Source organism: Dipodomys merriami, unplaced genomic scaffold (genome assembly GCF_024711535.1).
Source record: "Dipodomys merriami isolate MVZ:Mamm:240054 unplaced genomic scaffold, mDipMer1.0.p SCAF_28, whole genome shotgun sequence".
In the NCBI taxonomy this organism is placed as follows: Eukaryota; Metazoa; Chordata; class Mammalia; order Rodentia; family Heteromyidae; genus Dipodomys; species Dipodomys merriami.
The window spans coordinates 12,185,329-12,255,491 of NW_027204270.1; the positions used below are offsets into that span (position 1 = coordinate 12,185,329).

General features: G+C 45.7%; 3 protein-coding genes across 4 annotated transcripts in view; all 3 read right to left on the reverse strand.

The window, feature by feature from the left end:
- Window positions 1–14,260: 14,260 nt before the first annotated feature.
- On the reverse strand, window positions 14,261–17,885 carry Hmgn2 (high mobility group nucleosomal binding domain 2). Its single transcript, XM_070037557.1, has 6 exons — window positions 17,689–17,885; window positions 16,833–16,877; window positions 16,678–16,707; window positions 16,342–16,392; window positions 15,818–15,913; window positions 14,261–15,119 (listed from the first exon to the last, which is right to left on the reverse strand). Exons 1-6 carry the CDS (start codon window positions 17,701–17,703, stop codon window positions 15,084–15,086), a joined length of 273 nt encoding a protein of 90 aa, XP_069893658.1. The 5' UTR covers window positions 17,704–17,885; the 3' UTR covers window positions 14,261–15,083.
- A 1,037-nt stretch (window positions 17,886–18,922) lies between these two features.
- Window positions 18,923–52,923, reverse strand: Dhdds (dehydrodolichyl diphosphate synthase subunit). Of its 2 annotated transcripts, none has more exons than XM_070037559.1 (9): window positions 52,838–52,923; window positions 52,320–52,407; window positions 49,600–49,716; window positions 45,125–45,267; window positions 40,810–40,926; window positions 39,337–39,438; window positions 32,715–32,829; window positions 29,474–29,581; window positions 18,923–21,112 (listed from the first exon to the last, which is right to left on the reverse strand). In XM_070037559.1, exons 2-9 carry the CDS (start codon window positions 52,380–52,382, stop codon window positions 20,876–20,878), a joined length of 1,002 nt encoding a protein of 333 aa, XP_069893660.1. In that variant the 5' UTR covers window positions 52,383–52,407; window positions 52,838–52,923; the 3' UTR covers window positions 18,923–20,875. The 2 variants fall into 2 exon arrangements, with proteins under 2 accessions (XP_069893660.1, XP_069893659.1); XM_070037558.1 differs by having other exon boundaries at window positions 18,923–21,115.
- A 6,201-nt stretch (window positions 52,924–59,124) lies between these two features.
- Window positions 59,125–70,163, reverse strand: part of Lin28a (lin-28 homolog A) — a 16,440-nt gene continuing 5,401 nt past the window's right edge. Inside the window, exons 3-4 of the mRNA XM_070037561.1 lie at window positions 60,323–60,507; window positions 59,125–59,416 (exon numbers count right to left, since the gene is read on the reverse strand). Coding sequence (XP_069893662.1) covers window positions 59,200–59,416; window positions 60,323–60,507 — 402 coding nt within the window. The 3' untranslated portion in view covers window positions 59,125–59,199. The remainder of the gene's footprint in view (window positions 59,417–60,322; window positions 60,508–70,163) is intronic.

Below are 70,163 nucleotides of genomic sequence, written 5' to 3' on the forward strand. Positions count from 1 at the left end.
TGCTAGCATTATAGACACGTACCCTCTGAATCCTTCACACCTAGCAAAATCTGTATCTTTAAAGTACACCTCTCACTGCTGTGTAGAGAAAAGATTGTTCAAGTATGGAGTCTGAGGAGGCTCCTACTTAGATGAACAATGAAGCCAGGCACTGGTGGCTCACGCCTGTAATCCTAGCTACTCAAGAGGCTGAGAGCTGAGGGTCCCAGTTCAATACCAGAGGAGGCGGGAAGTCTGTGGGACTCATCTCCAATTAAGCACACAAAGCTAGAAGTGGAAGCCAGGCACCAATGGCTCACACTTGTAATCCTAGCCACTCAGGAGGCTGAGATCTGAGGATCAAGGTTCAAAGTCAGCCTGGGCAAGAAGATCTGTGAGACTCTTATCTCCAATTAACCACCAGAAAACCAGAAATGGCATTGTGGGTCAAGTGGTAGAGCGCTAGCCTTGAGCCAAAGAGCTCAGGGACAGTGCCCAGGCCCAGAGTTCAAACCCCACAACTACTGGGGAAAATAAAAAAAAGCTCAGTGACAGCACTCAGGCCCTAAGTCAGGGCCAGGGTTGGTGCACACACACACACACACACACACACACACACACACAGACACACACACAGACACACACACACACACACACACTCGAAAGAAAAGGAAAAAAAAATTTAAGCTGGGCACAGGTGGCTCATACCTGTAATAGCTATTCAGGAGGCTTAGGGCTGAGGCTTGTGATTCCAAACCAGCCTAGGCTGGAAAGACCATGAAACTTTTTTTTTTTTTTTTTGCCAGTCCTAGGGCTTGAACTCAGAGCCTGGGCACTGTCCCTGAACTTCTTTTGCTCAAAGCTAGCACTCTACCACTTGAGTCACAAGCCACTTCTGGCTTTTTCTGTTTATGTGATACCGAGAATTTGAACCCAGGGGTTCATGCAAGCACTCTGCCACAAGCCACATTCCCAGCCCAAAACTTACCTTCTATTAACCCTAAAAGGAAAAAAAAAAAAGCCAGAAATGGAGCTGTGATTCAAGTGATAGCTTGCTAGACTTAAGAGGAGAAGCCAAGGGATAGTGCCCAGGCTGGCACTAAATAAATGGATAATAAATAAATGAAATTAACCATCAGAAGTCCACTCCTTGTCAAGTTTATACCCAAATGTATCTCCTTAAACTATAAAAGCCTACCCCTGGCCCTGAAAAGATTCCTGGCTATTTCATAATACAAGAGGCATTCAGTCAGTTTCTGTGAGCTCCCATAGTCTAACAGTTCCAACATTGTTCCAAAATCCCAGTTCCAAGTCTCCTCTGAAACTTAAGGCAACTTTTAGCTACCAGCCCCTATAAAAATGAAAATACATGGGCTGGGAAGTTGGCTCAGTGGTAGAGCGCTTGCCTTGCATGCCTGAGGCCCTGAGTTCGATTCCTCAGCACCACATAAGCAAAAAGAAAAAAGCCAGGCCGGGCGCTGGTGGCTCACGCCTGTAATCCTAGCTACTCAGGAGGCTGAGATCTGAGGATCGAGGTTCAAAGCCAGCCCGGGCAGGAAAGACCGTGAGACTCCTATCTCCAATAAAACCACCAGAAAACCGGAAGTGGCGCTGTAGCTCAAGTGGTAGAGCGCTCGCCTTGAGCTGAAGAGCTGAGGGACAGCGCCCAGGCCCAGAGTTCAAGCCCCACAACCGACAAAAAAAAAAAAAAAAAAGAAAAAGAAAAAAGCCAGAAGTGGCACTGTGGCTCAAGTGGTAGAGCGCTAGCCTTGAGCTGAAGAGCTAAGGGACAGCGCCCAGGCCCAGAGTTCAGGCCCCATGACCGGACCCAGAAAAATAAAAAAAAAATAAAAAAAATAAAAATACAATGTATGTGCTTTTTTTTTTTTTTTTTTTTGTCAGTTGTGGGGCTTGAAATCTGGGTCTGGGCACTGTCCCTCAGCTCTTCAGCTCAAGGCTAGTGCTCTACCACTTGAGCCATAGTACCACTTCTGATTTTCTAGTGGTTTATTGGAGATAGAGTTTCACAGCCTTTCCTGCTTGGGCGGGCTTTAAAACATGATGGTCAGATCTCAGCCTCCTGAGTAGCTAGGATTACAGGCATGAGCCACTCCTGGCTCAATGTATGTACTTTAAATACCTAATGCTACAGTCTAAACATTCTCCTCAAAAAGGGAGGAAGAGCTGAGTGTCAGTGGCTCATGCCTATAATCCTAACTACTTAGAAGGCTGAGATCTGAGGATCAAGATTCCAAACCAGCCAGAGCAGGAATGTCTACGAGACTCTTATCCCCAATTAACCACCAGAAAACCAGAAGTAGCGCTGTGGCTCATGTGGTAGAACCTTGATCTGTAAGAGCTCAGAGACAGGCTCAGGCCTAGAACTCAAGCCCACAACCGACCAAAAAAAAAAAAAAGAATATAGGGGAACAGCAAGAAAAGATTATATCAAAGCAAAACTGAAATCTTGGGCTGGGAAGATGGCTCAGTGGTAGGGTGCTTGCCTCCCATGCATGAAGCTATTATAGGTATGAGCCACCTGTGCCCAGCTTAAAATGTTGTTTTTTTCTTTCCTTTTCTGTGTGTGTGTGTGTGTGTGTGTGTGTGTGTGTGTGTGTATGTGTGTGTGTGTGTGTGTGTGTGTGTGTGTGTGTGTGTGTGTGTGTGCATGCACCATCCCTGGCGCTTTGACTTCGGGCCTGAGTGCTGTTCCTGAGCTTTTTTTTCTTTTTCTTTTTCCCAGTAGTTGTGGGGTTTGAACTCTGGGCTTTGGCTCAAGGCTAGAGCTCTACCACTTGACCCACAATGCCGTTTCTGGTTTTCTGATGGTTAATTGGAGATAAGAGTCTCATGGATCTTCTTGTCCAGGCTGACTTTGAACCTTGATCCTCAGATCTCAGCCTCCTGAGTAGCTAGGATTACAAGTGTGAGCCACTTGTGCCAGCCTAGCTTTGTGTGCTTGATTGGAGATGAGAGTCTCACAGACTTCCTGCCTCAGCTGGTGTTGAACTGGGACCCTCAGCTCTCAGCCTCTTGAGTAGCTAGGATTATGGGGAGCCACAGGCAACCAGCTCAAAGGTCCTTTGGAACATTTCCCCACCCCCCTTTGGTTTTACATGAGTCTAAAAATTATAGAAAGTTACATGTTAGAGCTGGCTAAGATAAAACTTCCAAATGACCTTGAACAGAAAAACTGTCTTTGTGCAACCAAGAAGAAAGCAGAAATGAGAGAAAAATGACAAAGCGTCCAAAATGTTATTATCCCAGTAGTTGTGGCTTAGGATACAAAAGGCAAATTGATGGGTAATTATCTGGTGTTTCTAGACAAGAGAAAGAGAAGCAAATCTCCACTGTTGCACAAGTCTTAGAATGGTCGAGGATGTTAGAGAATAAAACTAAGAAGGAATCAGGTAGGCTTATCAGAATCAGAGAATCAGAGGATAAGCCTCCAAGTTTGGCTCAGCAAAATATGTCACTGGATTGAAGTTACTGGGTCCTAAGGCCAGAAGTTTTGGTCTCATATCAAAAGACAGAGGAAACAAGCAGGAGGTTATTAATACTAAAGCACAGCAACACAAAAGTGCCCCCCTCCAGAGGAGAGTGGGGTCAAGCTCAAGAAGGAGCACTGCACTAGAGATCCCAAGACCACAAGCTTTATTAAGTTTATGGAGATGAAGGTCAGTCCTGAAAATGGAGTAAATGTGTCATTAGCTTCAGGAGACTGGGTTATGTGTCATCAACTCCTTGAACACATCAGGTCGGGGGAGTGTTTGGCTTTGGATGGTCAGGCTGGGTTGTCATTTTTGTGGATTGTGGGTCAGCAGGACCCTGCTTGTATGTCACAAGTTGTTCTATTAACACCAGCAGTCTAGGGTGTGGTTCCTTATTAACAACCAAGCCATGGAATTTAGCCATCAGTTTTCCTAACTCCCTCCCTAAACTCATATATCAAATGAACTCAATTTTGAAACTGGCAAGATGTAGGCATTAGTCCTCCTTCTAATATGAACTGTACCTTTGGGTAACCAAACAAGCAGCAGGCAAGTTAAGATATTTATGAGTATTTCAGGTATTATATATAGGGATGGCAAAATTAAAACTGCTATTTTACAATCCCTGATAACATATCAGTGGCTGTGACATAGGGATAACCAGATGATAAAAGAATTTATTTTCATGTCACAAAATCTGAATCCAGTCATACTTCTAGATCTATTCCTAATTGATAGAAAATACAAAAGACAGAGAAGCCTGTTAGAAATGATGTCTTTGGGGTTGGGAAGGTGGCTCAGTGGTAGAGCGCTTGCCTTGCATGCCTGAGGCCCTGGGTTCAATTCCTCAGCACCACATGAGCAAAAAGAAAAAAAAAAAAAAGCTGGAAGTGGTGCTGTGGCTCAAGTGGTAGAGCACTAGCCTTGAGCTGAAGAGCTGAGGGACAGCGCCCAGGCCCAGAGTTCAGGCCCCACAACCGGACCCAAAAAAAAAAAAAAAAAAAAAAGAAATGATGTCTTTGGCAAATAATTAGCAAAATCTACTCTGTGGGAAGCAGAGATGGAGAGGGAGCTCATAGGTTTGAGATTAAAGATATGCAAATAAGTTGGGCTATGGTGGCTCATGCCTGTAATCCTAACTACTCTAGAGGCTGAGATCTGAGGATCACAGTTCAAAATCAGCCTGGGCAGGAACATTGTGAGACTCTTATCTCCAATTTACCACCAGAAAACTGGAATTGGCAATGTGGCTCAAATGGTAGAGCACTCCCTTTGAGCTGAAGAGTTCAGGGACAGGGCCCAGGCCCAGAATTCAAGCCCTACAAATGAAAAAAAAAAAAGATATGCAAATGAACTGCAATGTCTGGACCCTATGTGGAATTTAAACATACAAATGGGGACACTAAAAAATATTTTACACAACTAGAAATTTGAGAACACATATTAAAGAATTAATAGCTTGGAGCCGGGTGCCGGTGGCTCACACCTGTAATCCTAGCTCTCAGGAGGCTGAGATCTGAGGATTGAGGTTCAAAGCCAGCCTGGGCAGGAAAGTCCGGGAAACTCTTTTTTTTTTTCTTTTGCCGGTCGTGGGGCTTGAACTCTGGGCCTGGGCGCTGTCCCTCAGCTCTTCAGCTCAAAGCGAGCGCTCTACCACTTGAGCTACAGCGCCACTTCAGGTTTTCTGGTGGTTTATTGGAGATAGGAGTCTCACGGTCTCTCCTGCCCTGGCTGGCTTTGAACCACGATCCTCAGATCTCAGCCGCCTGAGTAGCTAGGATTACAGGCGTGAGCCACCAGCGCCCGGATTGGGAGCCACCAGCGCCCGGCTCGGGAAACTCTTATCTCCAATAAACCACCAGAAAACTGGAAGTGGTGCTGTGGCTCAAGTGGTAGAGTGCTAGCCTTGAGCTGAAGAGCTGAGGAACAGTGCTCAGGCCCAGAATTCAAGCCCCAAGACCAAAAAAAAAAAAAAAAAAAAGCTGGCTGCTGGTGGTTCATGTCTGTAATCCTAGCTAATCAGGAGGCTGAGATCTGAGGATTGTAGCCAGCCAGGGCAGGATAGTCTGTGACTCTAATCTCTAATAAACTAACAGAAAACCAGAAAGAGGGGGCTGGAAAGGTGGCTCAGTGGTAGAATGCTTGTGTTGCATGCTTGAGGCCCTGGGTTCAATTCCTCAGCACCACATAAGCAGAAAAAGCCAGAAGTGGCACTGTGGCTCAAGTGGTAGAGCTCTAGCCTTGAGCTGAAGAGCTGAGGGATAGCTCCCAGGCCCAGAGTTCAGGCCCCACAATCAACAAAAACAAAAAACAAAACAAAAACAGAAGAGGCACTGTGGCTTAAAGTGGTAGAGCACTGGCCTTGAGTAAAAGAGCTCAGGGATAGTGTCCAGGTTCTTTTTTTTTTTTTTTGGTCCGGTCGTGGGGACTGAACTCTGGGCCTGGACACTGTCCCTCAGCTTTTTCAGCTCAAGGCTAGCGCTCTACCACCTGAGCCATAGCACCACTTCTGGCTTTTTACTTTTTGCTTATGTGGGGCTGAGGAATCGAACCCAGGGCCTCATGTATGCAAGGCAAGCGCTCTACCACTGAGCCACCTTCCCAGTCCCTAGTGTCCAGGTTCTAAGTTAAAGCCCCATGACTGATGGAATTAAAAAAAGGAACTAATGTTATTTACTTTTGAGATGCTGGTACTGTGATGCTAAGAAAAAGTATACATCCTTTAGATAGATAGATAGATAGATAGATAGATAGATAGATAGATAGATAGATAGATAGATATAGATATAGATATATTGAACTATTTATGGCTGAAATGATTTGTCAAATTGTACTAAAGGGGAGAAGTAGACATGGCACAAATTACAAAGGCAGAACCTCAAGTGATAACTGCAGGGGCTGTATGATCTGTGCATTGGCGGAACATTACATTATTGTACTTTTTTGCACATATTTGAAATTTTCCATGACAAAAAAAAATGAATCTTCTTTAAATGCTAAGCCTGGGCACTGTCCCTGAGATTCTTTTTCTCAAGGCTAGCACTCTACTACCCCAGCCAGAGCACTACTTCCTGCTTTTCTGAGTAGTTTATTGGAGGTAAGAGTCTCACAGACTTTACTGCCAATCTGGTTTTGAACTGTTATCTCAGTTTCCTGAGTAGGTAAGATTACAGGTGTGGGCTGGGAAGGTGGCTCAGTGGTAGAGCCCTTGCCTTGCATTCATGAGGCCCTGGGTTCAATTCCTCAGTACCACATAAACAGAAAAGCCAAAAGTGGCACTGTGGCTCAAGTGGTAGAGCGCTACCCTTAAGCTGAAGAGCTGAGGGACAGTGCCCAGGCCCAGTTCAATTCCCACAACTGACAAAAAAAAAAAAAAAAAAAAAGATTTTACAGGCATGAGCCACCAACACCCAGCATGAAACATCTGAGGTTTCTTCCAAGTTTCTTGAGGGACTTCAGTACTGTGTGGCCAGGCAAGTACTCAACCACTGAGCTAACACTCTCAGCTTTGGTGTTGGTGCTTTTTTTTTTTTTTTTTTTTTTTTTTTTGTCTGTCATGGGGCTTGAACTCAAGATCTGGCACTGTCCCTGAGCTCTTTTGCTCTATCACTAAATCATAGCTCCTCTTCCAATTTTGAGGGGTTAATTGGAGATAAAGAGTCTCACAGGGACTTTTCTGAACCAAAATCCTGAGATCTTAGCCTCCTGAGTAGCCAGATTACAGGTGTGAGCTACCCATCCCTGCTTTTTTTTTTTTTTTTTTTTGTAAGCCAGGTCTAGAGAAAGTAGGGAGGGTTTGTGGGTTTGTGAAGAATAGGGTAAGTTCTATTTGGTCATGCTAAATTTTACCGCTTGTGGCACATTAACATAGGAGGCTGGTTAATAGTGACTTCAAAAAAGATGGGGGCTTGGGCTGGGAATGTGGCTTAGTGGTAGAATGCTTGTCTTAGCATGCATGAAACTCTGGGTTCGATTCCTCAGTGCCACATACACAGAAAAAGCCAGAATGGGCACTGTAGCTCAAGTGATAGAGTGCTAGCCTTGAGTAAAAGAAGCTCAGGGACAGTGCCCAAGCCCTGAATTCAAGCCCCAGGACTGGTAAAAACAAAAAATAACAAAGATGAGGGCAACAGGGCACCAATGGCTCATGCCTGCTAGCTATTCAGTGGACTGAGCTCTGAGGTTCAAAGCCAGCCCAGCAGGAAAGACCATGAGACTCCTTATTTATTTATTTAGTCGGTTGTGGGGCCTGAACTCTGGGCTTGGGCGCTGTCCCTCAGCTCTTCAGCTGTAGACCAGCGCTCTACCACCTGAGCCTCAGCCCTACTTCCAGCTTTTTCTGCTTATGTGGTGCTGAGGAATCGAACCCAGGGCCTCATGCATGTAAGGCAAGCACTCTACCACTGAGCCACCTTCTCAGCCCCCATGAGACTCATCTTTAATTAACAACCAGTGATAGAGTGGTAGCCTTGAGCAAAAAAGCTCATGGAGCCAGGCGCCAGTGACTCACGCCTGTAATGCTAGCTACTCAAGAGGCTGAGATCTGAGGATCACAGTTCAAAGCAGACGGGCAGGAACATCTGTGAGACTCTTATCACCAATAAACCACTAGAAAACTGGAAGTGGCACTGTGGCTCAAGTGGTAGAGTGCTTGCCTTGAGCTGAAAAGCTGAGGGACAGTGCCCAGGCCCAGAGTTCAAGACCCACGACCGACAAAAAAAAAAGAAAAAGAAAAAGAAAGCCCTGAGTACAAGCCTGACAGACAAAACAACAACAACAACAACAACAACTGGGGATTTGCCTAGCATGCATATAGCCCTGGGTTTGATTCCTCAGTGTCACAGAAATAGAAAAAGTTGGAAGTGGGACTGTGGCACAGGTATAGCGCCTAGGCCCTGAGTTCAAGCCCTAGCACTGGAAAAAAAAAAAAAAAAAAGAGGGAAGGCCTGGGAATGTGGCTTAGTGGTAGAGTGCTTGCCTAGCATTCATAAAACCCTGGGTTCAATTCCTCTGTATCACATAAACTGAAAAAGCCAGAAGTGGTGCTGTGGCTCAAGAGTACTAGCATTGAGCACAAAGAGTCTCAGGGACAGAGTCCAGGTCCTGAGTTCAAGCCCTAGGACTAGGGATGGGGGTGGGGTGGGGATGGGTGGGAGGAAAGAGTAGGTCAAGCCTGGGCACCACAGTGGTTCATGCCAGTAATCCTGGTTATTTATGAAGCTAAGATACAAAGGATAGAAGTTTGAGACCAGTTCCAGTAGAAAAAATTGCTAGACTTCATCTCCAAAATAACTAACAAAGAGCGGGGCTGTGATCTCAACAGCAAAGGCTGGGAATTGCAGCAGTGCGTGCCTGTCATACTAGCTATAGTGGGAAGTGTAAATAATATTAGTTCAGGGGCTGGGAAGGTGGCTCAGTGGTAGAGCACTTGCCTTGCATGCATGAGGCCCTGGGTTCGATTCCTCAGCACCACATAAGCAGAAAAAAAAAAGAAAGAAAAAAGCCGGAAGTAGCGCTGTGGCTCAAGTGGTAGAGTGCTAGCCTTGAGCTGAAGAGCTGAGGGACAGCGCCCAGGCCGAGTTCAGGCCCCACGACTAGACCCCCCCCCCAAAAAAAAAGTATTAGGCCAGCCCAGGCAAAAATGAGACCCTATCACAAGAAAACCAGAACAAAAGGAGTTGGAGGTGTGGCTCTACTTGTAGTACTCCTGCTTGACAATCACAAAGCCCTAAGTTCCCAGTATTGCCTCCTCCCCCCAAAAAAACCAAAAACAACTAACAACATACCTTCCTTCAGGCTACAAAACTATCACTAGTCAAGCATGATTACAAATGAAATTCCATGCATAAGATATATTTAATGAGGGGGTGGAAAGGTAGCTCAGTGATAGAGCGCTTGCCTCGCATGCATGAGGCCCTGGGTTTGATTCCTCAGCACCACATATACAGAAAAAACTGGAGGTGGGCTCTGTGGCTCAAGTGGTAGAGTGCTAGCCTTGAGCTGAAGAGCTGAGGGACAGCGCCCAGGCTCAGAGTTCAAGCTTCACGACCAACCAAAAAAAAAAAAAAAAAAAGATATTCAATATTCAATGAGCTAGAGACATGGCTCAGGTGGTAGAGCACCAGCCGTGTGCAAGCTCTATTTAATTGTAGCTATTCCCTTGATAAAGCCATCAAACCCAGTTATATTTATTATGACCTTTTGTATCTTATAAGCCTACATTAAAGTGACAAGTTATTAAAAAACATGAATGAGAGTTGGGGGTAAGGGAAAGAAGGAACATATACTAGAACATACATTAACAGGCGATCTTATGGCTCTGTGTTTTTTTTTTTTTTGTCGGTGGTGGGACTTGAACTCTGGGCCTCAATGCTGTCCCTCAGCTCTTCAGCTCAAAGCTAGCACTCTACCACTTGAGCTACAGTGCCACTTCCAGTTTTCTGGTGGTTTATTGGAGATAAGTTTCACGGACTTTCCTGCCTGGGCTGGCTTTGAACTGCGATCCTCAGATCTCAGCCTCCTGAGAGCTAGGATTACAGGTGTGAGCCACGGGTGCCCCACTCTGACTGTGCTTTATTACTATACATTTTTTGTTTTGGGTTGGGGGGGGGGCTTGAATTCTGGACTGGGTGCTGTACCTGAGCTCTTCAGCTCAAGGCTAGCGCTCTACCACTTGAGTCCCAGTGCCACTTCCAGTTTTCTGGTGGTAATTGGAGATAAGAGTCTCCTGGACTTTCCTCTCTGGCTGGCTTTGAACTGTGATCCTAAGATCTCAGCCTCCTGAGTAGCTAGGATTACAAGTGTGAGCCACAGATACCTGGCTTTTATTACTCTACTAAAAAAAATATTCATTTTGCTGCAGCTAACTAGCCTCCATCTTCTACACCAAATACTACTCCATGCCATGGAAATGCTGTGCAATAACTCTCCCAAGTAGCACCTATAGCTCTGATATGAAGGTATCACAGTAAAAATATGCAAAATAAAGTCATCTATGGCCATGGAATGGGCCTGTTTGTCACTAAAACCTGTGCTAGAATTTGCAGTGTTATCTGCTATAATGAACTCTTCTGGAATTACTTATTAATATAAGATTCAGAATAAATTAACAACGTATCTTAAAAAAATAAAAGCATGGCCAGGCGCCTGTGGCTTATGCCTATAATCCTAGCTACTCAGGAGGCTGAGATCTGAGGATCACAGTTCAAAGCCAGCCTGGGCAGGAAAGTCCATGAGATTTATCTCCAATAAACCACCAGAAAATCAGAAGTGGCACTGTGGGTTAAGTGGTAGAGCACTAGCTAGCCTTGAGCTGAAGAGCTGAGGGAGAGCACCCAGGCCCAGAGTTCAAGCCCAATGACCAACAAAAAAAAAGCAGAGCTGGAAGCATGGCTCAAGTGGTAAGAATGCCAGTCTAGAAGCTTGAGGCTCTGAGTTCAAACACACACACTATGTATAATATAGTCTATACATATGCATATACATATATGTATATAACACATATAGTTAATAACAAGGAAACACATGCTATAAGGTAGATGGACCTTGAAAAGTTTGAGAATTATAAGGGCTAGGTGTGCGGCTCAAGTAGTAGTGTCAGCCCAGCAAATGTGAAGCTTGAATACTGGGGAAAAAAAGAGGTCCAGAATAGGCAAATCTATAGACCACACAGTTAATGATTGCCTAGGGTTAGGGGGGAGTAGTAATGAAAACAGTCTGGAGATACAGACCATGGTGATCATTGCACAACATGGTGAATCAAAAGGGGAGGGGTCATACTTAGCAGTGACACTTCTGCAATAAAGTCAGATGGGGCTAAGCCTACTAGTCACAGGATCTGAATGCATAAGACTGTCCACCCAATAGCCCTCTCTTTTCTGTGGTCATCTATCCTATTTAGTTCTAATGATCTAAGCAGATTATGTGGTGGTTCCACCTTTCTTGCTATGATTGGCTTAGGAGAGAGCAGGCCATATACTTCAGAAGAAACATAGGCTGTTGAAAGACTTTCTGGAAAAGGTTTCATTGTTCTCAAGAGAATGGTCTTGCCTCTGTACATTGATGTAGTATTAAGCCTGGAGCTGAAGTGTGTCCTAAGGACAGAACAGAAACCACCAGCCTGTGTAAAGCCACTCCTACCTCAGGGCTTAAATCCCCTTTTGTGTAGTCTTTACTGGGGTTTGAACTCAGGTTGCTAGGTAAATATTCTGCTTCCAGCCCTTCACATATTGTTTAAACCATTTGATTTTAGTAGTTTGTATGGCCCCAAATGCAGATGATTCCTCCTAAGACTACTTATAACAGACTTGGAAAGTGCTGGGAAGGTCCACTTTTTGGGGGGGGGGGCATCAGTCCTGGGGCTTGAATTCGGGGCCTGGGCTCTGTCCCTGAGCATCTCCGTACTCAAGGCTGGTACTCTATCACTTGAGCCACAGCACCACTTCTGGCCTTTTGTTTATGTGATACTAAGCAATCAAACCCAGGGCTTTATGTGTGCTAGGCAAGCACTCTACCACTAAGCCATATTCCTAGCCCCAGGTCCACTTTCATTGTGGTTACTACATTGACATTTTTTTTAATGGTCCAAAGCTGGTCAAGCCAGTCACTATGCCTGAGCTACAAAATAAGAATGCCCTCACTTCAAATTGGCCCTCAAATCAAGAACATATGGCCAAGCTCTTAGCACAGAATTTACTGTCAACAGACTAAGAACCCTAAATGTAGCTTAATCAAGTTCTGGAGCTTTAGCTCCATTATCAACCTGTTAACCCTAGTCACTCTATCTGGGAATGTAGCTTAGTGGTAGAGTGCTTGCTTAACATGCATGAAGCCCTGGGCTTGATTTCTCAGTACCCCATAAACAGAAAAGGCTGGAAGTGAAGCTGTGGCTCAAGTGGTACAGTGCTAGCCTTGAGCAAAAAAAGCTCAGGGACAGTGCCTAGTCCCCGAGTTCAATCCCCAGGACTAGCAAAATAGAAAGTATGTCTACTTAGAAATCGTATAAGTGCTTTTTTTTTTTTTTTTTTTTGATTATGGGGCTTGAACTCAGGGTCTGGGCAGTTCCTAAACTTCTTGCTCAATTCTAGTATTCCACCATTTGAACCACTGCTCCACTTCTGGTTTCCTGGTGGTTAATTGGAAATAAAAGTCTCACACTTTTCTGCTCTGGCTTGCTCTCAACGACAATCTTCAGATCTCAGCCTCCTGAGTAAGATTGAGGCATAAGCCACCAGTGCCCAGCTTAGTTGCTTTTTTTTCCCTTTCAGTTCTAGTGCTTGAACTCAGGGTCTGGGCACTGTCCCTGAGCTTCTTTTGCTTAAAGCTAGCACACCACTTCTGGCCTTTTATGTGGTACTGAGGTATCAAACCCAGGGCTTCATGCATGCTAGGCAAGCACTCTACCACTAAGCCACATTCCCAGCTCCAAATGGTAATTTTATCCAAGGGTGTCCCCAAACAAGTCTGAGATCTTTTACCCTAAGTTAGTTCTAGGTTTTCACTGCTTCAGTTTCTTTATCCATGAACAATTTCAACACTTGTAAGATTTCTTCTTTGAGCCACAGCTCTACTGCCGGCTTTTAGGTGGTTAACTGGAGATGAGTCTCACTGCCTTTCCTGCCTGAGCTGACTTTGAACTTCGATCCTCAGATCTCAGCCTCCAGAGTATCTAGCATTTTTTTTTTTTGGGGGGGGGGCTCGGTAGTGGGGCCGGCTTGAACTCTGGGCCTGGGTGCTGTCCCTCAGCTATTCAGCTCAAGGCTAGCGCTCTACCACTTGAGCCACAGCGCCACTTCTGGCTTTTTTCTTTTTGCTTATGTGGTGCTGGGGAATGGAACCCAGGGCCTCAGGCATGCAAGGCAAGTGCTCTACCACTGAGCCACCTTCCCATCCCTGAGTAGCTAGCATTACAGGCGGGAGCCACCAGCATCCAATCTGCAAGACTTGTCCTCTACAAAGTCCTCACTAATGTGTTACAGACCTCCTTAAGAATAGTGTTGGGCTGGGAAGGTGGCTCAGTGGTAGAGTGCTTGCCTTGCATGCATTAGGCTCTGGGTTCGATTCTTCAGCACCACATAAGCAGAAAAAGCCGGAAATGGCGCTGTGGCTCAAGTGGTAGAGCGCTAGCCTTGAGTTGAAGAGCTGAGGGACAGTGCCCAGGCCCAGAGTTCAGGCCCACAATCGACAAACAAACAAACAAACAAAACCCCAAGAATAGTATTACCTGCCTTACATAAGGCCAGACCCAGGGACATCTGACAAAGACTACAATAGATTTTCTAATTTTAAAGGTTACTAGTTAAGTAGACATATCCCTTGTCAGCCTCTAGGACAACTTAGATCTACCAAAACTGTCAAAGTAAAAGTATCCTGAAAGCCTGGCACTGGTGGCTCATGCCTGTAATCCTAGCTACTTAGGCTAAGATCTGAGGAACACAGTTCAAAGCCAGCCCAAGCAGTAAAGTCCATAAGACTTATCTCCAATAAACTACGCAAAAAAGGCTGGAAGTGGTGGTGTTGTTCAAGTGGTAGAACACTAGCCTGGAGCCAAAAACTCAGGGACAGTGCCCAAGCCTTCAGTTCAAGCCCTACACATGCACACACAAACCATCTCCCCCTCCAAACACCCCCCCAGTAACCCTGAGATAAAGATCAATGAGTTTTGACTACAAATGTAACCTTTATGTTGAAAAACAAAAAAATACTCCCTCCCCTCCAAAAAAAACCAGAAATGTAATTTAAGAGACCTGAGAAGCCAGGCTCCCAATGATCTGAAAAGATCACAAGCAGCATTCCAAGCCAAACTGTATCCAGCTTTATTAAAGATACTTTTCATAAACAATCATGGTATTTCAGGCAGGACATGGGCAGACAATCTTTTTTTGTTTTTAAACAGTATACAACAACTTTCAAACTCCCTTCTTGGATGGACTATCAAAATCAGAAAGCCATTATAAAACCCAATGACGTCTTCATTTGAAGCTCTGAATAGGGAAAGTTTAGAGTGAGGGTTGACATTTCACATTAAACATGTTGTTTAACAACTTTTCACAAGCCGACCCTGACTTTCAGGAAGTGAAAATGGCAGAATTATCAATCTGAAAATCCACGATTTAGAAAAGGAAACTACTGCTCTTTTAAGGAACACCATCTCAATGATGTCACTGTCAAGTCCAGATTGCCTGGCACATTGGAAAAACCAATTGGGAGGGGCAGGGAGGGTCAAGGTCCCGACTGGCCTCTGGTTTTAAGGGAGTTAAGTCTATGCTGATGATGGAGGAGGAGGACAAAAGTTATTTTGAGTTTTCCCACATCGCAAGGTGTTTGTACCAAGAAGGCTGTGTGTCAACATGAGGGAATTCCTCCTCCTGGGAGCCAACAAGAAGTCTCTCAAAACTAGCAGGGAAAGGTGTTTTCCCTGTATCTATCCAGCTTTGGAGACATTCTATTAGTGACAGATGCTCCTTTCTCCAAAACAAGTGTTCTGTGTGCTAACAACATAGCTTTAAAAAAAAAAGTAAAACAAAATTTTGCATTTTTATAAAACTTGATAAAAAATAGTATTTCAAACTGTACAGTCACCAGAAGTACACAGCTATCAAAAATGCACACACTTCACTTGGCATCTCCAGCACCTTCAGCTTTCTGTGCCTGAAATAAAAAGATTAATAAGGCATTAGATGTATAGTGTCTGTTCAGATTTTGTCCTAGAGGAAGTTCAATACTTCTTGAGACTCTTATTTCTAATTAATCAGCAAAAAGCTGAAGCAGAGGTATGGTTCAAAAAGCTAAGGGACAGTGCCTTGACCCTGAATTCAAACCCCAGGACTGGTGTACCTGTAAGTATGCAACATATATATTGTGAGCTGGTTGACAACTGCTTAATCCTGAAATCCTAACTATTCAGGAGACTGATACCCGAGAAACATAATGCAAAGACAACCTGGGCAGGAAAGTCTGTGAGTGTCCTATCGAGAAACATAATGCAAAGACAACCTGGGCAGGAAAGTCTGTGAGTGTCCTATCTTCAATTAACCACCACCACAGCAGAGCTGTGGCTGGAAGTGGCAGGCTGCTAGCCTTGACCACAAAAGCTCAGGGACAGCGCTCAGACAGTGCTCAGGCCTTGAGTTCAAGTCCCAGGATCAGCACCATAAGACAAAAAAAAAAAAGGGGGGGGGGAGGGGAAATGGTGTAGTGAAGCTTTAGTAGGATCTCAGGACAACAGTGTCTTTTGATAATGGAACAGATCTTAAGAATCCAGGATTTCAGTCAGCAGGAAAGCACAACAAATTTGAGTGATATAGATTACAATGTGCACACCTACTGAAAAAATGAAACAACTGTACCTGGTCTGTTTTGGCATCTCCATTTTCTGCAGGGTTATTCCCATCCTTGCCTGCATCAGCTTTCCCCTTCTTCCCTTTGGGTACCTTCTCTCCCTTCTAAAAAAGAAGAGAAAGAGAACTGTTCCTCTTTATTCATATGGGCCAGATTACAGTCTGCAATGTTCTGTATGGTGTAAAAGGTAGGCTTGTTTACTGAAGCCAACTCCCCCCACCTATAATAAATGATCCAAACTAAGCCTAGTCATTAATTTACTGTGGTCTTCAGCATACGAAAACTCACATTTAGAATAAGCCAGGGCAAATACTTGAATGTTTTAACACTCCAGCAATTTTCAAGAAACTGACAAAGTTCTTGACTAGAAAACTAATAGGAATAGCAGGGATAAGGCTATCAAAACAACTTACAACATCCATTGATGGAGTCACCATTATGCTGAATTAGGTTAAGGTGGTGAAGGACAGTTCTCTTTCTGTGAAAATCACCAATTCCAGCGTTAGCACTATTATCTCTGAGTTTCACTTACCTTTGCAGGGGCTTTTTTAGGCTTGGGCTCTGGCTTTGGAGGAGCAGGTTTCTTAATTTGGCAGGCAGAGGGGAAGAAGAGAGTATTTTAGTTCAATAGAGCAAAGAAACAAAACAACTCAATCACAGTACAAAGAATAGAGAGGGTTCTCCTACTTGCCGAATTTCTTATGGCTGGTTTTCTTTTGGAATGTTAGTTTCCCAATTCAGCTACAGCCACTGGAATTTCAGAACTAGTAACTCCCAAGGTGCAATACCCCGAGGTGGAGATCACCCAAAATAAAATTCTCTGGAAGCAATAGTTTCAAGAATAAGATAGGGAAAACTTTGCACTTACAGCAGACAACCTGGCGGATCTTCTCTGTGGCTATTAAAATAAAAACAGAAGGTTACTTTGTTCTGCATTACAGAAATGGAGCCCAACTCTAGGCAAACTGAGAGGGAGGTGAGTTGTGGTTGATTTACCACCAAGAAAAAGTAAGGGACACTTACCTCGTCCTTCACCTTTGCTTTATCTCCTTTAGCATCACCTTCGGCCTAGAAGGCATCAAGACAAAAACAAAAAGGAAAAAACCCCTGTAGCTCCTGAAGTAATCCTCACTGATTTTCCTCCGCAGGATTCTAAGAAAAAGTGCCACAACTTTCCCAGAACATGTCTGGCTCGGTTTCCAGGAAGCCGTCCACTGCTCGTTCCAGCCCAAGGCGTGTACGGAGGCCTCGGCCCGGCGGGGAAACTCTCGGGCAAAACCGGAGCCGGGCCGCGCCACCGCGCCAGGCAGGAGCAACAGCTGCAGCTGGTGCAAACAAACCCCTCCGGAGGCGGAGCCGGGCGCCGTTGCCATGGCAGCCGTCGAGGGCGGGAGAAGGGAGGCGCACGGCCTGAGGAGCTCGTGGGCGGCGGCAGCGCGCGTCTTGCGCGCCGGGGACGTGGGCGGGCAGGGGCGGAGCCTCGGGCGGCGGCCCCGCCCCCTCGCGGCGGCGGTTTTTTGGCGGCAGCGCGTTCCCCCGCCCGCCAACCCCGAACGCCGTCTTCCCGCCCTTTCGGGTTTGAATCGTACGCCCGCCCGCGGGGAGGGCGACATTCTGGTGGGGGAGGGGGCTCGGAGCCCGCGGGGAGCAGGATAAACAGCCAACAACATGGCTCCTCCCGCCGCCGCTGCCTCCTCCAATATGGCCTCTGGCGCCTGGGGCAGCGGCGCCGCGCAGGGTTAGCCCGAGGCCCCGACCTCGACTGAGCCCCGCGCCTGGCGGCTGCGGCCCCTCGGCCAGCGCCGGTTCCCGCGCCTCCGGTCGGGCGGGAGGCAGGGTGGCGGCTGCGGCCGGCGCCCGCGGCCCTCGCGCCACGTACCTTTCTCTTGGGCATGGTGGCGGCGGGACGGAGGCGCTGGGCGAGGATGCAGCGACGCGCGGCTCTGCTCGGTCCGGGGGTCGTTCTCGCCTCTTCTTCACACTGCTCGGGCTCCGGGGGGTTTATAAAGTTTTTATAGCGCTGGGAGCCCCGGACCGGTTAGAACCGGATTTCACCTCCCGCTGCAGCTCATTGGTCCAGCTGGGGTCACGTGGGCGGGGTTTAAACTCACCTCCTCTGGAGGGAGTGAGGAGGGGGGTGTGTGGGGGGAGGGCGCGAGAGACGGCGGCGCGCCGAGGGGGTGGGGGCGCGGTGGGGGAGGCGCGCGGCGAGGGCGATCAATGAGGCGGGGCGCGCGAGTCGGGGTTCCGCTCCCGCCAAGAGCTGGCTTTTGCAAACTACCAAGTTCCTTCCATCTTAAGCAACGAGCTGCCCACTTCTCCAAACCGTGCAACACTCGGGGCGCATCTCAGCAGCCTTCCTTCCTGCTCCCGCGGCGGGCCCCCCGGGGCGGGCTGGGGAGGCGGGAGGCGCCGCCGCGGGGCCCTGGCTGCGGCGCCAGCGGGAAAAGCGCGGGGAGGCCGGCCCGGCGCGGGCGGACGTGCATCCTTCCGAGCTCCCACTTCGGGAAAGCCCTAGGTGCGCCCCACCTGGAAAGCCGTTCACTCCAGGTGGGATGTGGGCTGCGCAGGGGGGGTGGGGGAGACCGTCCAAGCAGGGGTGCATTTTGGGTGCTGCAGGGCAGGTAGGAGCTGTCCTTTCAGCACCCGCTGCTCAGCTGCCTCCCCAAATGGTAACCGAGCCCCCAAAGCCTGGCAGGCGGCTCCAAGCCTTAAGTCTCTGCATGCCCGGCCCTTAGGACCCAGTGGGAACGCAGCGCCGTCGCCCCGCGGCCTTCGGGCACTCCCCTCCCCCCCCCCCAGCACTCCCAGTCCCCGAACATCTAGTCCAGCTGCCCCCACTCGACGCGGCCACCGAGCCCGGGCGCAGCCGACGCCGCAGCTGGTGAAATCCCTCCTTCCACACTGTCAAGCTGGCTTCCTTTCACCAGCGGGAGGAAATGGAGGGTGGAGGAAAGCACCGCGGGATTGGGAAACAAGTAGAGGAACAGGTGTGATGGCAAAAGGGCTCTTCGGGTGTGCCTCAGCCCGAAGTCAGGGGTCCTGGAAGGTAGGAAATGGCAGGAGCGAAGCAGGGCGTACTTCCGTTGCAGTTAGCAGACAAGTCTTACATCTAAGAATTAAAAAAAATCTATTTAGACCCACAACACAAGATGAGAATAAATATCCTCAAGCGTGGAGGTTGGCTTTCAGGCGAGGGGACAGATGGCCTCGCCTGACTTTTTGAGGCAAGGGAGAGAGGCTAGTTTGCACAAATCAGGCCAGCAGAAAGAAAACAAAATATTTTGCTTCTTGCTTTGGGCAGCAGTCAAATTTGCATCTTTCCCACCCCCAAGATGCCTCCAGAGGCAGCTCTTTCCTACTCCACCCTTCAGTGTACCTTTCGCAGAGACCTGTTCCATTAATCACCTCTACTGTATCCCAACAACCAGGGAAAGTGAGAAGAGACGGGACCCAAGCCACTATGCTCACAGGGCAGATTCCGCTTGCTGCCTCCATTCCCGCCTTAATTGTAGGGCTCTTCGTTATAGCCACATAATTCATGCCTCCCTAATTAAGGCTGTCAACAACCCCATTGTAAAGCTGGAAATTGTACAGCACCTGCTCTCTGGGAGCTCTGTGCCAGGGACTGGTAGTGGGGAGTGCCAGGTGTGTGTGTGCAGGGGGGGGACTTGCCAAAGGGTGCATCGATTGGCTTTTCAATTGCAGTGTTAGGCATTTATACTTGATTCTGGGAGCAGAGATGGCCAAGGCATCCCCAGTAAGAGGTATCCAAAGTACAGAAAGGCAGGATGGGACCAGGGTACAGAAAAATTAGGGATCTACAGGATGTACTCGACACTGCTTACAAGACCCCACTTCTCTCCTGGAGGTGCAGGGAAAATGGCTTGCAGAAAGTAAAATGAGAAGACTGGAAAGTAACATTCAGTATGGCTGGTACTTGCTACTCTGGGGCACCTGAAGCACAGTTGCCAGGCAGACAACTCCTCAGAAGTCCTAATCCAGCAACTCTGAGGAGGAGGTAAGGGGAAAGACACAGCCCTCACCCTGCCCTCCTCTTCCTGCTGGGCAGCCTTAGCCTTAACACTAGAGAGGTGGGAACAAGGTTTGCCATGCTCAGGATAAATGGTCTTGGAGCCTACTTAGAGGGCCTCTGAGACTGGGAAGTGGGACTCAAGAGTTTGTGATGGTGAAGGCAGGGGTCAGCAGGCAGAGCCAGTTGGGAGAAACGCTTGGTTCTGCTCAGTCCTGTTGTGTTAATGTTGGATTAGACTCACCAGGGCCCACAGGCCATTCTGTTACCCTGTAGCCACAGAGGGGGCTAGTTTCCCTGGGAGCAGTGCCTGGCCCCAAGCCCTGCAAGAGGGGGAGAAAAGCTTGTGTGGGCTGAGTCGACAATAGGTAATTGGATTGTAATCACCCGCCTGGCTTCTGTGCACCATTGGGGGCGCTGAGCCTTTCAGTGAGCAATCAGTCCTGCATAGTGGGTGGGGGTAGAGCCTCAATAGCAAATCCCAGGTGGAGAGCCAAGGGGAGGAGCAGCAGATGGGCAAATTTTCTGTCTCTCCCGCCCCTTTCTTCCTTGCCTAAATAATTCTGGCTGCCTACTAGCTATTTACCAGCAGATCCAAGGTAGAGCCAAATCTTTTGTGAAAGTCTGGTGGGGAAGATGGATGGGAAAAAGGCTAGGCGTTGGGAAAGACCTCTTCCCTGCAATTCTACATGTTGAAAGACATACTCATGGAAACAAAGTGCATCCAAGAGCACAGGCAGACGGGGAAGCAGCCAGATGAGTTGGGGCCCTCTGTTCTCCAAATCTTTTGGTTACAAAAGTGGAGTTTAGTGTCCTTGTAGAATACTATCACCCTCAATCCTCCCCAGGAGTACTACTGCCCCAGGCAACCCAAAGGTATCCACTGCCAGCACATGTGGCCATGGGGGCTCTCCTGCCAAGCAAGAGGAGCAGAGCATAATTCATCACCAGAAGGGAGGTGCCTTTCACCAAGAAAAGGGAATGGGGCCCTGGAGGTAAAGGGCAGAGCACAGTGGCTGGTGGCCAGCCTCACTCAGGCTGATGTAGTGCCCAAATGTGCCAGCCAGTCAGCCCTTTTGCGTTCCAAGGCCTGCAGGAAGCTTTGGACTCGCTCTTCCCGTCTGGCTGAGAGTTTGCGCAAGCGTGTCCGTCGGAGCTGGACGTCCCCACTGGCTTGGAGCCCCTCTTGCAGCAGCTGCTCCGCCACTGCAGCCTGGTCCCTCTCCAGCTGGTGCCTCTTCCGCTCCTTTGCATACATGTCTCGGGCTTTCTGCTAGAGAAAAGTGGGGTTTGGGGTGGGAAAATTGTTTATTAAGCGTGGGTGAACCTGGGATGGGGGTGGGGCACTAGGGGCCAAGTGAGGTAGCACAGTGGAGAGTTTGTACCAGCTCTGGAAGGAATTTTGGGCAGATATGCCAGAGGTGGTGCCCATGTTGTACAGGCAAGGCAGAAACAGCTGTGGGTCCATCTTGATTTGGTTTGTGTGGAAGCATCTGTATTCCTTAAAATTGTCTCAGCCTTCCAGTAGGAAGGAAACCAGGCAAATGTGAGTCTGACTTCTGATTTCCCCACCCAATGAGCTTTGTGGCTTTGAGAAAATCCTCTCCTAACCTCATTTCTTCATCTGTAAAGTGGGGGTTGTGCCTACCTTGAAGAGTGGTTTTAAGGATTAGAGATAATATATGCAAAATCCTCTCGAGCATATTAGCAGGCTCTCAGACAGAAACAGCAATTTTACATTGTATTGTCTACTCTCTGCTACAGGGAAGGTCCTGTTTCTGTCAGGCACCGTTCACTAGGTCCCTGATGGTCTCCCAGGGCCCCCTCCCAGGCCCCTAAGCTACTTTGCTGGATTCTGTTCCAGACCTGCTTCTAGTATGGAGACAGCCAATAGACAGTCCTCCTATGAACACTCATAAGCCACTTACTACATCTGCCTAGAACAGGTATTACGGTCTATAGTCTGCTTTCTTCTAGGAAAGAAGTCCTTGAAGGTGCCAAAGAGCCCCCAAGACTCCTGAAACCAAGTCCAACACTGGGTGGCAATATTGCTGAACAGCACTCCTTTGTGTATGTGACCCAGACACACCATCAACTCCTAAGTGCAGAGAGCATGCTTTTTCTTCTTAGGAACCTGGGGTTTCCTGCACAAGTGAACCAGCCAATCACAATCACTGACCACATGCTCCCAGGAGAGGAGGTGGCTGCTCCTGGCTGGACCTCACTATTTTCCGTTGCTGCCAGTTTATCAGGCCTGCGGAGCCTTTTCACCAGACCCCCTCCTCCCAAACTTATTCCATGAGCAAGTAACCTTGGTGGGGATTTTGTCTTATTTTTGAGACAGGGTGCTCCCAAGGTTGCCCAGGCTGGTTACAAAATCCTAGGCTCAAGAAACACTTCTGCCTATATCCAAGTAGCTGGGACTGCAGGCCTGTGTTACCACACCAAGTGGCAACAGCATTTTCTTACAGGATACCTGCAGGTTATCTTACACTAATGACTCTACCACTTCTGACCTTGTATTATGGTACCTTGTGTTCAGGTCTTGTCTAATCAGTCTGTAAATTCCTCAATTGCTCTGTCTTCATCTTAAAAAAAAAATGTCCTACCTGTACATAAGTACCTCCTTCATCTCTTGCCTCACTTGACTCTCAGAATGGAGCTGCAAGGGAGGTGTTACCTAGCTGAGGCTCAGAAAGGTTGTTTGCTAAGGTCTCTCAACAAAAGCCTACTGTATAAATAAAGATGATAAATGAAAATTCTAGAATATCTTTGTAGGCTCTTCTTTTTTTTGGGTCCAGTCGTGGGCCTGAACTCTGGGCCTGGGCGCTGTACCTCAGCTCTTCAGCTCAAGGCTACCGCTCTACCACTTGAGCCACAGCGCCACTTCCAGCTTTTTTCTTTTTTCTTATGTGGTGCTGAGGAATTGAACCCAGGGCCTCATGCATGCAAGGCAAGCGCTCTACCACTGAGCCACCTTCCCAGCCCATCCCAGACATTCTTGAGAGAGTTCTTCTCTGGCTGCTGTGATGAAGACTACATGCAGAAGCAGATGCCAGCCTTGGTTAAGAGAACCTTGGGTACTATGTAAAAGACTTGGGGGTTATGGAGGTGCCCAAGACACAGTCCTATTAAGCCAGGAGCTCACAGGGTGACAAGGACACAACCATGAATACAGAGTACCATAAAGCACAAGGTAAAATGTGGAAAAGATCATCAAGGAGGCAAGGAAAAGGGCCAAACAATCTCAGAGGAGAAAACAATCATGGTTGATAAAGGTTAAGGAACAATAAGACCTCACAGAATTTTTGCTGGCTTCCAACCAAGGAAGAGTATTCAAAGAGAAGTAGAGTGTGGAGGAAGAAGAATATTCTGGCAGTGTGAAGAACAGACAATATTGCATATGCTGGGAGAGCTAGCTCAGGCCAGTCTACCCAGAGCTCTGGGGTTTAAGAAGCACTTCATGAAGCTCAGGCTTCCTCCAAATGGCATTCGCAGTGCCAATACCAGCAGTGGAGGCAGTAGCCAGAGAACTGTGTTCAGGTAGTTCAAAGTAATTCCTTTTACTGGGGAGTTACATTATCATCTTGGCATTATTGGTTTCATTTAGATTCTGGGGGCTCAAACTCTTGTTCAGCTTTTTTGCTCATCTGGCATTCTACCACTTGAGCCATATCCTACATCCAGCCTTGTATTTGTAGTTAACTAGAGATAGTGTCTCTTAGACTTCTCTGTCTAACCTGGCTTCAAACTACAAATCTCAGCCTGGGAATATGTCTTAGCAGTACAGTGCTTGTCTAGCATGCATGAAGCCCTGGGTTTGATTCCTCAGTACCACATAAACAGAAAAAGCCAGAAGTGGCACTGTGGCTCAAGTGGTAGAGTGCTAGCCTTGAGCAAGCTTAGGGACAGGCGCTGGTGGCTCATATTTGTAATCCTAGCTACTTCAGAGACTGAGATCTGAAGATTGTGGTTCAAAGCCAGCTAGGGCAGGAAAGTCCATGAGATTCTTATCTCCGATTAACCACCAGAAAAACAGAAGTGGCACTATGGCTCAAGTGGTAGAGTGCTCACCTTGAGCTGAAGAACTCAGGGGTAGCTAGCGCCCAGGCACAGAGTTTGAGCCCGATACCTGCGCCCCCTCCCCCCCAACAAACACAAAAAGAAGCTCAGGGACAGTGCCCAGGCCCTGAGTTCAAGCCCAGGACTGGCAAAACAAAACAAAACACAAAAAAAACTATGGTTCTCTGATCTCAGCCTCCTGAGTAGCTACATGTGAGCAGCTGGTACTTGGCTTTAGTTTCTTTTTGAGGCAGATTCTCATTGTGTAGCCCAGACTGACTTCAAATTTGCAATCCTCCTGCATTAGCCTCCCAAGTGACTGGATTATGGGTGTGCCCCACCACATTTGGCTTGCTTCTGTTAAAGATTTTATTCTGTGCTGGTCCTAGGACTTAAACTCAGAGCCTGGGCTAGGTCCCTAAGCTTCTGTGCTCAAGTCTAGCATCCTACCATTTGAACCACAGCTCCATTCTGGCTTTTTTGGTATTTAATTGGAGATCAGAGTCTCAATGCTGGCTTTGAACCACAATCCTCAGATCTCAGCCTCCTGAATAGTTAGGATTACAGGCACCCTGAGCCACCAGCACTCAGCAAGACTTTGCTGGTTGTGGGGCCTGAACTCTGGCCCAGGATGCTGTCCCTCTGCTCTTCAGCTCAAGGCTAGTGCTCTACCACTTGTGCTACAGTGTCACTTCCAGCTTTTTCTGCTTATGTGGTGCTGAGGAATCGAACCCAGGGCTTCATGCATGCAAGGCAAGCACTCTACCACTGAGCCGCCTTCCCAGGCCCCAGCAAGATTTATTTTAAATCTCTACCTTCAGTCCTCCTCTGCCCAAATGTTATCACCTTACCTTAAGCTACATCCCCTCTCCTTCTATGGTAGGAGTTTGGTCTCTTGTTTTGGTTTCTTATCTCTGACTCCTACCCTGAATAAATCCTAAGTGATTTTTTTTTTTTACCAAATACCAATCAGATCCTGTCACTTCTCTGATTAAGTCCTTCAGTATCAGAGGCCTGACCTTCTCCAGCCTCATTTCTACTTTATTATTATTTTTTTTGGGGGGGGGGTAGTCCTGGGGCTTGTACTCAGGGCCTAAGCACTGTCCCTGAGCTTTTTTTCTCAAGGCAATCATTCTGCCACTTGAGCCACAGTGTCACTTCTGGCTTTTTCTGTTTATATGGTACTGAGGAATCGAACCCAGGGCTTTATGCATGCTAGCAACACTCTACCACTAAGCCAAATTCCCAGCCCTCATTTCTCCTAATTTTTCTTTTGGTCGGTCATGGAGCTTGAACTCTGGGCCTGAATGCTGTCCCTCAGCTCTTCAGCACAAGGCTTGAGCCACTGTGCCACTTCCGATTTTCTGAGTGTTAATTGGAAATAAGAGTCTCATGGACTTTCCTGCCCAGGCTGGCTTTGCACCGAGATCCTCAGATCTCAGCCTCCAGAGTAGCTAGGATTACAGGCGTGAGCCACCAGCGCCCAGCTCATTTCTAATTTTTTTTGGGGGGGGGGGGGGTCCGGTCGTGGGGCCTGAACTCAGGCGCTGCCCCTCGGTTCTTCAGCTCAAGGCTAGTGCTCTACCACTTGAGCCACAGCACCATTTCCGGCTCTTTTCTTTCTTTTTTTTTTTTTTTTGGTCCGGTTGTGGGGCCTGAACTCTGGGCCTGGGCGCTGTCCCTCAGCTCTTCAGCTCAAGGCTAGCACTCTTCCACTTGAGCCACAGTGCCACTTCCCGCTTTTTTCTTTTTTCTTATGTGGTGCTGAGAAATTGAACCCAGGACCTCATGCATGCAAGGCAAGCGCTCTACCACTGAGCCACCTTCCCAGCTCCTCATTTCTTTTTTTATTTTATTTTATTTTTTGGTCGGTTGTGGGGCTTGAACTCTGGGCCTGGGCGCTGTCCCTCAGCTCTTCAGCTCAAGGCAAGCGCTCTACCACTTGAGCTACAGCGCCACTTCCGGTTCTCTGGTGGTTTATTGGAGATAGGAGTCTCACGGTCTTTCCTGCCCGGGCTGGCTTTAAACCGTGATCCTCAGATCTCCGCCTCCTGAGTAGCTAGGATTACAGGTGTGAGCCACCAGCGCCCAGCCCAGCTCCTCATTTCTAATCTTGACCTCAACTGTCTAACCTCACTATCCTTTTCCTTCCCTCCATTACCTTCTAGCACATCATTCCATATATTTGTTTTATTAGACTCAGGAATTACATTACACATTTGTTTACTTGTCTATCCCCTCCACTAAGAATATAAAAACTCCACAAAGGCACATACCGTGTCTGACCAGCTAACTGCTAACTCTCCTGTGCCCAACATCTCCCTGGATTTCAGAGGGACAGTTACGGCAAGGAGGAAACCTGTAGTAACTCCTGTGACAACCATGTGCAACGCATCTAGGAAACCTAAAATTACTATAAAAGGTTAAGTGAGAGGCCCAGACACAAGAATGTCCACATGCAAAGGCTCCTTTAGGCTTCACGCAGAGCTAATTTGCTCTCATTTAATACATGATTTTAACATGCTTGATTAACTGTTTTTTTTTTTTTTTTGCCTATAACAGCTAATTTAAAACAGTAAACAGGAAGGGAAGAAACAGAGGTATGCTGTCAAAATTAGCCACTGACATGGTAGAAAAAGGGAAGATAGACACACACACCAAAACAAAAAACAAAAAACAAGAAGGACCATCTAGCTTTAGAATAAACAGTCCCACTCTTCAAGGTCATTATAATCATCATTATGAAGTGATTAATCATCATCATTACTAACAAATGCTGGTATATAAGGTCAATAAATCACATATAAGCCTCACTTCAAGTTTTCCAATCAAAAAGGGGGGGGGGAACAGTCTTAGTTCTTTTTTTAATTGTTCATTGTGGGGTTTGAACTTATGTCCTGGGCACTGTCCCAGAGTTTTCTGCTCAAGGCTAGTGCTCTACCACTTTGAGCCATAGCACCACTTTCATTTAGCTGGTTAATTGGAAATAAGAGTCTCATAGACCTTCCTGCCCCGGCTGACTTCAAACCACAATCTTCAGATTTCAGTCTCCTGAGGAGCTAGGATTATAGGTGTGAATCTCCAGTGCCCATCCATCTTAGTTCTTAAGAAATAGTTTTGAAGCCAGGCGCTGGGGGCTCAGGCCTGTAATCCAAGGTACTCAGGAGGTTGAGATCTGAGGATAGCGGTTCAAAGCCAGCCCTGGCAGGAAAGTCGATGAGACTCTTATCTCCAATAAACCACAGGTGGCGCTGTGGCTCAAGCGGTAGAGCGCTCACCTTGAGCTGAAGAGCGCAGGGACAGCACCCAAACCCAGAGTTCAAGCCCCATGACCGACCAAAAAAAAAAAAAAAATAGTTTTGGTTATGTGGGAAAAATCTGGTATTCATTCCTCATTGACAGTGGATAATTGAAGCGTTACTGTTTTCTGTTCATTTGTTCTAAATGTACTCTCTAATATGTTAATATTGCGAGACTTAACAATCAAATCCTTTGACATGATTGATAAGATTGACTTATGCTAGGGGTTCTGACTTGGAACTCACAAAACAATTTCAGGGACAACATGTACCTACTGAAAGTATTCTATATAAGTGAGTGACAAGGGGCTGGGAAGGTGGCTCAGTGGTATAGCGCTTGCCTTGCATGCCTGAGGCCCTGGGTTCGATTCCTCAGCACCACATAAGCAAAAAGAAAAAAGCCGGAAGTGGCGCTGTGGCTCAAGTGGTAGAGTGCTAGCCTTGAGCTGAAGAGCTGGGGGACAGCACCCAGGCCCAGAGTTCAAGCCCCACGGCCGACCAAAAAAAAAAACAAAAACAAAACCACAGGGTGGTGCTGGTGGCTCATGCCTGTGATCCTAGCTACTTAAAAGGCTGAGATCTAAGGATCATGGTTTAAAGCCATGAGGTAGTTACCACCAATTAACCATTGAAAAAATCTGAAAGTAGAGTTGTAGCTCAAGTGATAAAGTGCCAGTATGGAAAAAAAAAAAGCCAAGGGGGGCAGTAGCCAGGCCCTGAATTCAAGCCACAGTACCAGCACACACATGAACATGTACACACATGCACACACACATACACACACAAAGAAGCAACACTAAGTATAATTTTAAAACTTAAGCTCTTAGTTCTGGGGCTGTGGGTCAGTTAGTTGGTCTCTTTGCTCCTGTTTTGATATCTGAAAAATGAGGACACCAAACCTGCTGGGTTGTTAGAAGGCTTAAATAAAGAAGTATGTGTGAAATCTCAGTATGTTAGCTAGCCTCAAACATATCACTATTATTGTTAAGAGTGCTAATCAGAGGGAAAACCTGTGAGACAATGAGGGAAGGTGACATTCCCCAAAAAGAAATGTACTCCTTACCTGATTTAAATTATTGTAACCCCTCTGTAGATCACCTTTATAATAACAGTAAAAAATTTAAAAAGAATAAAGAATGCTAATCAGATGAGGGTAACTGGCTCCTAAGGACTTAAAAAATATGGTGGTCAAAATTCAAAGTTGTTGAATAATGTGGTTTTATGCAGTATTATTATATTCTTTTTTTTTGGGGGGGGGGCTCCGGTTGTGGTGCCTAAACTCTGGGCCTGGGCGCTGTCCCTCAACTCTTTAGCAGCTCAAGGCTAGTGCTCTACTACTTGAGCCACAGCGCCACTTCCCGCTTTTTTCTTTTTGCTTATGTGGTGCTGAGGAATCGAACCCAGGGCCTCAGGCATGCAAGGCAAGTGCTCTACCACTGAGCGGCCTTCCCAGCCCCAAGTATTATTATATTCTTAACATTTCTAGAAGAAGCTTGGATTTTTGCATACTTACACTTACTTTTATTTTTCCCCATCACATTTACACTGGTCTTGACTTGAAATCTTTCAGCCTCAGTTTCCTAAGCAGCTGAGATTACAGGTGGGTAGCACCATGCCAGGCTATAATCTTTTAGTAGGCTATTATCTTCTGGGACTAATGGACAATCCTTCTAAAAAACCATTTTCCCAGGTTCTTAAGACATTGAACCTGCCGGGTGCCTGTGGCTCACGCCTGTAATCCTAGCTACTCAAGAAGCTGAGATCTGAGAAACACAGTTCAAAGCCAGCCTGGGCAGGAACATCCATGAGACTCTTATCTCCAATTAATCACCAGAAAACTGGAAGTAGTACTGGGGCTCAAGTGGCAGAGCACTGCAGTGAGCTGAAGAGCAGAGGGACAGTGCCCAGGGCCCAGAGTTAAAGTCCCACGACATACCAAAAGAAAAAAAAAAAAAGACTTTGACCTTTACTCCTATCTCTCATTGGTTATAAGTCCCTAAATTTTTTTCTTCTATTTATTCATTTACATAAAAGAGGTACTAGGATTTGCCTGAATTAGTACTTGGGAACATTAAAGAAAGTACTGCATGTAAAACATTTGCAGCGTATGCTCATTCACAGTAAATGCTCATTGAGTGGTAGCAACATCATTGTCATCACCATCACCATGCCTGTCATGAAGTGTCTAATATATATAGCAAGGTGGCCAATCAATGCTAACCTTTTCTTCTAATGTATCTAGTCAGGCCAGTAACCCCCCCCCCCCATACCTGAAGTGTGTTATGGTTCATCTGGAACTGAAAGATAGCTTCACAGAGATTCCAAAATGTGTATTCTGGCCACAGAATGGGTTGGAACACTAGGCAGGAGTGGGAGGTCTATGACAGAAAGAGAAGGAAGAGTATGTTTAGTCACATGTTGCTGAGCCACTTTGCTGGCCAGTCCTCCCATGGAGGAGCAGGCTGAGCTGGAAGAAGCCCAGAAATGATATTGCCCAGGCATCCAGAGCTGCAGTTGCTTCCGACACCAGCTCTGATTCCTTCATGGGCAGTGGGAGGGGTTGAGGGGTAGGGGTGTCTGAAGCAGCCAGATCACCTGCCTGTTGCAAAGCAAAACTAGACTAGATCACTTCCACTAGGATTTTTCCCAGAGCCAATTTTCAGACTATGAAATAATATCTGGACTCTGTTATTGACACTTGGCTCTTGGAGGTCATCTGAGACACTGTCTGGTAAAAGTCTGCAGTAAACCAATGGTAGCTGCCATTGTTACTTTTCAGTAGCAGCAGAATGGCAATGCAGCTAAGTGCGTGAACTCTACAGCCCAAATGCCTAGTTCTGTATTCTGCCTCTTCTAGCACCATTTAATCTTCCTCAAGTGTAAAGCTGGGTAATAGGAGTATCTGGTTTTCAAAGTTTCATTATGAAGATTGAATGTAAATCATGTAGAGCACAGAGCAGGATAAACTTGAGTAAAAATCAAATGAGCTGTCCCCTAGCACCAACACACTCTTATAGCTACTGCTTGATTCCTTCAGGGGTGAAGAATTCAATGCTTTCTAGGGAAAAATTTCAGTTGTCAGCTAACTTGTTATGCTAAGCCAATATTATCTTCATTCTACCAAGGTTGTAACTATTTTCAACAAGTTTACTTCTTCGAAATGATACTTTTTTGTTGTTGTTGTTGTTTTGTTGTTGTTAAAGGAATAAATAAGCAATCAGATCTTTCCAGTACAGTAGTTTTTTTTTTTTCTATTTTATAGTACTAGAAATTGAATTCAGGACCTCATGCTGTACTTTTTTTTTCTTTTGCTGGTACTAGGGCTTGAACTAAGGACCTGGGCACTGTTCCTGAGATTCTTTGTGCTCAAGGCTAGTGCTCTACCAGAGCCACAGCACCACTTCTGGCTTTTTCTGAATAGTTTATTGGAGATAAGAGTCTCAAAGACTTTTCTGCCCTAGCTGGCTTCAGGCTTCAATGATTTTTTTTTTTTTTTTTTTTTTTTTTTGGTCGGTCGTGGGGCTTGAACTCTGGGCCTGGGCGTTGTCCCTTAGCTCTTCAGCTCAAGGCGAGCGCTCTACCACTTGAGCTACAGCGCCACTTCCGGTTTTCTGGTGGTTTTATTGGAGATAGGAGTCTCACGGTCTCTCCTGCCCGGGCTGGCTTTGAACCGTGATCCTCAGATCTCAGCCTCCTGAGTAGCTAGGATTACAGGCGTGAGCCACCAGCGCCCGGCTGATTTTTTTTTTTGTTGTTGTTGTTGGTTATGGGGCTTGAACTCTGTTTTGTTTTTGTTTTTTTGTCGGTCATGGGGCCTGAACTCTAGGCCTGAGCACTGTCCCTCAGCTCTTCAGCTCAAGGCTAGCGCCCTACCACTTGAGCCAAAGCGCCACTTCCTGCTTTTTCTGCTTATGTGGTGCTGAGGAATCGAACCCAGGGCCTCATGCATGCAAGGCAAGCACTCTACCACTGCGCTACCTTCCTATCCCTGAAATAATACTTTTTTTTTTTTTTTGCCAGTCATGGGGCTAGAACTCTGGGCCTGAGCACTGGCCCTCAGCTCTTCGGCTCAAGGCTAGTGCTCTACCACTTGAGCCATAGTACCACTTCTAGCTTTTTCTGCTTACGTGGTGCTTATGAGGAATCGAACCCAGGGCCTCATGCATGCAAGGCAAGCAGTCTACCACTGAGCCACCTTCCCATCCCCAAAATAATACTCTTTTTGAAATATCTGAAAACTAGCTCAAGTTGCCTGTAATCTATTCCCAAAGTTAAAATGCTTTGTCACTAGCAAGACACTAAGTTTCAAGACAATAGGGATCATTTCTGACTTTATTACTGCCATATTTGAAGCACAAATAAGGAACTCAATTTTTTTTTCCTCTCAGAAATAAAAACTCATCTTTTCCAGAGCATTGTTCCTTGGTCCTTTTAAGACATGAGGGTCCTTGCTACCTATCCTCTAGTTGATCAGTGTGGTTTATTTGTTCATTTGCCTGTTTAAGGTCTTGTGCATTCTAAGCAGACACTTATTTTTGTCCCTGAACTTCTTTTACTCAAAGCTAGCATTCTACCACTTGAGCCACAGTGTAATTTCTGGCTTTTTTTGTGTTGAGGAATTGAATCAGGGCTTCGTGCATGCTAGGCAAGCGCTCTACCACTAAGCCACATTTCCAGCCTAAGCAGATGCTCTTAACACTGTTATATTTCCAGCCCAGTACTAGCCCCTTAAATTTCAGTGCCCAAAGTAAACTTGAGCAGCAGAATAGTAGGTCATAGAACCATGAGAAACATATCATGCTTCCGTTAGTATAATCAAAGACCAAAAGCATCTTCAGTAACTAATAATTTTAATTCATTTTTTATTGTGAGAATACTATACATTTAATTCATTTTTAAGATTATGGTCCAATAAAATTTCTGGAGTTTATCAAGTGAGCTGCTTCTAAGCTGAGTTCCCATGCAATTTATCTTTGAGAAAAACCTTCCCCCAGCTATATGCTATTCAGGGGCCAAGTATTCAGGGGAGGAAAGAGTTAAGCAACAACAACTTAAAATTAGATATGATTACTTTGTAGGGACTGCCTAGATGGAAGAACTGAGAAAAGTGTCACGGCAAACCCCTAAGAGTTTGCATGTAGTTTAGATCCTTCATGGACCATGCTTACATAGAGGCTGACATGTTACTAAGACATCAAGGCCACGTACCTTGAAAAATGGCACAAGTTTTCACTATTATTGGAAAGCTTGCTTTTTGGATGCCTTGCACTTTGGAAAGCAGGAATCACAGAAGTTTGCAAAGCCAGGGTCAGATGCAGAAGGAAAAACAAATGTCACCAGGCACAGCCTGGAAATGCTTCTCCACATTTCAGCCTCCTTACTTCCATGTTTTCTGACCCTACTGTGGCTAGGAATAGGCAGGAACTGTCTCATCTGGTCTATGAGTGCTGTCCTGCCCAGTGCCCAGTATTCATCCCAACACATTCCCAACAGTACCTGGAAAGCACCTACCTGCCAGAGCAAGAAGTCACTCAGTCGAACCTCTCCAGAAGTCCGTATCAAGATGTCAGGGTGAGGAGAGTGGTTGGTGTAGAGACATTTATCAAGCAGAGACTCAGAGACATCACTAAGGTGAAGGGGAGACAAAAAAAAAAAAAAAAAAGCACACATCTTTTTGAAGTATTTCTTGGTGAGCATGCATAAGGTTTCCGATTTCTTCAGGGACTACCATTAAATATACTCAGCAGTACTACCTTCTATAGAAAAGGTCCTTAATAAGAATTTGCTAAATTCATAAATGATCTGCTTTCCTAATTCCTACCCTCTTCTCATTCCTCCTCCCACCCTTGTCCCCCACACCTCTCTCTCTTTTTTTTGTGTGTGTGTGGTGTTGGTGATTGAACCCAGGGCTTCATGCACACTAAGCAAGTGCTTTACCATTGATCTATATCCCATGCCCCACAAATGATTTTAAATCTTCATAATTATATAAGATATATCTATTCTCATTTTTTAGATAAGAAAACTGAGGCTTAGAGAAACATCTTGCTTTTTTTTTTTTTTGATCAGTTGTGGGGCTTGAACTCTGTACTTGGGCGCTGTCCCTCAGCTCTTCAGCTCAAGGTGAGCGCTCTACCCCTTGAGCCTTAGCACAGCTTCCAGTTTTCTAGTGGTTTATTGGAGATAACAATCTTACAACCTTTCCTGCTTGCACTGGCTTTGAACTGAGATCTTCAGGTCTCAGTCTACTGAGTATCTAGGATTACAGGCGTGAGCCACTGACACCTGGCATGTCTTACTTTTTTTTTGTCAGTTGTGGGGCTTGAACTCTGGGCCTGGGTGCTGTCCCTCAGTTCTTCAGCCCAAGGCTAGCACTCTACCACTTGAGCCACAGTACCACTTCTGGTTTTCTGGGTAGTCTGTTGGAGATAAGAGTCTCTCCGTCTTTCCTGCCTAGGCTGGCTTTAAACCGTGGTCCTCAGATCTCAGCCTCCTGAGTGGCTAGGATTACAGGCGTGAGCCACCAGTGCCCAGCCTGTCTTGCTTTTTAAAATGCATATGCCTGCTGGGCATATGCACTATACTTATACACTGTACACATATGAGCATATATGTATAAAAGACAGTCTAAAAAAATCACACATTATTCTTTTTTTTTTTTTTTTTTGTCAATTGGGCTTGAACTCTGGGCTTGGGCACTGTCCCTGCGCTCTTCAGCTCAAGGTGAGCGCTCAACTGCTTGAGCCACAGTGCCACTGCTGGTTTTCTAGTGGTTTATTGGAGATAAGAGTATCACAGACTTTCCTACCTGGGCTGGCTTTGAACTGCGATCCTCAGCTCTCAGCCTCCTGAGTAGCTATGATTACAAGCGTGAGCCACCACCACCTGGCCAAATGTGTCATTGCATTTTTTTTTTTTTGGGGTCAGTTGTGGGGCTTGAACTCTGAGCCTGGGTGCTGTCCCTCAGCTCTTCAGCTCAAGGCGAGTGCTCTACCACTTGAGCTACAGCGTCACTTCTGGTTTTCTGGTGGTTTATTGGAGATAAGAGTCTCCTGGTCTCTCCTGCCCGGGCTGGCTTTGAACTGCAATCCTCAGATCTCAGCTTCCTGAGTAGCTAGGATTACAGGCGTGAGCCACCGGCGCCCGGCTGCATTTTTTTTTTTTTTTTAATCGGTAGTAGAGCTTGAACTCTGGGCTTGGGCGCTATCCCTGCACTCTTCAGCTCAAGGCAAGCACTCTACCACAGCGCCACTTCCTTCACACATTATTCTAGCAAGAGTGGTGGATGAAATGAACTCTAGGAAATTAACAAGAGATTTTTTTTTTCTTTTTTTGCTGTTTTAGTTTTCTTTCCTTTTGTTCTGTTTGTTTATTTTTAGGTCTTTGGGAGTGTAAGGGAAGGCACAGAAATGGAGGGACAAAGGATGAACAAATGCAGCAATGGTACTCCCTGGAAAGTATGTTGAAAATGAACTATGCAACTTATGGGTGGGCCTGGGAGGAAAAAACTGGGAGAGCAAGGGAAGAGATAACATTGTCCAGAAATAAATGTACTCTTTACCTGATTTATATAATTCTGTAAATCATCTTTATAATAACAATTAAACAGTTAAAAAAGCTGGGCACCAGTGGCTCACACCTATAATCCTAGCTACTCAGGAGGCTGAGATCTGAGGATTGCAGTTCAAAACCAGCCCGGGCAGGAAAGTTCATGAGACTCATATCTCCAATAAACCACCAGAAAACCAGAAGTGGCGCTGTGGCTCAAGTGGTAGAGTGCTAGCCTTGAGCTGAAGAGCTGAGGGACAGCACCCAGGCCCAGAATTCAAGCCCCATGACTGACAAAAAAAAGAAAAAAGAAAAACAGGGCTAGAACTCAGAGTGCTAACCCAGCAAGTACAAGGTCTGAGTTCAACCGCAGTATCAGAAAAAAAAACCAGGGCCTGGAAAGGTGGCTCAGTGGTAGAGCGCTTGCCTTGCATGCATGAGGCCCTGGCTTTGATACCCCAGTACCACATAAGCAAAAAGAAAGCCAGAAGTGGCGCTGTGGCTCAAGTGGTAGAGTGCTAGCCTTGAGCTGAAGAGCTGAGGGACAGTGCTCAGGCCCAGAGTTCAGGCCCCACGACTAGACCCCCCCAAAAAACAAAAAACAAAATCGAACCCCCTCAAAAAACCAACAACAACAAGCCCCCCCACCAAAAAAACCCCCCAACAACCCAGTATTAACCTTATAGGGACTAGGACTAAATGCATGCAGAGATCTGAGCATGACAGGGCACATCTATACTCAGTACTTAGCAGACTAAGTCCAGAGGATTGAAAAGTAGAGGCCAGCTTGGGGCTACAGGAATCATAAAAAGAAAAAAAAACGTATCCAGAGCACTTAGTAAGTGCCTAAATGTTAGTAAATGCTAAATGTTAGCATTTACTTTTGTTCCTCTTATTTTATAAAGAAAACAGAGCCCTATAGGAGGTCATGACCTGTTCAAAGTAATTCACTGAAAGAGAGTTTATTAACTGTTCTTCAGGCTCAACTTTATTTCTTCTGTACTATGAGAATCACAAAATAATCTCCTAAATACATACCAGGAGCTGGATGGCAGGAATAAGAATATAGAAATCAAACTATTAGGTAGAGCCTAATTGCAAAAACTCATTGACTTTCTAATACAAATGAGAATTTGCCTAAATTTGAATAATAGGCCCAGATGAGCCCAGCCAGAGCTGCAAAGCAAGTGTCAGGAGCTTAGTGGGTTGACACATTAGCCTCCTAACCCTGTTGATCCCAGCAGCCTACACTCCACTGGCATGAGAATCCCAGAGAGGCAAGTTAGGCAGGCAGAGAACTTGGGCAGGAAAAAATATGCAGAGCACTAGGCAGAAAGAAAGGTAAGGTCACTGAGTACTGTAATATAGTTTGAAGGGAAAGCAAGATCAGAGTGTGAATTGTAGACAAGCAGGAAGATCACATACATAGTGAGGCTGGACTCACTGTAGTAAGCTCAAGACCGGCCTATCTCAAAAAGCAAAATCCAATAGAAACAAGGTAGGTTCTTTCCTTCTTATCTTTCCTATTCTAATGAAACAATTTACCTTGTGGTACTAAAGACTGAACCATGGGTTTTCCCATGCTCTAGGATTGCAATATAATCCTAACCCTAATTCCCCCTACTCTCTAGCCCCAGGGGTACTGAAGCTGGAACTCAGGGTCTGGGTTTGCTAGGAAGCTCTCTCCAACTTGAACATCCTCAGACATACTTTTTTTGTGTGTTAATACTTAGATTTGAACTTGACCTGGGTGCTGAGCCTGAGCTTGTACTCAGGGCTAGCACTCTGCCATTTGAGCCATAGCTCTACTCCTGGATTTTTGATGGTTAACTGGAGATAAGCGTCTCAGTACTGGGCTGGGAAGGTGGCTCAGTGGTAGAGTGCTTGCCTTGCATGCATGAGGCCCTGGGTTCGATTCCTCAGCACCACATATGCAAAAAGAAAAAAGCCGGAAGTGGCGCTGTGGCTCAAGTGGTAGAGTGCTAGCCTTGAGCTAAAGAGCTGAGGGACAGCACCCAGGCCCAGAGTTCAGGCCCCACGACCGGACCCCCCCTCCCAAAAAAAAAAAAAGTGTCTCAGTACTTTGTGGTTCAGTCTGGCTTGAACCACCATCCTCAGATCTGAACTTCTTGAGTAGTTGGGATCATAGGCGTGAGCCATAGATGTTAAGCTTAATTCTTTTTGTTTTTCGGTCATGGAGCTTGAACTCTGGGCCTGGGTGCTGTCCCTCAGCTCCTCAGCTCAAAGCTAGCGCTCTCCCACCTGAGCTATAGCACCACTTCTGGTTTTCTGGTAGTTTATTGGAGATAAGAGTTTCACGGACTTTCTTGCCCCGGCTGGCTTTGAACCGCAATCCTCAGATCTCAGCCTCCTGAGTAGCAAGGATTACAGGTGTGAGCCACCGGCACCCAGCTTAAGCTTAATTCTTAATTTAATTTCCAGTCAATCAAATTATACCTGAGGAAGGAATCAGAAAAATTCATCAGTCCCAAGATCTCATATAATAGAGATAGAGGGCAAAAAAAATTCTTGCATCAGACAGCTTAAGCTTTGAGTACTGACTAGCTGAGTGACTGACCTTAGGTGAGTTATTTCAGTGTTTTCAGTTTTCTCATCTGTAAACTGTACAAGAGACGTGAATGTTTCATACATAAGATGATAACTTATAAAACATAGAACACATTGCCTGAACTGTATTTTGTTATTCCGCTTTACTATTTTTATTATTATACTAATATTATAACCAAAGGTTACACTAATAACATGGAAAAGACCAAATAGACAAATGGCTTGGAAAGTCCTTAAAAACTCTAAAAAGTAGGACATTACTGTTACTAATGATTCACAGTTTTCTTTTTTGGAGGTGTGTTTTTTTTATTTGTTTTTTTGCCAGTTATGGGGCCTGAACTCAGGGCCTGGGTGCTGTCCCTCAGCTCTTCAGCTGAAGGCTAGCACTCTACCACTTGAGCCACAGCGCCACTTCCAGCTTTTTCTGCTTATGTGGTACTGAGGAATCGAACCCAGGGCCTCATGCATGCAAGGCAAGCACTCTACCACTGAGCCAACTTCCCAGCCCGGAGTTGTGTTTTATGAGTGCTGGTCAGAGTCTTGATGCTGTCTTTGAGCTTCTTTTGCTCAAGGCTAGCTAGTATTCTACCACTTGAGCCACAGCATCACTTCCAGCTTTTTATTGAGTAGTTAATTAGGGTTAAGAGTCTCATGGACTAGCTGGGCACTGGTGGCTCACGCCTGTAATCCTAGCTACTTAGGAACCTGGGATCTAAGGACGGTGGTTCAAAACCATCCCAGGCAGGAGTCTATCAAACTCTTTTTTTTTTTTTTTGATCAGTCATGGGGCTTGAATTCTGGGCCTGGGTGCTATCCCTCAGCTCTTCAGCTCAAGGCTAGCGCTCTAACCACTTGAGCCACAGTGCCACTTCCGCTACCAAACTCTTTATTTCCAATTAACCACCCAAAAAATGGAAGTGGAGCTGTGGCTCAGAGTGGTAGAATGCTAGCCTTGAGCAAAAATTCAGGGATAGCTAGGCACTGGTGGCTCATGTCTATAATGCTAATTACTCAGGAGGCTGAGATCTGAGGATCTCAATTCAAAGCCAGCCTGGGCAGGAAAGTCCATGAAACTCTTATCTCCAAGTAATCACCAGAAAACTGACGTGGTGCTGTGGCTCAAGTGGTAGAATGCTCAACTTGAACTGAAGAACTCAGGGACAGCACCCAGGCACAGAGTTTAAGCCCTATGATTATAAAAAATTAATCAAATTTTAAAAAATAATAAATTAATTTAAAAAAATTCAGGGACAGCACCTAGGCTCTTAGTTCAAGTCCCACAAATGGCCAAAAAAAAAAACAAAAAAAACCCCAAAAACAAAAACAAAAACAAAAAAACCCAAAATAAGTCTCATTCATGGACTTTCTTGCTCAAGCTGGCTTTGAACTTCAATCCTCAGATCTCAGCCTGAGTAACTAGTATTACAGATGTGAGCCACCAGTGCCCTATTTGGAAAATTTTGTGTGAAAGTATAATGTGAGAAACCTAAAAGTCTCCACAGAGGGGCTGAGAAGGAAGCTCAGTGGTAGAGTGATTGCCTTGCATGCATGAGACCTTGGGTTCGATTCCTCAGCACCACATAAGCAGAAAAACCTGGAAGTGGCACTATGGCTCAAGTGGAAGAGCACTAGCCTTGAGCTGAAGAGCTGAGGGACAGCACCCAGGCCCAGAGTTCAGGCCCCAGGACTGACCAAAAGAAAAATTAAAAAGACTCCACAGGGTATATTCCTGAAAAATCATTCTTGCAAAAGATAAGGAGGGTGTAATTTCTCATTGATGATATGGCCTTGACTCATGCTCTGCTGTTCTTAGGAGTTTCTTGGTGTATCATAAAACTCAGAGAAAACCTGAAGCAGCTATAATAAACTGAATCTGAGCTCTATGTTTGTAGTCTCTCTTAGATCTTGCCATGTGTACCAATTTAGCCTCTGGCTCAGGACCTGGTGCAGAAGAAGTATTCATATTTGGTGCACATCTGTTTCTCTAGTAGTTGCCATGAGAAACAACTGAGCATACCTGGGATCCAGCAGCCCTTGCTCTACTCCCCAGGCCATCTCTCTCACAGCATTGGTGATCTCATGACGGGATGTGTACGCAAAGCAGACGTTGAGGAAACACCTGAGGAAAGAGAATAAGCTGATTTAGCAAGATTAGAGCACCATTTCCCTGCAAGGACAACCCCATGCCTCCCATAACTCTCCCCCGCCCCCCCCAGTCCAGTGTTAACTGATTAGTTCTGAAAGGTGAGATTGTGATACTTTGTGTGTGTGTGTGATTTTTGGTTTGTTTGTTCTGCTGCCAGTTCTGGGGTCAGAATTCAGGGCCTGGGTGCAGTCCCTATGCTTTTTCACTCAAAGCTAGTGGTCTACCACTTGAGCCACAGCTCTACTTTCAGCTTTTTGGTAATTAATTGTAGATAAGATTCTCACAGGCTTTTCTGCCTGGGCTAACTTTGAACTGTAATCCTCAGATCTCAGCTTCTTGATTAATTAGGATTACAGGCATCAGCCAATGGCACCTGGGGCTTATGCTGTTTGTTTTCTAAGACAAAAACTAAATGTCCTTTACTACCTTCATAATGGACAGCCAGTAGGGCTGAGAATGTGACTTAGTGATAGAGTGCTTGCCTATCATGCCTGAAGCCCTGGGTTTAATTCTTCAGTACTACATAAGCAGAAAAAGCCAGAAGTGGTATTATGGCTCAAGTGGCAGAGTGCTAGCTTTGAGCAAAAGATGCTCAGGGACAGTGCCCAGGCCCCAAGCCCCAGGTCTGGCGAAAGTTCTGAGTTTGGCCCTGAGTTCAAGCTATAGTACCAGCACACCCCTCCAAAAAAAAAAAAAAGAGATATTAAAATGATTTCTTGAGGGCTGGGAAGGTGGCTCAGTGGTAGAGCACTTGCCTTGCATGCCAGAGGCCTTGAGTTCGATTCCTCAGCACCACATAAGCAAAAAAAAAAAAAAAGCGGGAAGTGGCATTGTGGCTCAAGTGGTAGAATGCTAGCCTTGAGCTGAAGAGCTGAGGGACAGCACCCAGGCCCAGAGTTCAGGCCCCACGACCGAACCCCCCCCCCCCGCCTCCCCCCAAAAAAAAGATTTCTTGAAGCATCTGCCTTTAGAAACAAGGCTTAGGACTGCTGCATTCCCACCCCAACTTGTCAAGTTAGAAAAAAAAATGCGACTACCATCATCAAACACACACACACACACACACACACACACACACACACACACAACACACACACACACACACACACACACATTTGGGGTAAGATGAAAAATATGTCTACATGTGAGTATAATCACATATGACTTGGTATTACAGCAGCATTTCAGAGAGAAGGAAGAAGTTTTTGTTTCTAAACATCCACAACCACTCCCTCTATACCCCACATATGGAATACACACCAAGAAGTGCCCCAGATATCTCTTTAAAACCAGAAAAGAGTCAAAGATTGAGACAGGTTCTTGAGGGGAAATCTGAAAACTTACTTGTTGTAGTTTTTTGTGGCCTGTACAGCTTGTGCAATCTGCTCCTGGAGGTCTAAAGGCAACAAATGCAGATCTCCCAGGACCCGGATACATACCCCATGCTTCTCCAGCTTCTCTCTGATTGGGAAAAAATGAGGCAGATTGAGACAGACTACCTACTGCTAAGGTAGGAAGTTACTTTCAGCTTCTGACAGAAGTTCACTAGAGCACTGAGGCTCAGACAGGACAGTCAGAGAGAGACTATGTGGGACACAGTTATCAGGTACTATGTCTGGACTGATTCCATGTCTGGCTGCATGGAGAAGCCAAACTCTTAAGCACTTAATTGCATCTCCTCAGGTGTCCTTGTTGGCAAGCTGCATTTTACTTTGTGATACGTCTGTCTCATTTTGACAACTGAGTAAATAGTTTTAGAGTAGGATCTATATAACTGGCTATTTTAGTTACACTCTGGTAAAAGGAAGGTAACAGTGTTGGCTAATGTTAATTATATATTTGCTAGTCTACCAATATATTCTATCATTACACCATCTTTGAAGCGCGCACCAAAATTAGTGTCCATATACAGATAAGGAATGTGAGGCACAGGGAGAGGTTAATTTGTTCAGACAGCAAGTGAATGGACATCCTGAACTTGAACCCGGACAATCTGGGTTCAGAGCTTGTCCCCTTAATCCTAATAGCACCTCGGCACAGTAACTGTATACAGTGAGTATGAATTCACTGTTAACTAACTACCAGCTTTTCTCTCTTGGGAATGCTATGCAGAAACTAAGTGCTTTGTGGTTGGGAATTGGGAGATTAATACTGTGAGGTGTGAGTCTCCTACAGGTTGTTCTGAAGACTGTTGAGCCAGAGGCTCATGGCTATATCTAGAGCCTGCCAACCCCACTCAACCTTTAACTTAATATATTAGTTCATAGTTTGTGAAGCAAACTCTAATCACTTAATTTTGAAAATTTGTTGGCATTACTGAGGACAAATGTATAGTCAAATCAAGACAACAGGGATGGGATGTAGCTCAGTGGCAAAGTGTTTGCCTAGCAAGTGCAATGTCCTGGGTTTGAGTCTCTAGTACCAAAAAAGAAAAGACAAAAAAAAAAAAAAGAAAAAGAAAAGAAAAGAAAAGAAAGTAGTTAAAAAAAAAAAATCAAGCCTGGCACTGGTGGCTCAAGCCTGTAATCCTAGCTACTCAAGAGGCTGAGATCAAGGATCATGGTTCAAAGCCAGGCCAAACAGGAAAAAAGATTTTGAGACTCATCTTCAATTCACCACCAGAATACTGGAAGTGGAGCTGTGGCTCACAATGGTAGAGTCCTAGCCTTGAGCAGAAAAGCTCAAAGATACCATCTAGGCCCTAACCAAACAAACAAAAAGACAAAATTTGAAGAAGAATAATAGATCTAAGTCCTAGAACCTCCACTTACTAGGTGATCCTGCATGAAGACAGCGTCTTCAGCTGGATACTGAGGGTTTATGCCTGTAATCCTGGCAACTTGGAAGAAATTTGGGGAGGATTGTCCTTTGAGACCAACCAGGCAGAAAAGTTTGTGAGACCTCTTTCTCAAACAAGAGTTAGTCACAGTCACACATACTTTTCATTCCAGCCTTGATGGGGAGCCTAAAATAGATGGATCATAGCCTAGCCATGTGCCAGGAGAGAAGGCAACACCTATCTGAAAAATAAGCAGTGCAAAAGATGGCTAGAGGTGTGGATCAGCAATAGAGCACCTGCCTAGGAAGCGTAAGACCCTGAATTCAAACCCCAGTACTGAAAGAAAGAAAAAAAAAGAAGGGACTGCTCCTCGGAGTTCATCCTCTACCCACCCCTTCATGCCCCATATCTGTAAGCTGGGGGTGACAACTGTCCCTGCCAAACTATGACTATAGACAAGAGTAGGTAGTGAGAGGCTTGTTCTCAGAAGCAGATGCAGGACTCCATTGAGCTCTGTAAAGAACAAACTGTGAAATCCCTGGAGGTGCCTGGGGACTGGCACCAACCCCACTCTACTACCAGCTCAATGTGGCCACAGGCAAGGCCCTCTCTTCTCTTTACTAGAGTATAATTTCCCAACCAGTGAAATTAAACTAGATCAGTGTTTTCAGACTTTCTTTTGGTCTAAGAATTCTTCTTGAACTCAATCCCATACAGAAGACCATGACATAAAATAGAAAAAAGAAAAAAAGAAAGAAAGAAATGAACACATATCACACATCACCCTCTACGGGGGATTTTTTTCCAATGTGTACTCCTGGAACTCTGAGACTGCGTGCCACATGGTTTCTTCTTTCTCTGGCCAGGACTGTTTTCTTTCTTTCTTTCTTTTTTTTTTTTTTGGGTACGGTCGTGGGGCCTGAACTCTGGGCCTGGGACACTGTCCCTCAGCTCTTCAGCTCAAGGCTAGCGCTCTACCACTTGTGCCACAGCACCACTTCCGACTTTTTTCTTTTTGCTTATGTGGTACTGAGGAATTGAACCCAGGGCCTCATACATGCAAGGCAAGCGCTCTACCACTGAGCCACCTTCCCAGCCCTGACTGTTTTCTTTATTACTGAGTGACTAAAGCAATCTCAGTAGCACTTCTACTGTTTGTCGTGCTTTTTTTTGGCCAGTCTTGGGACTTGAACTCAGGGCCTGGGATCTGTCCCTGAGCTTCTCTGTGCTCAATGCTAGCACTCTACCACTTGAGCCCACAGCACCATTTCTGGCTTTTTCTGAGTACTTTATTGGAGGTAAGAGTTTCATGGACTTTCCTGCTCAGGTTGGCTTCAAACTGTGATACTTAGATCTCAGCCTCCTTAGAAGTTAGGATTACAGGTGTGAGCCACCAGTGCCCAGCTTGTCATCCATTTTTGTCTTTTTTTGTTGTCCTTTGCTTGAGACAGGGTGTTACTATGTACCTCAAGCTAAACTGGAACTCACTATGTAACTCAGGCTGTCCTTGAACTAACAATCCTCCTACTTCAGCCTCCTGTTTCAGCACTGGGATTATAAGCATGTACTACCTTGCATGTCTGTCAAGTGTTGATATTGCAGGAATTGTGACAAAGCTTCCTATCTCTTGGTGTATGGTACAGCTTTAGGGATAAGAAAGATCTAGGTGTTCAGTCTGCCCGTCTGATAGCTATATGATCTAGAATATGTGACTTCACTTCTCTGGTTTTTAATTTTTTCCTCTCTAAAATTGGGCTAATAATACCTTTCTTATAGTCTAATATAGCTAGTAATAAGACTACATCTTAAGCTAAGGCCTCATATACAGACAATATTTAAAGAAGGCAAAAATATCCTGTTGCTGGTGGCTCACTCCTATAATTCTTTTTTTTTTTTTTTTTGCCGGTTGTAGGGCTTGAATTCTGGGCCTGGGTGCTGTCCATCAGCTCTTCAGCTCAAGGCTAGCACTCTATCACTTGAGCCACAGCTCCACTTCCGGCTTTTTCTGCTTATGTGGTGCTGAGGAATCGAACCCAGGGCCTCATCCATGCAAGGCAAGTGCTCTACCACTGAGCCACCTTCCCAGCCCAACTCCTGTAATTCTTTTTTTTTTTTTTGGGTCCGGTCATGGGGCCTAAACTCTGGGCCTGGGCACTGTCCCTCAGCTCTTCAGCTCAAGGCTAGCACTCTACTACTTGAGCCACAGCACCACTTCCGGCTTTTTTTTTCTTTTTGCTTATGTGGTGCTGAGGAATCGAACCCAGGGCCTCAGGCATTCAAGGCAAGTGCTCTACCACTGAGCTACCTTCCCAGCCCCACTCCTGTAATTCTTATAAGGAGGCTGAGATTGAAGGATCCCAATCTGAAGCCAGCCTAGTGAGACTCTTATCTCCAATTAATTATCAAAAAGCTGAAAGTGGAGGCATGGATCAAGTCATAGAGCACCAGCCTTGAGTGAAAAAAAAAAGCTAGGGGACAGCACCAAGGCTCTGAATTCAAGTCCCAGTACTGGCACAAAAATAAAAAATTAAAATCAGGAGCCGGTGGCTCACACCTGTAATCCTAGCTATTCGGGATGCTGAAATCTGAGGATTGAGGTTCAAAGCCAGCCAGGGCAGGAAAGTTTGTGAAACTCTTATTTCCAATAAACCACTCAGAAAACTGGAAGTGGTGCTGTGGCTCAAAGGGTAGAGCTCTAGCCTTGAGCTGACGAGCTGAGGGACAGTGCCCAGGCACAGAGTTCAAGCCCCATGACTGACTAAATAAATAAATAAATATTTTTTTTTAAAAGGAAGATGGGTATAAAATGCAGAAGAATTGGGGGGGCTGAGGAAAGGCTGGAGGGATGACCATACATCCTCCCCTCAGATAAAATCTTACTGTTCTTCCATCAAGCTGGTGAACTTCTGCCGAGCCAGATCCAGTAGGCCATCAACCTCATTCTTGGAACGTTTGAAGTTTTCAATGCTGAATGCATAGACTGTCACCTCTAGGATGCCCAAATTTAAACACCAGCGCAAAGTCTAAGAAAGGAAAAAACAAATAGCTGGAATATACATAGATTGGGAAGAAAATAAGAGAGGCTTCTGCACTGACCAGAGTGGGAGAGGGACTTTTATCTTCCTGTCTGTGAGACTTTTTTTGGGGGGGAGGGGTATGTGTGTGGAGGTGTGGTTGTGGGGCTTGAATTCAGGGTCTGGCACTATCTCTGAGTTCTTTCACTCAAGGCCAGTATTCCACTACTTTTTTTTTGTCGGTTGTGGGGCCTGAAGTCTGGGCCTGGGAAATGTCTCTCAGCTCTTCAGCTCAAGGCTAGCGCCCTACCACTTGAGCCACAGTACCACTTCCAGCTTTTTTTTCTGCTTATGTGGTGCTCAGAAATCAAATCCAGGACCTCATGCTTGCGAGGCAAGTACTCTACCAAGGAGCCAGTTTCCTAACCCCTCCACCACTTTTTTGTTGTTGTTGTTGTTCATGGGGCTTGATCTCTGGGCCTGAGCACTGTCCCTCAGCTCTTCAGCTCAAGGCGAGCGCTCTACCACTTGAGCTACAGCGCCACTTCCAGTTTTCTGAGTGTTTTATTGGAGATAAGAGTCTTACAGACTTTCCTGCCTGAGCTGGCTTTGCACTTCGATCCTTAGCTCTCAGCCTCCTCAGTAGCTAGGATTATAGGCATGAGCCACTGGTGCCCGGCCCACTTTTATTTTTTTGGTTGTGGGGCCTGAACTCAGTGCCTGGGAACTGTCCCTCAGCTCTTCAGCTCAAAGCTAGCGCTCTACCACTTGAGCCACAGCACCACTTCCACTTTTTTTTTTTGCTTATGTGGTGCTGAGGAATTGAACCCAGGGCCTCATACATGGGAGGCAAGTGCTCTACCACTAAGCCAACTTCCCAGCCCCCTCACCACTTTTAAGCCACAGCTCTACTACTAGTTTTCTGGTGGTTAACTGGAAATGAGTCTCATAAACTTTCTGGCCTGGGTTGGCTTTGAACCTTGATCCTCAGATCTCAGCATCCTGAATAGCTAGGATTATGGGCATGAGCTACCAGCACCCAGCTGTCTGTGAGACTTACTTCCAATTAGCCATCCAAAAGCCAGAAGTAGAAGCTGTAGCTGAAGAAATAAGAGTAGTTGAGGGCTGGGAAGGTGGCTCAGTGGTAGAGTGCTTGCCTTGCATGCATGAGGCCCTGAGTTCAATTCCTCAGCACCACATAAGCAAAAAGAAAAAAAGCCGGAAGTGGCGCTGTGGCTCAAGTGGTAGAGTGCTAGCCTTGAGCTGAAGAGCTGAGGGATAGTGCCCAGGCCCAGAGTTCAGGCCCCATGACCGGACCCAAAAAACAAGAAAAAAAAAAAGAGTAGTTGAGTGCAGGTGGCTCATGCCTATAATCCTAGCTGTTCAGGAGGCTGAGATCTGAGGATTACTGTTCAAAGCCAGCCCTTGCAGGAAAATCCAAGCGACTCTTACCTCCATTTAACCACCTGAAAACTGGAAGTGGAACTGTAACTCAAAGTGGTAGAGCACTAGCCTTGAGGGAAAGAGCTCAGAGACAGCACTGAGGCCCCATGACTGACCTAAATAAATAAATAAATAAAAATTATTACCTGACTTATGCAACTCTAATCACTCTGTATATCACCTTTACAGTATCAATTTAAAATTTTTTTAAAAATTTAAAAAAGATTCACCAAAAATGCCCCTAAAAGATGTGATCTTAATAAAGACTACTAAACTGATGCCATTGTAATTTACCTGATATAACTCTCCATCAGAATAAAAAACCAAATAAGCAGAAATACCAGCATTTAAAAAACTGAGCTGGGTGCCACAGGCTCACTCTGGTAATCCTAGCTACTCAAGAGGCTGAAATCTGAGGATCATGATTTGAAGCCAGAAGAGGCAGGAAAGTCTGAGACTGAGCTAACTAGAGCTAAGACTGAGAGTGCTGAGCCGGCACCAGCGGCTCACATCTGTAATCCTAGCTACTTAGGAGGCTGAGAGCTAAGGATCGAGGTTCAAAGCAAGCCAGGGCAAGAAAGTCCATGAAACGATTATCTCCAATAAACCACCAGAAAACTGGAAGTGGCCCTGTAGCTCAAGTGGTAGAGCACTAGCCTTGAGCTGAAGAGCTGAGGGACAGTGCTCAGGCCTAGAGTTCAAGCCCCATGACCGACAAAAAACCAACCAAACAAACAAAAAATATCAAGTGCAAAGCTTGAGTCCCAGTCTCAGAAAAAAGAAAAGAAAAGAAAAGAAAGATAGAATCTGTGTGCTATAAACTGTATTTCCATTTTCTTAAAAGTTAGGTTCACAATGGGCTAGGAAGTAAAGCAAGTGCTTACCACGTATAAAGACCTGGGCTCAATTCTCAGAACCCTACCCACCAAATTAAAGTTTCACAGAGATTGTTAACATTCCATTTTTTGCTAAAACTTCCCAATTTGCAATACTCATTAAACCATAAAATGGGCTGGAAATGTGGCTTAGTGGTAGAGTGATTGCTGAGCATGTGTGAAGCCCTGGGTTCAAGTCCTCAGTACCACATAAACAGAACAAGCTAGAAGTGGTGCTGTGACTCAAGTGGTAGAGTGCTATCCTTGAGCAAAAGAAACTCAGGACTGGGGAAAAAAAACACACACACACAAAAAAATTTTCATGATCTCTGCATAGAATGATATGCTTGGTAGCCTGGCAATTTTGCAGTTTTAGCATTGAAAAGCCTGAATATGGAGTTGGAGGTATGGCTCAGTTGGTAGAGTGTCAGCCAATGAGTAAAGGTGTCAGGTACCTACTTCAAGTCTCAGTCTTGGACCAAAACAAACAAATAAAAAGCCCTGAATCCTGTGAAACTGGGCAGCAAAGCCAGAAACTAAGTATCTGGCTTAGTTTAATCCTAAAGAGAGAGAGAGAGAGAGAGAGAGAGAGAGAGAGAGAGAGAGAGAGAGAGAGAGAGAGAGAGAGAGAGAGAGAGAGAGAGAGAGAGAGTGTGTGTGTGTGTGTGTGTGTGTGTGTATTTACCACTAAGCCAACTCTGTGTGTGTGTGTGTGTCTTGAACTAAGGATCTCATACTCTTTTTTTTTTGTTGTTGGTCCTGGGGCTTGAACTCTGGACCTGGGTGCTGGCCCTCAGCTCTTCAGCTTAAGGCTAGCAATCTACCACTTGAGCCACAGCTCCACTTCTGGTTTTCTGGTGGTTTATTGGAGATAAGAGTCTCATGGACTTTCCTTCCCAGGCTAGCTTTGAACCGTGATCCTCAGATTTCAGCCTCCTGAGTAGCTAGGATTTCAGGCCTGAGCCACCATTACCCAGCACTACTTTCAGTTTTCTAGTCATTTAATGGGAATAAGAGTCTCATGAAATTTCCTGCCAGGGCTGGCTTTTAACTGTGATCCTCAGAGTTAGGACTACAAGTGTGAGCCACTGGCTCCTGGCCTAAACTTTTTTCTTGATATAGGATCTCATTATATAGCAGAAGCAAGCCTTGAACTCAAATCCTCTTGCCTCAGTCCCCTACAGTGCTGAGATTACAGGTGTGTACTACCACATGTAGCTAAAACAACCCTGTTTGCAATGTTAATAACAGTGAAACAGGCTAAACAAGTTATATGACATTCTCATGATGAAATTTTCTATAACATATAGAAAAATAATCTGCAAAATGTCAAATAAAAATAAAAATTTTAAGAGATATCGTTTCATGAATGTTAGGACATGTGGGACATACTATGAAGATTACATGAGGCACAACATAATAGAAATGATTTATTTGTTAAGGTAATATGAGGAGACAATTTCATCTTGTGATGACTTTTTTTCTTTTTTCTTTTGGTTGGTCATAGGGCTTGAACTCAGGACCTGGGTGCTGTCACTGAGCTTTTTTGCTCAAGGCTAGTGCACAGCACCACTTCCAGTTTTCTGGTGATTAATTGGAAATAAGAGTCTCAATAGACTTTCCTGCCCAGGCTGGCTTTGAACCATGATCCTTCAGTCTCAGCCTCCTATGTAGCTAGGTTAACAGGCATGACCTCTGGTGCCTGGCTATAATGACTTTTTTTGTTGTTGTTAATGTTAATATGAGACCTACAATTACTAAGCAAGTAAAATATAGAGAATCTGATATGCACGTGTTGCAAGCCTATAGTCCCAGCACTTGGGAGGCAGAGACAAGAGGACCACAAGTCTGAAGCCAGATTGGGCTATATAAAGAGATCCCACTTCAAATATGTGTTCATGCATACCACTAGTATTTTTAAAAACAAAGCCTTCTCAAACTTCAGCATGCTCAGAGGCTCATGTTCTAGTGTTAATCAAATTCTCAGAGGCTATTCATTGTGGACTCTGCTACCCACACCCACCTCAGCCAGCTTGTTGAAGCCCTGTGAGTGGCCTTCTTGCCTTTCCACCTGGCATTTCTTGGCATAGCGACGGTTTCCATCCATTATGAATGCAATGTGCTTGGGCATTGGGCCTGCCTGTGGAAAGAAGAAAACAAATGATAAATGGATCTCATATTCTTTGGGGATTAAGAACACTACAGGGCTGGGAATGTGGCTTAGTGGTAGAGTGCTTGCCTACCATGCACGAAGGCCTGGGTTCCATTTCTCAGTACCATATAAACAGAAAAGGCTGGAAGTGGTGTTATGGCTCAAGTGCTAGAGTGCTAGCCTTGAGCAAAAGAAGCTCAGGGACAGTGCCCAGGCCCAGAGTTCAGGCCCTCGGATTGTAAAAAAAAAAAAAAAAAAAGAAGGACACTACATCTCAAGTTGACAGGTTTGAACATAATGGCACTAGGCCTTAGTTTCTCTGTGGCAGCACACAGAAACTGAGGCCTAATGCTATTCTGATCTAACTCTTTTTTTTTTTTTTTTTGGTCAGTCATGGGGCTTGAACTTTGGGCCTGGGCACTGTCCCTCAGCTCTTCAGCTCAAGGCTAGCACTCTACCAACTTCCCAGCCCTATATGATCTAACTTTATAAGAGAACTAAATATCAATATTTTTTTTATGTGGTCTTGGGGTTTAAACTCAGGGTCTTTGAGCTTTTTTGCTCAAGGATAGCACTCTACCATTTGAGCCACAGCCACAGCTCCATTTCTGGCCTCTTGTTTGTTAATTTGAGGTGAGTCTCATGGACTTTCCTTGGCAGCTGTCTTCAAACTGTGATCCTCAGATCTCAGCCTCCCAAGTAACTAGGGTTACAGTGAGCCACAGGCAATCAGCTAAACATCAGGATTTTAAGAAAAATATAGGAGCATGAGGGGCTGGGAAGGTAGCTCAGTGGTAGCGTGCTTGCCTTGCATGCATGAGGCCCTGGGTTCGATTCCTTAGCACCACAGAAGCAGAAAAAGCCGGAAGTGGGGCTGAGGCTCAGGTGGTAGACTGCTGGTCTACAGCTGAAGAGCTGGGGGACAGTGCCCAGGCCCAGGGTTCAGGCCCCACAACTAACAAAAAAAAAAAAAAAAAAAAAAAAAAAAAATATATATATATATATATATATATATATATATATATATATATATATATATATGAGAGCATGAGAGCACCCATCAATGATCTTAGTTTCTCTGGAGGCTGAGGTAATAGGTTTGCTTGAGTTCACAAATTTCAAAGACAGCTTAAGCAATGTAGTAAGACTTCATCTCTTAAAAAAAAATTCAAAGCAAACAAAAAATTTTTTTTCAGTGACACAAAATTCTTATGTGGCTTAAAGCCAATCTGGGTTGTTACTGTAGCAAAAATTCACTCCTTAATCTATCTTCCCTCACCTGGAGGGATTTTCACTGACCATTTCTCCTGCACCTTTCCAAAATCTTCTACCTTTGTACTTCTAGAAAATTCAGAGCAGTTTGTTAATCCCAAGATATGACTGTTCTGACTTCCTGAAAAGGTGGTTTTCTATTTCCTTACCTGCCTAAAGTCAGTTGGTATCTGTGTGTGAGAATATGTGGAGGTCTAAGGCTAACTGACTGATAAATTCACTGCTATCTGCTACTTGATAGTGTGTGGCTGAAAACTCCAATCTAAAACCTGTCTAGGCTGGGCACCAGTGGCTCATGCCTGTAATCCTAGCTACTCAGGAGGCTGAGATCTGAGGATCTCGGTTCAAATCCAGCCTAGGCAAGAAAGTCGATGAAACTCTTATCTCCAATAAACCACCAGAAAACCAGGTGCTGTAGCTCAAGTGGTAGAGCATTAGCCTTGAGCTGAAGAGCGGAGGTACAGAGTTGAAGCCCCACGACCGACAAAACAAAAACAAAAACAAAAAACCTAAAACCTGTCTTGTGCAAAAGATATGAAATTGTTGAAATTCCTAGAGAGAAACTGAAGGAAAACTTGAGGATACAAACTGAGTGTGATTAATAGTGATCCCAGTGTACAGGTGACTGAAAGAACACTCAAAATAACAGTAATTAAGAACTGCTAGACATCTTGCTAAGTGCTTTATTTGTACATTTCATTTAGTTCTCATAACAGCTCTGTGATTATTAAAGTCATATGGGGAATAAACAATAAAATAAAACTTTTCATTCATGCTTAACTGCTTCCAGAGTCCATTACACTGTACTGCCACATGTTAGATTATTTATTCTAGCTAAACCCAGAGGACAGCAGTAACAACAATGGATTAACAGTTCCAGGAAAATTTTTTTTTCTATCTGGAAAACCAAGCTATGCTGCCAAATAATATTGGGAGGCCTTGGTTTGCCTAAAAATGCTATTGTAAAAATAACATTACTAGGCTAGGAATGTGGCTTAGTGGTAGAATGTTTACCTAACATGTATGAAGCCCTGGGTTTGATTCTTCAGTATCACATAAACAGAAAAAGCTGGAAGTGGTAGAGTGCTAGTCTTGAGCAAAAGAAGCTCAGGACAGTGTCCAGGCCCTGGGTTCCAGTCCCAGGAATGGCCAACAAAAAAAGGCCTACCAAAAATATAGACGTCAAAACTACATTACAATTATAAGTCTCTGGACCCTTGGGCTAAACCCCACTTAACCTCAAAGATTGCTTAGTTTAAACAATAGACTTTGACACAAGATTACCTAACTGTCAGCTTGTGCTCTGAGCCATGGCTTACCTTTATGATATTGGCACAGAACCGTTCCCAAAGTGACAGCTCTCCTTCCTTGATCCATGACATAGTTCTTGCCAAGCCAGAAGACCACCTAGAACAAGACAACAGCCAGGTACACTTGAGAGAGGGGGGAGACGGACAGAGACTGACAGACCATAAGTCATCAGCACTTGCAATGATTCACTTCTCAAGAGAATCACCAGGGTTGTAGCAAGCTGACAGCATTAGCACCCAAAGACACTGGTCTAACCTTTCACGACTCAGAGCTGTATAAGCCGAATGGGGACTTTCCTTGGTCCATCTGTCTCGTTTTCGTGGGCCTTCCTCGTTATCTGCACTTTTTCTAAGTTTCCAAGTCTGCTTCCTGCCACATTATGGTGCCTACATTTTGATCTTTTGCCCAGTTCTTTCTCCTCCGTCTTTTGCCAAGCCATTTCCCACTTGGCGCTCGCAGTCACTAAGTCTTCGGCACCCTTTGCCTCAGACCTCAGTGGCCTAGTCACAATCTGTTCTTAGTGTACCTTTAAGTCTCCCGCTGATGTCTCTTCGTTTTCCGTCTTTGCCCAGCACCTGAGCTCAGCCGCCAGGGAGCCAACACTTCCTTACTACGTGGCGCTGAAAGATTGCGTCATCGTTGGGCGCTGGTACACGCCCCTTCCGTCATTCAGGGGGCGGAGCCCAGCTCTGCACCAATGAACTAGGGGCGGGAACGGGCCGAGGGCTTGGGGGCTACCATTGGTGCACGTTCGCGAAGGGGGAGGCGACGGTGCCAGATAGCGGGGTCATGTGACTGAGAGACGTCTCCTGCGCTCCAGCCACGAGCGGGTGAATGAATGGGCTGCCGGAGACCAGGTGGAGCTCCAGCGACCCTTAGTTGGCCTCAGTTCGCTGCTGCGGAAATTGCCACGGAGCGTGAATTAAGGAAACCCCACCCCGAAGTGGGATACTTAAGGCAGGATGCTGAGCTGGTGTAAGGCACACTTCCGCCCTCAGGGATCTCGATAACTTTGGGGTCTGCAGAAACCAGAATTCTCCAGAAGTCCTGGCACAAGTTAGTAAAACTCAGGAGTCCCGGGCGGGGCGGTGGCTCAGGCCTGTAATTCCAACTACTGGGAGGTGGAGATGGGGCAAACCGAAGTTCCAGGCCAGCCCTGGGAACACTTCAGTGAGATTCCCCATGCAGCTGTGACTGGTGGGCTAGACCAGCATAGGCTTCTGTTAGAATCCTAGTCCAAAGCCGGCCTGGGATCAAAACTATGTGAAAATGGAAAACACCAGATACTTGTGTTAAAAAAAAGATAAGCTGACCTTGTAGCTCTAGTGTTTGCATAGCATACGTGAGATCTTAAGAACCCATTTAGGGGCTGGGAAGGTGGCTCAGTGGTAGAGCGCTTGCCTTGTATGCCTGAGGCCCTGGGTTCGATTCCTCAGCACCACATAAGCAAAAAGCCGGCAGTGGCGCTGTGGCTCAAGTGGTAGAGCACTAGCCTTGAGCTGAAGAGCTGAGGGACAGCGCCCAGGCCCAGAGTTCAGGCCCCACGACTGGACCAAAAAAAAAAAAGAACTCATTTATTTATTTTTTGTCGTGGGGCCTGAACTCTGGGCCTGGTACTGTCCCTCAGCTCTTCAGCTCAAGACTATTGCTCTACCCTTGAGCTGTAGCACTTCTGGCTTTTTCTGCTTATGTGGTGCTGAGGAATCAAACCCAGGGCCTCATGCATGCAAGGCAATAGCTCTACCACTGAGCCACTTTCCCAGCCCAAAAATCCAGTAATTTTTGCTATAGTGTATTTCATTTTGTGTATCAGCCCATTTGTGGCTCATTTAAGGTACCCAGATTTTGGTTTAGATTTCCAAGCCCCACCTAAATAAACTCAAAACCAGCTGAGCCCTGAGGATTGTGGTTCAAAGCCAGCCCCGGCAGGAAAGTCGGTGAGACTCTTACCTCCAATAAACCACCAGAAAACCGGAAGTGGCTCTATGGCTCAAGTGGTAGAGTGCTAGCCTTGAGCTGAAGAGCTGAGGGACAACGGCCAGGCTGAGTTCAAGCCCCATGACCAAAAATAAAATAAAAATAAAAAAAATAAAAACTAAAAAGCAGAAATGTCTTTTCTGTAAGAGCAACTTAAAAATCAGAAAAGCCGTAAGTATTAAAATAGAAATACCAAGGGGCTCGCAATGTACCCAATCTTGCAGAATTTTTAGACATGGAAGAAACTGTTGCATTTTCTTTTTTTTTGGGTCCGGTCGTGGGGCCTGAACTCTGGGCCTGGGCCTCAGCTCTTCAGCTCAAGGCTAGCGCTCTACCACTTGAGCCACAGCTCCACTTCCAGGATTTTTCTTTTTGCTTATATGGTGCTGAGGAATCAAACCCAAGGCCTCAGGCATGCAAGGCAAGCGCTCTACCACTGAGCCACCTTCCCAGCCCAACTGTTCCATTTTAACAAAAAACTATTCTTTCTAAAATCATGTACATGTAAGGATGTAAACTAAAAATGGCTTTCAGGAAGTGGCGCTGTAGCTCAAGTGGTAGAGCGCTCGCCTTGAGCTGAAGAGCTAAGGGACAACGCCCAGGCCCAGAGTTCAAGCCCCACGGCCGACAAAAAAAAAAAAAAAAAAAAAAAAAAAAAAAAAAAAAAAAAAAAAATAAAAATGGCTTTCAGTATCCAATAAAGTCAGCATTTCCTTCTAAGTGTTTATTAAAATGTTTGGAGCTGAGATTTTATTTTTCTGGTGGTACTGGAGTTTTACACGTCTGGTCCTTGAGTTGGGCTACCATTTGAGCCATGCCTCCAGCTCAATTTTTTTTTTTTTTGGTCCGTGGTGGGGCCTGAACTCTGGGCCTGGGTGCTGTCCCTCAGCTCTTCAGCTCATGGCTAGCGCGCTACTACTTGAGCCATAGCTCCCACTTCTGTTTTTTTTGTGCTTATGTGGTGCTGAGGAATCAAACGCAGGGCTTCATGCATGCAAGGCAAGCACTCTACCACTGAGCCACCTTCCCAGCCCTCGCCAGACTATCTCCAGTTAACCACTAGAAAACTGGAAGTGGTACTGTGGCTCAAGCGGTAGAGGGCTTGCCTTGAGCTGCTCACCTTGAGCTGAAGAGCACAGGGATAGCGCCCAAGCCCAGAGTTCAGTGCCTGTGTGTTGGTACTTGGCTAGCATTCTACCAGTAGAGCCACAGTACCACTTCGGGCTTTTTTTGCTTATGTGGTGCTGGGGAATGGAACCCAGAGCCTCATGCATGCAAGGAACTCTACCACTGAGCCACCTTTCTCAGCCCCAGACTTTCTTTTTTTGACAGAGTGGTGGTCGTGGTGATGTAGGGAGGGAGGGAATAATTGAGACTTACCTGTCCTTCGAACCTCAAGCTTCAGATTCACCTTCTCAGTAGCTAAGATTACAGATATGAGCTGTGTACAGGGCACCTGACATGACTTGGCTATTGTAACATGATTAAAATGCTTAAACTAAGACCAGGGGACATGCAACCCAACCTTCAATAACCAAACAACCATCATTTAGGACCTGTGAAGCCTGGAATCTTTGGCAAGAAGACCAGTCAGGTAAGTCAGCTTCAGGTTTTGATACTACTTATGGGGAAATAGCGCAGGCAGAAACCCCTTGCACTGATGTTGCCAACTTGACAATTTCATCCCATTTCTCTGTATTTTTGTTAAAATCTTGTTGGCCTATAATCAAGTTTTTTTTTTTTTCCTTGTAAAATCTTCCCTTAAAAAGTTTACAAATTCAATTTATTAGGCTGGTAAACGAACTCACAATCTCCTTTGGCCTCAACTTCCCCAGTTCCATATGACACTTTTATTCTGGGGGTGCTAGAAGGGGTTAATTAAGATTTGTAAAAGGCTTTGAAGAGTAGGGGACAAAGTATTATTAGGGTCTCATGCCCCAAGCTCTGGCCCCATGCTTTCATCCCAGCCAGTGGCATAGGCAACCCCATTCTTATGCATGCCAAGCCTCTAATCCCCTCTTGAATGTGGCAGCTTCCAAGGAAGGGACAAGAGGCCTCAACTAGAAACAAAAATCCACTGTAATGAGGTGCTATGAAGACAGAATCAAGATTCATTCCTAACAAAGTGGTGAACAAAAAATTTTAATGGTCTGTCCCTGACTTCTGAGTCTCAATCTAAGATAGGAACTACAGAACGGGGGTGGGGCGGGGAGGGCCCCTAGATATAGATATCTGACAAGAATCAGACAGTTTGAGTACCAATAAGTATTTATTTATTTATTTATTCATTGTATTTTCCCAGGAAAAGAAAGGTAAGGTAAGAGTCAGCATGTGTTAAAAAAAATGATTAGAAAAGGGGAAAGGAAGTACTCGGGTACAGCACAAATCAATCATGAAATAAAACACCCCAGGCCTGGGATCATCAAAGCCCAAGGGAGCTTTAGTCTGCAGGGATCAGAGAAAGGACAGACAGGTACACACTTTCCCACCCTCCCTCCCCATAAATTCAAGATTTCTCACAAAGCTTTGGTTTCTAGCAGTAAACATGGCGTTACATTCGTCCGTCTCCTATTAAACAATCTTGTGGCCACTTTGACATAACTTTTCTTGCACCTGTGTACAAGTTCCTGAGTGACTTGAACATACATTCATATTCCCTTTCCTGGTCTCCTGAACCCACTTTCTACATGGAAAGCCCCAATTGATTTTCTCTAGTATTACAGAACAAGCAGGTTTGGTCACAAATGTCTTATTTGATGAGAATCATGTTTAAAAAACATGGACTCAGGTTGGGAACAAGGTGTGTGTGGGAGGGGGGGTAGGATGGAGTCCTAGCGTCTTCAGAATCTTTGCATAAGTCATATAAAAGTTGAAGAGACATTTCTTTTGAGGGAGAAAAGGGTAGAGGATAGGGACTTATTATTTTTGCCAACGAAGATCTAGTCCAAAATGGGAAATAGGGGAAGTGAGGGAACAAAAGAAAAACTGGTTCAAGATCCTCACTTTAGAAGGTCCCCCAACTTAGCTTCAGATCCTTTTGTCTAGTGCAGAACCTTCTGTCAAAGATGCTTTGGCTATTTTTCTCAATTCTGAAAGAAGTTTGTAAACAATAAAACCCCAAAAAGAACATGGAGAAAAGACCCACACATTATTATTTACACAAACTAGGCCACCTAGCAAATGACCAACTCAGAAACTCAGTAAAGTCCTACAGAGCCTAGACAAATATAATTAACTAGAGGGGGGCAGCATTTGTGGGGAGACAAGAAACCAGGATCAGACACACATCACCCAATGCATTCTATTGCATTTGTCCCGTTTCAACACAGTGAGGTAGGTTTGCGGTGATCTCACAGCATGTAAACGAAACCCCCTTTTTCTCCTTTAGCTAACACAACACTATGAACCATTATGCAGCAGGGCAGGACACAGGCTCCAGAGAGAGGCCTTCACTTATGGGTTTCCCTGGAAGCCAAGACTGAGGATTTTGGTCCTTGCTTTTTATAGATCCATCCCTGTGTGGCTAGTACAAGGTGGACACAAATCTGTGGTCTTAAAATCCAACCATATCAATTTCCATTCCTTAGAGGAAAAAAAAATACATATACAGTTACGTGCACAGTAATCCCAGGCTAACCTAGTAAAGGATAGATGTGGTATATGGAAAGAAAACAAGTCCCAGAGCCATAGGATTAGACAATCATTACTAACCTTGGCTTCCTCTTTGGGCCTCTTCTACCTTGTCTGCACCACCGTTTCCTGTTTAGACTAATTTCCATTCTTCCAGCAGAAGGAGAACAAGTCATGGGGCAACCCAATTAAAAACCTAGTCTCCCATGAAACATTTCCAAGGGTGGAGGGGGTTTCAAGAGGACCCTATGGCAGAAAAGCCAGCTCTAATTGGCAAAAATGAGGTAGTTCAATAGGCTATGCACTCCAAATGGTTGCTCTCCATGGTGATAAAAACAACAAAGTCTTCCTGCTGTGCAGACCTGGAGCTGCTGCCCACTTATCCCTGAGATTGCTCATGTACCTGAGAACACAGTGCAGGAACGAGGGCCTTAAGATTAAAATATATAAAAATACAAAACCAGAATATTTATAATAAGAAAAAAAAAGTTAAAATGCACAAGATACGTCATTCGCACAGATAGTGCAGGTTTGGCATCCTGGAGAAAGTGGGGACCCAAGGTGCAGTTTTCCAAGGGAACAAATAAATTACAATCACATTGGCCCAGAAAGGGGGGCGGGGGCGGGGAGAAGCTCAGAGCAGCAGGTTTGCAGCCATTCCCTAGTCACCCATGTTGCCTGTCATCACAACCCAATGCCTGGGCCAGCTCTCCCAGTGCTGCGGCTCAAGATAGGGTGATGAGGAAACAAGATGTGGAGGGGAGGAGGGTGGTGGAGACAAAAAACAAAACAAAACAACCCTGCCTTGCTCCTGACGGGCCCTCCTACCCGGGGTACTACACCTTGGGCATTTGGGCCCATGGATCTGCTGGTCTGGTGCTTAATTATTTCATACCCTGGCAAGGGAAATAGGACACATCCTTCTTTAAAGGAGCAACTTGCCAATCTGGGTCATTTTTAGAAGCTGGAGGCTGCGGGGGAGGGAGGGGAAGCATGTGGGGCAGGTGAAGCTTATCATATAAAGTACGCAGGTTTCAAAAGTGGTTTTCCCAAAGCCCCTCACTTGAATTGGGATAGATCATGATGGGAGTTCCGATGCATCACCCCTTCCCCTCATCAAAAGAGAAGATGGGGTGATGCTGGGACATCCCGGCCTGAGACGTATGGCAGTGCCAGCTACTCGCCAACCCACCCCATATCCCCACTTTCTCCACTTTGCCGATTGATGCCTGCTCCTTGAAACTTCCTGCTAGCAAGACTAGCCCCCCTGACTCTGGTGGCTCAGTTTTGGGCCTCGGGGAGCAGGGCAGGGCTGTGGATCTCTTCTTCTTCTTCCCGAAAGTAGGCAGGCTTTCCCTGGGAACTGGGGACCTGCTGAGCCTTCAATGGACAGGAGGCCACCATGTGGTTGATGCTTTGGCAGAAGTGGCACTTCTTGGGCTGTGGTGGCAGCTTGCATTCCTTGGCATGATGGTCTAGACCACCACAGTTGTAGCACCTGGTACAAAATGAGAGGGTAAAGGTGTGAGAGAGACATGGGAAGAGGTTAGAGGTTTGACTCCTCATTGTCATCTAATCAGACGATCTCTGGAAATGAACTTGAAAATACCAAGATGAGAATAGATATCATGGAGAGGGAGGGAGGGAACGACCATGGCTCATGCCTATAATCCTAGCTACGATGGAGGCTGAGATCTGAGGATCTCCTTTCAAAGCCAGCCAGGGCAAAAAAAAAAAAAAAAACAACTTGGAGACTGTTATCCCCAATTAAATAAATTAAAAAACAAAACAAAACCTCCTTGGCAGTGGTGGAAAAGCTTAGAAACAGAAACAGTTTAAGCCCTAGGAGAGAGAGGGAGAAGGAGAGAGAGAGAGAGAGAGAGAGAGAGACACACACACACACACACACACACACACACACACACACACACACACACACGAAGAGTTACTGATCAAACTGCAACTTGGAGGATAGCTGAGGACCTGCGATACCCTTAACAATGAAGGAATTTTAAAGGCCAGATTCTTTTTAAGGCAAGCGCTCTACCACTGAGCCACCTTCCCACCCCCAATAGCCAGATTCTTATTAGCTGCTTACAGCTAAGAGATTTAGCCCCATATCAAGATCAAACAAATCAACTGGAGACCTGATAGAGATGGAGAGCAGAGACAGAAGCCTCTTATTCCTCAGTGGTAGAGCACTTGCACTATGAGAACCCTGAATTCAAAACCCCAGTACCAAATGATCATGGGCAATCAGTGCCTCTCCACTGAACACCAAAAAGACGCACCCAACTATTTAGATATTGCAGGAACTATAAGCTTCACAAGCCATGACAACCTGGCCCAAGACCGGGAGAGTTCTCATTCTTAGAACCCACACAAGCTGCCTTGAGAGCTGTACCTGTCTCCTTTGGATCTGCGCTTCTGCATGTTCTTCCCCTTTGGCCGCCTCTCACTCCCAATACAGAACACCCCACCGGGCCCAGTGACTCGGATGGATTCTAGGCCTTTGGCAGACTTCTTAAAGGTAAACTCCACAGCCTCTCCCTCCTTCAGGCTCCGGAAGCCCTCCATGTGCAGCTTACTCTGTAAAAGAAACACAATTCAATTCTTTCTTTTACTTTTTTGGTGGTGATTCGGTGACTTGACCTCAGGGCCTAAAGCTGTGCCTGAGCTACATCTCTACCTCCAGCGTTTTGCTGGTTCACTGGAGTTGAGTCTCATGGACTTTCCTTCCTGGGCTGGCACCACAAATTCTCAGATCTCAGCCTCCTGATTAGGATCACAGGCTCAGCTTTCTTTCTTTCTCCCCCCCCCAGTAGATTTTTATCATTCATTTTCATTATTTCACCAAAAATGTACAAACCTGTTCCTATAAGATAGAAGAATGACAGGACTCTTACTCTATCGGTAAGGAAACTAAGTTTGGAACTGGAAACGATGGCACATACTATAAATCTAACAACTAAAAGACCGAGGCAGGAAAATCCAGACTGCTAAGACAGCCTGTGTTGCAGAGACCCTATCTCAAAAAATTAAAAACAAATAATAATGGGACCCACCCAGACAGGACACACACATCTGACAAGAAGCACTAAGGATAATTAACTTCAAATTGCACACCTTAAATCTAAGCTTGAGGTAAAATCAGACAAACGTAGAGGGATACTCTACAAAACAGATTACATAAGATGTTCTACAGAATATGAACTCAAATGTTATTATCACCAAGAACTGTGATCCAATGCAATGTGAAGAGGATGGACTGGATGAGGTAAGATCAAAATCTGTATATGGAGGGCTGGGAAAGTGGCTCAGTGGTAGAGTACTTGCCTTGCATGCACGAGGCCCCTGGGTTTGATTCCTCAGCACCACATAAGCAAAAAGAAAAAAAGCCGGAAATGGGCTGGGAAGGTGGCTCAGTGGTAGAGTGCTTGCCTTGCATGCATGAGGCCCTGGGTTCAATTCCTTAGCACCACATAAGCAGAAAAAGCCAGAAGTGGCACCGTGGCTCAAGTGGTAGAATGCTCGCCTTGAGCTGGAGAGCTCAGGGGCAGTGCCCAGGCCCAGAGATCAAGCCCAGGACTGGCAAAAAAAAAAAAAAAAAGCTGGAAGTGGCGCTGTGGCTCAAGTGGTAGAGCGCGAGCCTTGAGCTGAAGAGCTGAGGGACAGTGCCCAGGCCCAGAGTTCAGGCCCACAGCCGGACCCCCAAAAAAATCTGTATATGGAATGCAGATAAATATATCAGTGTCAAATTTCTTGATCATAATCATCATACTTGGGTTACATAAAAGAATGGCGTGGGGCCTGGGAAGGTGGCTCAGTGGTAGAGTGCTTGCCTCACATTCATGAGGCCCTGGGTTCGATTCCTCAGCAGCACATAAGCAGAAAAAGCGGAAAGTGGCCCTGTGGCTCTAATGGTAGAGCACTAGCCTTGAGCTGAAGAGCTGGGGGACAGTTCCTAGACCCCAAGCCCCAAGCCCCACCACTGACAAAAAAAAAAAAAAAGACCTATATAACCTGTAGGCAGGGATGGGAGAAAGAAACTGGGGGAAAAGCATTGTCCAAAAACAACAAAACAAAAAACGAATCACCACTTATGAAATGGTAACCCCTCTGTGCAACACCTTAATAACAATAAAGTTGTATATATACTTTTTTAGATCAGTCGTGAGGCTTTAACTCTTGCCCTGGGCACTGTTCCTGAGCTCTTCAGCTCAAGGCAAGCATTCTACCACTTGAGCCACAGGCCACCTCTAGTTTTCTGGTAGTTAATTGGAGGTAAGAGTCTCCCAGGGGGGCTGGGAAGGTGGCTCAGTGGTAGAGTGCTTGCTTTGCATGCATGAGGCCCTGGGTTTCGATTCCTCAGCACCGCATAAGCAGAAAAGGCCGGAGGTGGCGCTATGGCTCAAGCGGTAGAACGTGTTAGCCTTGAGCTGAAGAGCTGAGGGACAGAGCCCAGGTCCAGAGTTCAGGCCCCACAACTGACAAAAAAAGTCTCCCAGGTTTGGGCACTGATGGCTCACGCCTGCAATCCCAGCTACTCAGGAGGCTGAGATCTGAGGATCGCAGTTCAAAGCCAGCTTGGGCAGTAAAGTCTGTGAGACTCTTAAGTCCAATAAAACCACCAGAAAACCAGAAGTGGCACTGTGGCTCAAGTGGTAGAGTGCCTTGAGCTGAAGGGCTGAGGGACACCACCTAGGTCCAGAGTTCAAGCCCCAGGACCAACAAAAACAAAACTAGAGTCTCTTTGACTTTCTGGCCCAGGTTGGCTTTGAACCATAAATCCTCAGATCTCAGCCTCCTGAGTAGCTAGGGTTATAGGAGTGAGCCACTAGCACCTGGCTGATGGAAAAATATTTGCACTGTTCTTTTAACTGTTTTCTAATTCTGAAACTATTATTATTTTGGTAATGGGGAATGATCTCAGGACATTGCACTTGTGAGGCAAGTGCTTTGCCACTGAGCTACATCCCAGCCCCTGCTAAATCTGAAACAATGTCAAAAGTGTTAGTAGCTATATTCCAGTGGCACCTGCTTATAATCCTATTTTATGCAGGCTGAGATCTGGCTTAGCCAGATTGAGAGACTATTATCTACAATTAAGCCATTGCTACCACCAACAAAAAAAGATAAGAGAGAAGCAGGGCTCGGATGCCTGTAATCTGAGGATGGCTGTTGGAAGTGGTCCCCAATTAACCACTGAAACACCGGAAGTGGCACTGTGACTCAAGTGGCAGTGCTAGCCTTTGAGCACAAAGAGGCTCAGGGACAACGGGTAAGCCCTGAGTTCAAGCCCCACAACCAACCAAAGAACAAACATAAAACATATAGAAAAATTTTTCACAAGATTGAATGACACATATAGAGTATACATTGTTAGCTTAAATCAAAATAACTTGCTAGTTTACTGCAGCAGAATATTTGAGTGGAATATGGCATAAGGAACACCAGGCAAGTTGCAGTTATAAAGTGAATGTAAAGTCTTGTTCATTGCTTCATCTTTGGCAGTACTGGGGATGAACAGTATGGGGCCTCACTTCCTTGGCTAAGCTGACAATCTACCACTTGAGACATACCTCTAGTCCTGCTTTGTGCCAGTTGTTTTAGAGATGGACTCTAGGACTTTTCTGCCTTGGCTAGTCTTGAAGCAGGAGATAAAGATTCTTAAATTATTCAACTTGGAAAGATAACCTCACAGTATGGTTTAAAAACCACAATGTAGACCCGCTTTATATTGAATAATTCCATTAAAATACTGCATATGTGCACCAAAATCTAACACTGATGTTCACAAAAGCAGTTAAAGAGCTTAGACATCTTAGAAAGCAGGGAGCTATTCACATAGCTAGGTAAATTCTGAAATCAAAAGTGCCTAGAAGTGGTGCTGTGGCTCAAGCGGTAGAGCACTTGCCTTGAGCACAGGGACAGTGCCCAAGCCCAGAGTTCAAGCCCCACGACCTACCAATAAATAAATAATAAATAAGTTTTTTTAAAAAAAGTGCCAGGAAGCCGGGCGCTGGTGGCTCACGCCTGTAATCCTAGCTACTCAGGAGGCTGAGATCTGAGGATCGCGGTTCAAAGCCAGCCCGGGCAGGAGAGACCGTGAGACTCCTATCTCCAATAAACCACCAGAAAACCGGAAGTGGCGCTGTAGCTCAAGTGGTAGAGCACTTGCCTTGAGCTGAAGAGCTGAGGGACAGCACCCAGGCCCAGAGTTCAAGCTCCACGACCGACCAAAAAAAAAAAAAAAAAAAAAAAGTGCCTGGAGAGGGACACCAGTGGCTCACGCCTGTAATCCTAGCTACTCAGGAGGCTGAGATCTGAGGATTGTAGTTCAAAGCCAGCCCTGATAGGAAAGTCCATGAGACTGTCATCTCTAATTAGCCACCAGAAAACTAATAGTGGTGCTGTGGTTCATGTGGTAGAGCACTAGCCTTGACCAAAAGAGCTCAGGGACAGTGACTAGGCCCAGAGTTCAAACCCCACGACCAACAACAAAAAAGAACCCAGAGTTCCTGCTCCCAGTGGTGCCACACACTGCATCACAGCCCACTGGTGAAGGTAATGGCATCTTCCTGCTCCTCCCCAAGTCTTCACCACAGCCTTATCTATTGGGGTTCTGCTGGTTATTGTGGCACACAGCTGTAATCCCAGCCCTTGGGAGGCTAAGGGAGGCGGATTATGAGTTTGAGGCCACTTAGTAGTGAGATTTGTCCGCCCCCCCCCCAAAAGGATTGGGCCCGGTGGCTCACACCTGTAATCCTAGCTACTCAAGAGGCTGAGATCTGAAGATCTCAGTTCAAAGCCAGCTCAGGCAAAGAAAGTCCATGAGACTTTTATCTCCAATAAAACACCAGAAAACCCAGAAGTGGCATTGTGGCTCAAGTGGTAGAACCCTGGCCTTGAGCTGAAGGAACAGCGCCAAGGCCCAGAGTTCAAGGCCCACGACGACCACCATGATGACGACAACGACCACCACCACCACCAAACAACAAAAAGGATGGAGAGGATTCAATGGTAAGAGCTTTCCTAATATGTACAAAGCCTGCATCCCTTCCTGCTCCTGAAAAGAAACTAGGGTTACAGAAGCAAAAAGGGATTAATGTGCATCTGTCTAGTCCTGCTGGAGGGAACATGAACATAGGACACTAGAACACTTCCAATTGGGTCTTAGATGAAACTTGCTAATTTAGCTAGATGGAATATAGGATTTCCTATCATTCCAATTTGCTGTAATTTAGATAGCATTGCAAAACAAAAGACAAATCTTTCCCCAGGGTTATTGGTGAAGAGCACACACATCCTGGTTTGTGAAATGCCTGTTCTTCATCACTGACTCTGCAACCTTTGCTCGTCACTCATCTGTGGACCTCAGATGTTTGAGAAGGGAGAAAGCAGTTCCTTTATTTTTGAGAGTCCTAACTAAGCAGCATAAAGAAGTCTTTCTTCTTCTTTTGGTGGTACCGGATTTTGAATTCAGGGGTGCCTCCAGTCCTGTTTTCTGCAGATTAATTTTGAGAAAAGGTTTCTTGAATGTTTCTGCCTGGGCTGGCTTTGAACTGCAATCCTTCCATCCTCAGCTTCCTGCTTCTAGGATTGCATTACAGGAGTGAGCCACTGGCATAAAAATAGTCTTTTTTTGGGGGGGGGGCGTGTTGGTTGTGGGGCTTGAACTCTGGGCCTGGGCGCTGTCCCTCAGCTCTTCAGCTCAAGGCAAGTGCTCTACCACTTGAGCACAGCGCCACTTCCAGTTTTTCTGGTGGTTTAATAGAGGTAAGAGTCTCACCACCTTTACTGCTCGGGCTGGCTTTGAACTGTGATCCTAAGATCTTAGCCTCCTGAGTAGCTAGGATTATAGGCATGAGCCTTGGACGCTCAGCTCAGTTAGTCTTGAACTGGGGAATTCTGCTGCCTTAGACTTTGTAGTATTGGAGATATGAACCACCACATACAGCTTAAGCAGTGTCCTTCAATTTACTAGGCATGGAAATATGCTTGTGATGACACCTCTCACTGCACCATCTTGATTTGGTGGAGGTGGGACATTAAAACAAGAATGGGCTGGAGCGAACATAAAGAAAACATTTCAGCCAGGTGCAATCCTAGCTACTCAGGAGGCTGAGATCTGAGGATTGCAGTTCAAAGCCAGTCCAGGCTGGAAAGACCCTGAGACTCCTATCTCCAATAAACCACTAGAAAACCGGAAGTGACACTGTAGAGTGCTCAAGTGGTAGAGTGATCCCCTTGAGCTGAAGAGCGCAGGGACAGTGCCCAGGCCCAGAGTTCAAGCCCCACGACTGACAAAAAATTAAAAAATAAATAAATAAAATATTTCAATGGACAAAGGACCATGACTCTCTTTCAGAGTTGGGACAAGACAGAAGCAAGACCAACAACCTTCTCCCCAATGGACTCCAGTTCACCTATGTAGGTTTGGAACCTTCTCAGTCTGAGCTGAAATCCAGCAGATAAAGGCTTAAGGGAGGAAAAAAGGCATGAATCAGAGCCTGTGCCCTCTTCTCCTTATGCATTTATAAAATGAAGTAGATACTAATTTTATGGCGGTGCACTGCGGGCTTTATGCATAAGAAGTAGTTAACACTTTGCCAGCCACACATAAATCCCTGGTGAGGTGGGTGGCAATTAGCAGGCTCTTCAGACTGGCTTGGGGGCAGGGCAACAGTGACTCAAGTCACTGACTCAAAATTAACTCTAGTTTTATCACTAACCAGCTTTGAAACTCTTGTCCCAGAGCCTCAGAGTAAGACCCTCTTCAAGCCACGCCTCAGAAGTTTGGGAGAATAGGGGACACTATAAATGAAACAATTCAATATGACATTGACTAGTCTTCTCTGGGCTGGAGATGTGTGTTTAAAAAAAAAAAAAAACTCCTGGGCAGGCACCTCAGAATAACCGGGATGGCTAGGATTTAAACTGGTGGTCTCTAGAAGTGTCTCCCTTCCCCCACCTCCCAGCTCTTTGCTAAAAACACATAGTTTGAATTCCTCTCTTATCAGATAGGTAATCAGTGTGCAGCCCCATGGAGCTAGCCTCCCAGGGCCAGCATCTGAAAGGAGCCTGAAAATTCTTGTACCACCCCCAACCACACACAAAGCAGGGGCCCGCCCCTCTCCCTATCCCCACCAAAAAAAAAAAAAGCCCCAGGGGGGAGGGGCACTGCCTGAGCTTCCCCCAATAGAACCCAACCCTAGGAAACAAAGAGTTGACACTGGTTGGTTCTGGTGGTCAGATTCCTGGAGTTCCAAGGCACCCTCCCCCACATTCAAACAGATCGGTTCCTTCCTTCCTCTCCTTGTTGGGGTTATGGTCATGGTGAGAGAAATGGATACAGAAACACCACTTTGCCAGTGAGACCTGCTGGGCTTGCCAGTCATCTCCAGCATTCTAGTTCTTCCTCCCCTTAGGCCTGCCCCACCACAACTTGAGAATGACCCAACAGAGGACCTGTCCCTAATTATATAATTAATTCCTCAGATCTATATTCAATGGGAGAGGAAGGGATCACATCTTCCCAAGTTTTTGGAAATCAGCCTGCCCTAAGCCCACTGCTGCGTGGGGATGGGAGAAGATGGCACTTAGGAAACAGTGGCAGAGGGGCTGGAAATGTGGCTTAGTGGTACAGTGCTTGTCTAGCACGCATCAAATACTGGGTTCGATTCCTCAGTACCACAGAAACAGAAAAGGCCGCAAGTGGCGCTGTGGCAAGTGCTAGATTGCTAGCCTTGAGCAAAAGAAGCTTAGGGACAGTGTCCAGGCCCTGAGTTCAAGCTCCAGGACTGGCAAAACAAAAACAAAAACAAAACAAAAACAGGCAGAGCATTTCCTTTTCTTGATGCCTGGCAGAACTCTGCTCCAGTACTAAACTAACTTCCTAAGCTTAAGAGAGAATGGACCTTAAGAAATGGTCATTTAAGAAATCTACTTCTTTCAATCATTTGTCAGGCTTCATGACAATCGGGTCTCTTCCAGCTCTAACACAGTTCACTGTAGTCTCGTGGCTTCTATCTAGTGAACTGTTAGTAACAGAATTTTTTCTTTCTGTGATGTTACAAAGTTTGGACTCAGGGCCTCAAGCTCTCTTGCTTACCTTCTCTGCTCAAAACTGAATCATTTAAGGGCTGGGAAGGTTGCTCAGTGGTAGAGCGCTTGCCTTGCATGCATGAGGCCCTGGGTTCAATTCCTCAGCACCACGTAAGCAAAAAGAAAAAAAGCCGGAAGTGACTCTGTGGCTCAAGTGGTAGAGTGCTAGCCTTGAGCTGAAGAGCTGAGGGACAGCGCCCAGGCCCAGAGTTCAGGCCCCACGACCGGACCCCCCCCCCAAAAAAAAAACAACCCCCCACACAAAACTAACACTTAAGCCACAACTCTACTTCTAAGAGCTTTGTGCTTGTTTAATGAAAAAAAAGTCTCTAAGCTGGCTTTGAACCAGTATCCTTAGATCTTAAGGTCCCGTGTAGCTAATGATTACAGGCATGAGGGCCACCCATACATACCCAGGGAGAGACAGAATTTCAAGATACTGGCTATCTCACTGGGGGGGTTTCCAGCTCTTCTCCATCACCCAGAGCTCCCTTTTGTTTGTTTTTGTCAGTCATGGCGCTTGAACTCTGGGCCCGAACACTGTCCCTGAGCTCTCCCAGGGCACAACAGTTGTTGAGTATACTAAGTTCTCGGCTATCCAAAATAACTAATTTCTTATTTTTTGCTACAAGCAGAGTAATGTTTTCAACATTTTGCATGCTATAACTCACAAAGTGTCATTTCTGACTTGTGAGGTGTTAACAGAACACCCTAGCCTCACTCTACTAGCCAGCATGGCCCAATATAATGGAAATAAAAATGCAACAAAATAACTTTAATCAGAGCTCTGAGCTTCATTACCCAAGATAGATTCACCCAGAACTTTATTTGATGTTGCACAGGCCCCAAGAAATATCCAGAATCAAAAGCTGCAGGCAGACACACAACCCATCATCTATACCACCTCTGCTCATGGAGAACCAGATCCAAGGCTTCTGACTGCAATTTCCCACCAGATGGCGCTATCCATCAGTCTGTGTGCAGAAGGCAAACCAGAGAGAGCCTAGGACCAGCAGGGACTGAGGAGTTCTGTTGTGGAACTCATATAGTCACTTGGATTTCTAGATTTCTCTCCATAGCTCCTAAGGTGGTCATTTGACACATCATTGCTCCCACGCACTGCCTTGCACAAGGCCATTACCCTTGTTGGACACAGGTTTCCCATTTCAATTAACTCCAACTTGAGATCATGTTAAAACAACAAAAAAAAACCACTGTAAAAACAAACTCCTTTTAGTCTTTTTTTTTACCAATGTTCTACTATACTACTTTGAGAAGCACCACTACTTCTGGGTCTCTGAGGGCTAATTGGAGATAAGAGCCTGCTCTAGCTGGCTTTGAACCAGGATCCTCAGATCTCAGCCTCCTTGGGTAGTAACTAGGACTACAGGGATGAGCCACCGACACCCCGTTCTTAGATCTTTACACAGGGCTTACATATTTGTGCTGTCATTTCTTGCAGGAAGATCAGGAAACAGTTCTATTTTTTAGTGAGTGCTCTAACACTTAAGCCACAGTGCCACTTCCAGTTTTCTAGTGGTTTATTGGAGATAAGAGTCTCACAGACTTTCCTGCCCGAGCTGGCTTTGAACCGTGATCCTCAGATCTCAGCCTCCTAAGTAGCTTCCTAATCATGCCGGATTACCGGCATGAGCCACCAGCACCAGGCTTAGTTTTACCTTCTTATACTAAAATAAATCCTGAAATGAAACAAACTACTCAGAAAAAGCTGTAAGTGGCACTGTGGCTCAAATGGCAGTGTTAGCCTTGAGCACAGAGGCTCAGGGACAGCACCCAGGCCCTGAGTTCAAGCCCAAAGAAGGGAAATTTTTATATATAAATAAATGTAAACTTCATGGAAATTTTCTCTTTGCAACTCCTGGTATCTTCCAGGTAGGAGCTACCAAGTCATTCTGCACATCTGCAGGATAAAGGGAGGTGTGGGTTTTTTTTTAAATTGTTTTTCTTTTTACCTAGGGCAGTTTCAAAGGGGGGGAAAACATTCTACCAAAGTGGAGAATGTGATTAATTAGCAATGTCAGAGTAACAACAGCACCCTTGTCCAAGTTACTAGAAAAACCTCTTTTGGACAGTCAGTAGTGTCACCCACGGGTGGAAGCTTTGCTTCCAATGGTGAC

What these genes read in the sequence shown, in the direction of transcription:
- Hmgn2 (XM_070037557.1), bottom strand. An exon ending in CTAAAAAAGCCCCTGCAAAG is followed by an intron (nt 15,914 to 16,341) that starts GTAAGTGAAACT and finishes CTTCTTTTTTAG; the next exon opens with AAGGGAGAGAAGGTACCCAA. An exon ending in GAGATGCCAAAACAGACCAG is followed by an intron (nt 15,120 to 15,817) that starts GTACAGTTGTTT and finishes TTTTTATTTCAG; the next exon opens with GCACAGAAAGCTGAAGGTGC.
- Dhdds (XM_070037558.1), bottom strand. Translation starts at nt 52,382, where the DNA reads ATGTCATGGATCAAGGAAGGAGAGCTGTCACTTTGGGAACGGTTCTGT. An exon ending in TCTGTGCCAATATCATAAAG is followed by an intron (nt 49,717 to 52,319) that starts GTAAGCCATGGC and finishes TTCTTTCCACAG; the next exon opens with GCAGGCCCAATGCCCAAGCA. An exon ending in GTGACTTCTTGCTCTGGCAG is followed by an intron (nt 29,582 to 32,714) that starts GTAGGTGCTTTC and finishes TTTCTGTCATAG; the next exon opens with ACCTCCCACTCCTGCCTAGT.